The 67253-nt window shown below is 41.8% G+C and overlaps 1 protein-coding gene across 1 annotated transcript; it reads right to left on the minus strand.

The window, feature by feature from the left end:
• Window positions 1-1453: 1453 nt before the first annotated feature.
• LOC147880142 (enhancer of mRNA-decapping protein 4-like) lies at window positions 1454-21896 on the minus strand. The gene is made up of 13 exons (XM_087371564.1): window positions 21740-21896; window positions 16601-17498; window positions 16361-16410; window positions 16013-16169; window positions 15675-15896; window positions 15307-15435; window positions 13372-15213; window positions 12932-13285; window positions 12287-12406; window positions 11951-12121; window positions 11703-11852; window positions 2259-2402; window positions 1454-2085 (listed from the first exon to the last, which is right to left on the minus strand). Exons 2-13 carry the CDS (start codon window positions 17456-17458, stop codon window positions 1777-1779), a joined length of 4506 nt encoding a protein of 1501 aa, XP_087227690.1. The 5' UTR covers window positions 17459-17498; window positions 21740-21896; the 3' UTR covers window positions 1454-1776.
• Window positions 21897-67253: the final 45357 nt, after the last annotated feature.

A 67253-nucleotide genomic window follows, 5' to 3' on the forward strand; every position in this document is an offset into this window, starting at 1 on the left:
GCATACCAAATGCTTACATCCATTCACAATAAACTCTTATGGTTGCATCATATACACATCTTCTTGCATTCCTCCATTTAACAAAGCATGCTAAGCCTCAAAAGTCCCATGACATCACAAATAAATAGACCCAAGATTTATATGGGTGATCTCGAAGTTGGGATAGATTGGTACATTGGGTAATTAATGCCAAAGAGTACACTCTAATGTTGGCATAGGCTTCTTTGGTAGAAATTGTTCCCCATCATTAGTGTTGTTGCTATGGATGTTAGTGATTGAATCTCATGTCCACAATTGCATCTATTAAGATGTCTCCTAGAGTTAAAACAGGTCTCACTAGCTGAATACACACTAGAGGGAGAAAAAGGCCTCACTAGGCAAATATCAAGGCTACATACATAAGCTTGGTATTAGGCTTGGAAAGAGGCCTCACTAGGCAAATATCAAGGCTCCATAGGCTTGGTATTAGGCTTGGAAAGCTAGGCTCTAGGGAATAATGATCCTATGGAGAGTTATGGTAGGGCAACTTGTCCATGTAAAATCCCCTTGTAGATTGACAAAAAGGACACATGAGATGCCACATCGTCAAATACTCTATAGAAGGAAAAAAGGCCTCACTAGGCAAATATCTAGGCTACATGAGCTAGTTTGAAAAGCTAGGTTATAGGCAATAATGATCCTAGTGGTGAGCTACAATGGGGCAACTTGTCCATGAAGGACACATGAGATGCCACATCATAAATAGACGGTCCTCTTTCCACACCGTAATGCCACCTTAGCATGCCACATCAGCAGTGGCGAGCTCAAATTCATCATACACAACCCTTGGTAAATGGTTTTGGAGTTGCAATGACACTTAAGGAGTTTGGCAGTAAGGCAAACCCTTAAATAAATCTGTTGTAACCGTTGGATGATTATGCTCCTAAGGCAAGTTGAAGGAACAAACCTCAGCACATCCACTCAGCATAGTTTTAGATGTCCAAAATGTACATTAAAAGCTAGTCTGTAAACACACATCTTTTGATGTACTGCAACAGACCTACGTTCGAAAGGAAACACAAGGATTTTGCAAAAGAGTCCTAATTGGAAACCAGAGATTCTGACGAGGACTGCTTGTTATGATGACTCATACATGCTCCTACTCGTGAGGCCATACTTGCAGCACTGAATAAGAAATTAAATGATTCAATAACTTCAATAGCTTTACAAGGAAATCCCATCAGTTTGCAATAGAGGCATGATGCAGGCAGAATACTTTCGGAAACTTCAACTGCCAACAAGGATCCATTTCCCCTCTTCCCTTTTTCGCCCCCTTTTTTCTGAAAGGGGGGGAGGATTGGGAAGATGGAGAAAAGACACAATTTGTGGGGATTGGCACCAACTCATTAAAACTATCTTCCCAAGACCATTGACACTGCCATGGTATACCAGACAGGAAAAAACAATCGAGAAACATGAAATACCCAGCTTAAAACAGCCATTGTAGCCAGTGAATAATCTGTTCTGCCTCCTTCAATATGAAGATTTGCAAATAAGGAAACCATTTTAGAAAATATACAAGGGAAGAATCTGAATTTGATAACAACATTTCTCAACAGCAGAATAAAGTAATATGTTTATAAGCTGGGGATTTTGTGCTACCACTCCACTTTCAGCAGAGTGCTTACCTCAGAACTGTACAACAAAATGGGAGTTAGTTTGGACCACACCCACATCTATTTGGATCCTTGATACAACACATTTATACTTTACACCGAGTCTGCAGAATTGATGGCCTCATTTGCAAGCAGTTAGCAAGGAATTCACCACATGTATCACTAATCTTGTAGCATTTGCCAACACAGGACTTAAACTTGTTGTAGCTAGTAGTCCATGAAGATTATTATAGAGTTTCTCCAGAAAGTGACGCATATGTGGAGCAAGCCCAGGATCATGAGGATTTAAAGCAAGAGCTGCTTCCTTGATCCATGTCAATTTCCTACCAGTGTCGTTACCAAGGTCACACCCAAGCTGCTGCACTAAAGATAAGACGACACCCTGGCTCAAAGGCAGAGGAGACGTCGTGAAAAGAGTCGTTGGGTCAACCTTCACAACAGCCAAAACTTGATCAGAGAGGGCTCATCTTCAACCTTTTTCTTTTCAGTTTTAAATACAAAGCAAGCATCTGTGGTCGTAGGAGTATGAGGCCATGGAATTTAAAAAATTCTCATGAATCGAAAAACAGGACGTCCAACTAATTTTCCCTTGTTCAAGAATACCTGATTGCACAACCAAGACACCACTCCGACATCAGCTCGTGAGAGAGCCTTGTTAAAGGCCTCTTCCAACTTGCCCTCAGATATCAATCGGGCCAATTCTTTGGTGGGATCCAGGGATTCCTCCACGCGTTGAACTGTCATAGCCTATATATGAAAGAAAATGCCATCCTTAACGACAGTAACATTCAAGCATTGAAAATCATAAGTCAAACAAGAGCTATTACAGATATAATTTAAGAGCACTTTGTAACATCCAGACTGTACATATTGTTAAAACTTGACTATTCTCAGGGTAGAAAAAAAATTCTTTTTAAAAGCTTTTCTACGAAGAAACTTGCATGGGCCAAAGGAATGGTGCAAGAACAGGACGAACATGGGGCCACAGAACCTAAGAGGATACCCCATTGAGAGTAGAAGAAGAAGGGCATATTATAATAAAGTTAAATGTTTAAAAAAAGGTATTCCTCAAGCCAGCCACCAAAATCAGTTACGATGAAGAAAATGGGAAATATTTTTTATATTTAGGGCCTAATAAGGCCAACAACTAATTGTAGTTATGGCCTACAGCTATTCCCTATAACATCTTTCGAAATATTCCACCAAAATAATAAAGTTACTAATTAAGTGAAACATCAGTTTAGATGCCTGAGGCAAGTCCGTACCAAATACTAAGAATTAGTTCTAGAGGCTTCTTCCACACAATATTTTTCAAACAAGGCATGATATTATCTCTATGCATGCAAGTTCACATAGACTGGAATTTAAAGTGGTTATGGCAATAAATCTAGCCATAATCTTCCCTTTGATCACCTTGAGACTTCTTTAGTGGCAATTACCCCACTCTCATGCCATATATATATACACCTTTGTAAGACTAGAATATATCCAATCGTACAAATTTAGATTTTTTGTTGTTCTGAAGTCCAAAGATCTACACAGAAAATAAAAGAGAAAACGAAATAGAAGAAAAAAGAGGAAGCAAAATAACGAGATCAAGTATTCTATGTTAGAGGAGGAAAAAAAACTCAGCACCACCACCAAGGAGTACCACTGTGGGAAGCTTGGGCATACCAAAGAATGAATGTCGCAACAAGCACAAACCAGAGTTGGAATGCACATTTTGTGAGAAATCGGCCATGAAGAAGAACAACGCTATCACAAAAAGAAGCAGTTAAACTACATTGCAGCCCAAGATGTTACCACCAAATTTGAAGTAAAGCTCTTCTACAAATGTTTTTCATTTCTTTTCCCTTACAAAAAGTGTCGTAATCCATCCTTTGAGGCCATATGAAGGCCAAAGTTACCAGAACACAGAGAGAGAAAGGGAGAGTGAAAATAAAGTTTGTAATCTCGCATCTGTGTTGGAAAGGTACCTCCACATCTTTAAGCCCCCATATGAGGCGAGCATTGGGGGGGAACTGATGGAAGGCCACATGGGCAGCACTATGACTGCCATAAGGGCAGAGAAAGAAGAATAGTATGGGGCTGCCACATAGGCAGCACATGGGCTGCCATGTGAGCAGCTAGCAAAGAAAAGAACCTGGCTGTCAGGAGCAGATCCATGGAGGACTGTCTTGCTGGAGCAGGTCACGGATGACATCAGCAATAGTCAAAACAGTACGGAACTGAGGCATATGCGTGTGGGCAGAGCAGGGTGCTGGCAAGGGGCACAACAGGACGGGGCAGACCAGCAGAGGGAGTCGGCTATATGAAGAGGCTGGTTGGGCTGGTTGGAGACAGCCAACCAGGCCTTATGTAGGGCAGACCTAGGGGCTGGGAACCTGCCCTGAATTGAGGGACAAAGCCCTAGTTTTGTGGGCCAGGGGCCCTTGTTATGAGAGCCCTTTAGCGCGGTTTTGCAGCAGCCTGGTCGGCTTGTTTGGATTGGCCAGATTGAGGCTGCTGGTCGGTTTTTTGGGGCAGGCCTTGGGCCTATACAAGGAGAGGCCCTGGGCCTCATAATTCATCCAATAGAGCCAGCAAAGGAGCAGCAGGAGCAGCTGTTCTCACACCCTAGGGCCTACATCCAGGAGGCAGAGGTGACTAGGAGTTGCTGCAGACTGAGTTCATCACGGGCTGGACCTTGGCTGTCTTCTAAAGCAGCAATGCGTTGTGATCTGGATGGATAGTCTACATACACTCGAGGTGGAGCACGCGGGTTCAAGTCTAGAGATATCCAGCAAATAGTAGAAGTACGAGGTGGTAAGATCAAAGGATGTCACATGCACTCCTGGAGTTGGGTGCAATGTGACACACTGGCTACCTCGACAAGTGCGTAATAGTTCCCTAATAGGAGATTTTGTCGTATGCTGTGACCCCTTTGTGAGCCCTTGTCTAGGGACAGTCAGGCACAAGCTACGTAGGTCAGTCTCTAAGCCTTAGGTCAAGTCAGAAAGTCATTCTTGTTCACTGGTACCCACTGGAGAACAGTAGGTTAGTGTAAGTCCATCTTAGGTTTAGTTGGGGCAAGTGTTAGCCATGATAGGAGCCCCATAAGGGGCCCCCAGAGGCAGCGTGTAGGATGGGGAGCAGTAGGGGAGGCACATGTGTCAGGCAGCCCCCAAAGAATGGCTCCAAAACAAGGCCTTGGGCCTGTTTTTATAGGCCAAACCCAGCAGACGAGTTGGTTATAACTGACCAGCTGGGTCGGCTATTTGGTGCTGGTTGGCTGGGTTTGAGCCCTATAAATAGGGCCCTGGCCAGCCCTCTTTCCTCACTCAGCCTCAGTGCCTTCAGCCACTCCTACAGCCCAGTGCCAGCCCCTATGCAGCCCTGAACTCTCCAAGATCTGGCCCTGATCTAGCCTCAGCCCTGTGCCATCAGTTCAGCCATTTCCACGAGGGATCTACGCAGCACAAGAGTTGGGGATTTGGACCAGCGAACGGAGTAAGGTTTGGGGTCCGTTTCAGCAGCTCTTTCCAGTTATCTTTTACAGTTTTGCACAGCTCACTCTCAGCTCTATATTTCAGTCATCTCTCAGCTCTCTTTTAGCATCTATCACTCCCAACTTTCACTATCTCACTTACGCAGTAACCCTGCATTCCAGAGGACAGCACAAGCCTCTCCCTTGCCTTGCAGAAGTGTCCTACATCATCAGCATGGACAGCATCAAGGTCTCGGTATTGGTCAGCGTTGCCTCTCAAGTCTTTGGGTCTGCTATACGTGTGCACGGTGAGCTATTCAGAAGTGCGTTACCATGCTCGAAGAGTGTTGTTTGTATTTCTCATCTCTTCAAGTATAAAGCAAATTCTCCCCTAATTGGGGGAGGGGGCCCTCGGTGGGTACAGGGACCCAATTGGTTGTTGACTCCATTCTCTCTCTACCCTTATCCCCTTTCTCTCTCTATGGTGCATAACACTAATTCCACGCTAAAGGTTTAAAGAAGGTCTTGCTGTGATCACACCATCAGATTACCGTTGCATGTTACAAAGTACCACGCTCTCGTGGGACTTTGGATATCTCTCTCTTTTGTATTGTGTCCATAGCTTTCATGTTCAGATGGTTGCTGTAATTCCGAAGGGGACAGTACAAGATTGCACAGGTTATTGGTATGTGCCTCGATGAGGTGCACTCTGGCTGCCATAAAGGCAGAGAAAGAAAGAAAGTATGGGGCTGCCACATAGGCAACACATGGGCTGCCCGCAGCAAGCCAAAGAAAAGAACCTGGCTGTCAGGAGCAGATCCATGGAGGACTGTCTTGCTGGAGCAGGTCACGGATGACATCAGCAATAGTACGGAACAGTACGGAACTGACGCACACGCGTGTGGGCAGAACAGGGTGCTGGCAAGGGGCACAACAGCACAAGGCAGACCAGCAGAGGGAATCGGCAATATGAAGAGGCTGGTTGGGCTGGTTGGAGCCAGCCAAACAGGCCTTATGTAGGGCAGACCTAGGGGCTGGGACCCTGCCTTGAAGTGACGGCCAAAGCCCTAGTTTTGAGGGCCAGGGGCCCTTGTTATGAGAGCCCTTTAGGGCGGTTTTGCAGCAGCCTGGTCGGCTTGTTTGGGTTGGCCAGATTGAGGCTGCTGGTCGGTTTTTTGGCGCAGGCCTTGGGCCTATAAAAGGAGAGGCCCTGGGTATCATAATTCATCCAACAGGTCAGCCATCAGAGGAGCAGCAGGAGCAGCAGCTGTACTCACACCCTCAGGCCTACATCCAAGAGGCAGAGGTGACTAAGAGATGTTGCAGACTGAGTTTATCAAGGGCTGGACCTTGGCTGTCTTCTAGGGCAGCAAGGTGTTGTGATCTGGACGGAGAGTCTACACACGCTCGAGGTGGAGCACGCAGGCTCAAGTCTAGAGATATCCGGTAGATAGTAGAAGTACGTGGTGGTAAGATCAAAGGACCACGCTCGTGGGACTTTGGATCTATATCTCTTTTGTACTGTGTCCATAGCTTTGGATCATTGTCTATTAATGAGTCTGCTATTTGATGCACAGAAGTTTAAAAAGTTTGTGATTCCACTCCCCACACACACTGTGTGAGCTCTTGGGCTATTCTCCAGTCTTCCGCTGTGCGTACCCTCTGTTGGTCCATTTCTAACAATCTGACCACCTTGCAGTAGCCATGTTAGCACAAGGGGGGTGTTGAGAGTTGTGGCGGCATGGAACACTAGAGTGGAAGTGAGTGGTAGAAGAGTGGTGTGGAATAGAAAAATATGTGATTGGAAGATGGAGATTGCAACAATGAGATAGTGACGTGTATTGGAAGAGATGATATTAATCTTGTACGTGCCTATTTCAGAAGGCACCTCCTAATGGAAAAAGCAAACAATTGTTAGTACTTCTTTGCCATGTTGATCTATTTTGAGCCCCCATAGCCTTCCTTAACTTCTTCACATACATGCACAATGTTGAAGAACAAGGCATGCCTCCAAAGCAGAGATGAAGCAAACATTTGCTAGTACTTCTTTGCCATGTTGATCTATTTTGAGCCCCCGTATCCTTCCTTAACTTCTTCACATACATGCACAATGTTGAAGAGCAAGGCATGCCTTCAAAGCACAGTCTCATCTTGTATTTCCTATATGTCATCCTTGGAAATTTACCTAGGTGCCTTGCTTCCATTCAGTAGCCCATACATTATCAAGGATTGTATGCATCATTTTTATACCTTTATAAGCCCACAAAGACAGAACATTATACTATTAGCATTCATGAACTACTGGCTATTTCGGATGCCAATAAAGGCTGATACCATGAATGAGGTCTAGGGCTTTTTTTATAGGATGGCAAGCCCTGGACTGGTCCAACTGGTCTGTAACGGACGACCCATTCTGTAGCAGGCCAACCAGGTATGAAGGTCCACCAACCTACTACAGTTCATGCTCAATCTGTGAGCATGGAACTGCTTCCCACGGGGAAGACGAGTCTACTGTAGATTTCCACTAACACCTAGGTAGGCTTTTGCTGGACTATCCTCAAGGTTGCAGAGGATAAGCAGTGGTTGCTGCACTGACACTGAAGGCTGATGCTATGCATGAGGGCCTCTTTCTATAGCCATCCTTGGACTGAGGCGACCAGATGTGTAGCAGGCCGACCAACATGTAGCAGACTGACATTCGGTAGCCCATACATTATCAAGGATTGTATGCATCATTTTTATACCTTCATAAGCCCACAAAGACAGAACATTATACTATTATCATTCATGAACTATTGGCTATTTCGGTAGCCAATGAAGGCTGATACCATGAATGAGGTCTAGGGCTTTTTTTATAGGATGGCAAGCCCTGGACTGGTCCGACTGGTCTGTAACAGACAACCCATTCTGTAGCAGGCCAACCAGGTATGAAGGTCCGCCAACCTACTACAGTTCATGCTCAATCTGTGAGCATGGAACTGCTTCCCACAGGGAAGATGAGTCTACTGTAGATTTCCACTAACACCTGGGTAGGCTTTTGCTGGACTATCCTCAAGGTTGCAGAGGATAAGCGGTTGTTGCTGCGCTGACACTGAAGGCTGATGCTATGCATGAGGGCCTCTTTCTATAGGCTAGCCGTCCTTGGACTAAGGCGACCAGATGTGTAGCAGGCCAACCAACCTGTAGCAGACTGACATTCGGTAGCCCATACATTATCAAGGATTGTATGCATCATTTTTATACCTTTATAAGCCCACAAAGACAGAACATTATACTATTATCATTCATGAACTATTGGCTATTTCGGTAGCCAATGAAGGCTGATACCATGAATGAGGTCTAGGGCTTTTTTTATAGGATGGCAAGCCCTGGACTGGTCTGTAACAGACGACCCATTCTGTAGCAGGCCAACCAGGTATGAAGGTCCGCCAACCTACTACAGTTCATGCTCAATCTGTGAGCATGGAACTACTTCACATGGGGAAGATGAGTCTACTGTAGATTTCCACTAACACCTGGGTAGGCTTTTGCTGGACTATCCTCAAGGTTGCAGAGGATAAGCGGTTGTTGCTGCAGACACTGAAGGCTGATGCTATGCATGAGGGCCTCTTTCTATAGGCTAGCCATCCTTGGACTGAGGCGACCAAATGTGTAGCAGGCCGACCAACCTGTAGCAGACTGACAGGTCTGCCGACGTACTACAGGGCCTATTAAATGCCCATTGCTACTACAGAAGGCCTACTGTTCCATGCTGCTTCAGAAGGAAGCCGACTTGCTCCATAAGGCCACTTATGCTCTATACCTGTCAATGGAAGTCTACCCTACATGCTTGGCCCGACAGGAGGCCCTAGTCGACTGTCCTAAGTGAACGGTATGGACGAACCTCTTGTTCCATTAAAGAGGGCTCACAACCGATGATTGCCCTACTACCCTAGCCATGCCCCAACTCCAGAAGCTTGCCACACTCTCTATAGGATGTGAATGTGACACCACCACCGACACACACCCTCAATAAATCTTGCCGGAGCTCCTGCTCCTCCATCCATCCTACCTCTTGATCACCTTCCACAGGTCACGGATTAAATACGCGTATGTGGAAGCTGCATAAAGAGATGAACGAGATAGTGAGGAAGGCAATGCGTGCAGGAATATTTCCATACGGCAGGCAAGAAGGGGGGTGGAGAGGACCTGCTGGGGCTGAGAGCGAAAGGATGTGAGGGGTGTGAGGAAGAGGGGGTTGAAGAATGAGAGAAGGAAGCTGCAATGGACGATGAGACGTCGGAACTAGGGCTGAATGTTACAAGATCGTCGTCGAAAGGGAAGTAAGCCTGTGAGGGGAGGAAGATATACATGTACGAGATGCCGGAGAAGTTCAACAGCGGGATTTTGGAGCAGTGCGGGGGGGAGGTGGTGGAGTGGCTGGATTTCTGCGTGCATGTGAAGAACGGGGGGGAGGTGGGGGAGGCGGGGTGGTATGGGACAGATGCGTACATGCTGGAGGTGAGATTTCACGAGAGGAGGATGGAGTATGGGTGCAGGTGTGGGGTGATTAGCAGGAGCAAGAGCTAGTCCCTCATCCCATACTTGGGAGTGGCGTGGAGCGCGAGAGGATGGAGTTGCGGAGGGGGAGGGCAGGAGGACGAGAGGGCATCATATAAGGGGAGGGGAAGCCACAGTCTTGTGGGAGGTTCCAGAAACATCATTAATTTTGCATCTACCTTACCTTAATTTAACCTTCCTTTTCACCCCTCTTAGTTCTCCTAAACTAATTAATGCTATTTTTTCTCTCATAGCCCCCCTATTGGCCTAGCCTCTAGGCCTCCCCAGTGCGCAGCACCTACCCAAGGGCTGCCATGGGACAGCATGTGGACCAACAAGGGGCCCAAGAGGACCACACACGACTACCCTCACAGGCGAGCACACCCACAACAAAGGCCCTCGCTCATCCTACCCTAGCCTCACGAGGGTCGGGCACACCCACAAGCACTAGCCCTCTCTCACAAGTGATATCAGGAGATGTGAACCTCTAACACCCCCTCTCATCTCCTAGACGGAACAATAATGCCAAGGAGCTGGGTGTGCACTAGAACAACTGGAGGAATCTGTCGTGTGATACTCCATCATTGAAGACCGCCTCAAGTACTATCAAAGAAGCCGCCTCTTGGCACGAACCGCCTCAGCACGATCATGGAAAACCTGAAACTGTTGCTCCTAGGCCACAGATGCTAGGTACACTCCTCTGGTCTGGTACTGATACTATACGTCATCTGGTACAACAATCCAACTGCTGGTACTGGTACATCACTCCATCAGAAGGTACTCAAACAATAATCCAACTGTTGCAAGGTATGCTTCCCTGCATGAGCACCTAAAGCTAGATAGCCCCTCTAAAGCCCCCTCTCAAGTCCAAACTGGTACACTGGCACCAGATCGATGAACTTCGGTGCTCCAAGGACAATGGACAAATAACAGCTCACAAGGATCAATCACTTGTGTCTGGATTCCCGCACTAGCAATCTGCTGACCCATCCGGATCTCCAGCAGCTCATCTGCAGCAGAACACTAGGAGACCCCCTCTAGGTCTACCAGGTCATAACGCCCAAACAGAATACATACTAGTAACATATTGCCACCTGAGTCAACACGAACAACTCCTCATAACTCGAGGTCCTGCATGAAAGCCTACCTCGATCAATGACTCCCTTTGAAACCCAAACCAAACCTCAGGAACATTCAGATGAAATCGCAATTCACTACCCTGGGACAAATCACAATCAATGCAGGCACTCCTCTGAGAGGCTTCTGGGCACCAATTCTACTCTAGAAGCCTGCTCAAGTTCAGCCTCAATTGCGACCTCTATGGCCTCCTCTGTAATAAGAGCAGGTAGCCTCTATGGTCTCATCTACAAACGTCCTCAAGCTTCATCCTCAACCACAACAAAAGTGTAGACAACCTCCATGCATGTGCACCCATCAGTCAGGATTCAAACTGCATTTGCAGCTTGCTGCCATAGACTCTAATACATACAATCTTTCTTGATTCACAAATGTCTATCATAAGCTTTCTTTAAGCAGTTCCAATTGCAAAAAAGTCTCTCATTTTACTGTGCCAGCTCTTAAAGCCTGATTTAAGCCTTTCCTGCAGTCTCCATTGACAAAACAAGCCAACAGCTAAGTATGAAATTGCATTCCCTATTTAAGTGAAGCTTCCTGTACTAAGCCACCACAACTAACTGCAATGTATTCCCTGCTATCCTACTTCTAGGAACCCTACAAACGCCTTCATATCTTCCCCTTCTGTGCTCTTTGAAGAGTGACCTGACCAGGAACACCTGCAGGGCTGACGCTGACAACCAAGGATTGACTTCAAATCTGTTTCCAAGACAACTCAAGTTGGCCACAGCACCGCAGATGGACACTTGAAGCCTTGAAATTCTACAACGAAGACCATTGTTTTAGGAATAACTAGGCCATTGTGTAGATATTGCATGGTGAAGCCTTTATCACCAAAGCATGGATGGTAAAGTTTCTCACAGTAGGGATATGTGCACTTTAAATTAGAACAGGGCTTTTGATGTTACCTTGTCTGGCAAAGCCCCATTAATTGGCTTTGTTATAAAGGTTCCACGGGCACCTCCTGTACTTTCAGCGAGAGCAAGAAGCTTCCTTTGGCCATCTGCCAATTCTCCTTTTAGAGATGTAGCAAGAGAGGAAGCTGACGCCACTGCATCCTGCTCATGACAAATCATTGCAAAGGTGGATTGAGCAAAAAAACAAATAAAGTACCATGTGATCTGACATGCAGATACTCAGACTATGAACCTCATACCTGCAATGTAGAAGCGAGGGCACTATGAGAAGCAACCAATTGTTGTTGTGCATGGTTTCGATGCTCAGACATGCCCTTCTGAAATGCTGCATCCACTTGCCCAAACATAGCTTGGCAAGCCCGCTCAAAGGAAGGGATCACGGATCCCTCAAGGCAAGAACGCAATGCTTCCTGCCATAACCCAAACAACAGGGAAGAGCATGCGTCACGGTGCAAAAGACGTGGTCATGATTTCTATGCATTTATAAATGCATTCAATGATAGAGCGACAAATTCAATGACTGGCAATATATTAGCTGTAACAAAAAACCAAAAGGTAGAGTTTATGAACAAAACCTGCAATGCCTGCTTTCCATTAGTTTGGAACTGTGACTGCAATTGCCTTGACACCAATGCTTCAAGTTTTGCACCAACAGATCTTTCAAGTTGGGCTATCCCTTTCTCACCAATGCCCTTCTGTGTATTTTTGTTAAATTGAAGGGATTAGTTTCTCATTATCTTAGCTAGTGAATCCTACAACATTTTCAATATACAGAAAAAATATTATATAAATTCTCTCCAGAAATTAAGATCTGATTCAAAGCAAGAAAGACACTTGACAGATCATATTCAAGACTTAAAACTACCTGCTCAAAAGAAATTGCAAAAAATAGGAAAACTACTGACATATCTTATATGTTGCTACCGACTCTTAAGAGGTCAAGAAGGGTGCTGTCAATTGTGCAGTAAATAGATCCAGCTTCTCTGTCCGACATCCACCCAAAGCCAAACTTCTATTCCAGCCTTGAGATCCCTCTCCTACACTTCCCCGAAAAGTAATTCTTCTTTTTGGTCGTTCATATTGATAGCTACCATCGCCTTCTACAAGCTACTTCTCCTTTCTCACCTCAACATGTGTAAAGATACTAGAAAGCAAATAATTATTAAGGGACCCAAATTTTATAGCACTCGAAAATAAAGATGGTGTCATTACTCACGCACCTGGAAAGACTCGTTAACCGCTGTTAACATGGATTTTTCCAAGCTTGAAGTGACCAAACGAGCTACGGAAGGACCTAAAGAAGCCATCTCTTTCTTCAAAGTTCGCTCTAAAGCAGAAGGTAAATCTTTGTTTATGGCATTTGACAGCATTGAAGTTAGCTGTTGCACACGGTCTCGTTCTGACTTCTCACGCTTTGCATTATCTTCCTGTATTCGAGCATACATGGCTTCCATGTGCGCTTTAAGCACCTTTTCCATGCGTTGTCCAAGTGCAGCTTCCATCCGTTTTACTTCTTTGGCCAGAGGGACAGCTACCATCACCGTCTTCTGAAGCTCCCTCTGCATAGTTACCAGCTGCAAGGTTCAAAATTTATGGTATCAGCTGCTTGATCAAAGAAAAATTATTTTCCTATTTAAAGCAACCAACTGCTGACATAGACCTGGTTGATGGAGTCCTGCATTGCAATGATCTGTGCAGCTAAGACTGATGATGGCACACTGCTGCTAGCGCCATTGCTTGACTCCCGCTCGGTGGTACTCAAAATCATTGTTGAAGCATTGGGCATTTGTGCAGAAGAAGATGCCATGGCCATGGGTGCACTAAGACTAGTAGCATCAGTTTTGTTTTTATTTTTCTTCTTCCGAGCCTGTGAGACCACTGGTAAGGATGGAGAGTCGTCTATCTTGACAGAAACTTCTTTAAGCTGTTCAAGTGTTTCATCTACTGGAACATTTAGTAAACGATCCCTCTCTTCTAGAATTTCATTCTCGTCACCTTGTTGACTCTCTTCGCCAAGTAGCTGTTCAGAAAGTGACTGCTCCATCACATCACCATCTTTCACAATATCAGTACAAGAATATTCAGAGGCTGCACTAGTCTGAGCCTTCTCTTCAGAATCTGCAACAAGAACACTACTCTTCAGAATAGTTTCTCTTTCTGGGTCAGTATCATCAGGATGAAGAGTACTGCTGTCTGTAACTTCTTTCGTCTCAACTTTCAACACTTCTAAATCCATTTTTTCCATGCAATCTTCAGACTTTGCTTCTGGTCTATTGAATTCCTTGGATAAGCCACCAGCCCGGGGAGAAGATACAGCCGGCCCTCCATCAGCTTCTGCTTTTGACCTTGCTACCATTGACATAAGTTCTGAAGGTGTTATCAAATGCATTGAACCTGGACCAGATTGCTGCTCTGAGATAACAGACGGTGAGAGCACAGAGGAAGGGGCTTGCCACTCCCTTTCTTCATTGATCCTCAAATTGTCATCACAGACCCTCCTGGGAGACAAGGGGAAAGGGTCCCGGACCATTACCTCTAATATCCCAGATTCACTTTTCCTCTCTCCAGATTGCTCATATGTGCTGAAGAACTCAACCTGCTCTCTAGGAGAATGTGAAAAAGGCATAAGCCCATTGTCAACTGGACTTTTGGACCTTGCCCTGGCAAGAGGAGATCCCCTTGGACTCAATGGCACCGGTCCAACTTGTGGAGTTGGAGCTACAATTCGCGAAATGTTAGGCGCCAACTCCCTAGTGGGAATCTCTTTCATTTCTTTTTTGGAGGAAGCCATAACAGGTCTTGAATCTAGCATAGCGGATGTCTCAATGCTGATAGGTGGGGACTGACCTCGAGATCCAGGCAAGTTATCTGGACTTCCAAACAAAGAGGCTTTACTGACTCCAAGTGGCTTGTCAGTTAATGACACACCGGAAATAGGTCCAGGTGACTTGGCTCGTAAAATGGCACTTACTTCAAATGCAGTGTGAGAGGCATCAGTAGCTACAGTACTGTTTGCAATTGATGCATCTGGAGCTTGACTGCCAAACAGCATATCCCTCTCCACAGTGAATGAGGAAGCTTCTCCTACCGGTGGAAGACACTGTGATAAATCCAGTGAATACTGCTGTATAGCCTGTGTTTGGACACAATACACTTGCACAGTACCATCACCATCAAAAACATTTTCACTCGTAGCAGTTAGACTCAATATAGGCATTGTAACAGAAAATTCTGCTAGGTAATCCATTCGAGTAGCCGAAGGATTTGAACCGAAATCCACATGTACCACATAAATAGCCATTTTCCTGGCATTGGCCAACAAGATCACACATGCTCTGGGGACTACAAGCACTTGATTAAAAAAGGAATCTTCAGGTCTTCCTCCAGAAGAACTCTTCAGTTCTAGCGTTTGAATGCACTTCCACTTCACCGAGCCTGATTGAGGAAACCATCCCTCTCCAGTAGCAGGTACCCAAAGTTTAAGCTCTCGATTTAATGGCCCCTAAGATTCAAAAAGTGATGTTATTGAAACATACTGGTCTGACCAGATGAAGACCCTAGAGTATTTGATAAACAAGCAAGAGAGGGTCAATACCGCTGAGAGAAGAACAATATGATCGGGACAGTGAGGAGCTGAAAGGAATGCTACTGCACCCACTTGCTGTCCTTCATAAGGTGTAATACTGGAAATTGAAAGCATATTCTGCTCCCCCCAAATTTTTACCTGCAGAAAGGTAGAAAAGAAATATCAGATTAGATAGCAGATTCAGAAGTGTAATAATGCTAAGTATTGACTTCCTTCGGCCTGTTCACAAGGCTTCAAATCATCAAACTCAATGATTGCCTAGCCTAAATCTATATGACCCTACCATTTTAAACGGTGAAAAAAAAAACTGAATTCTAACATCAAAGAGGGATTGGAACCAATCATCCCATCAAAAGATCACAAAAAGCATTACAGACCATTCCATCCTTTGAAGCAGAAGCCAACTTAGTCCACTGACAAGTTGCAAGATCTGTAACTTCAGCATCATGCCCAGTGACACAATGTACACCATCAATTGGGTTGTCCACAGGGCACTTGACTGGTTCTTCTGTGGTGAAGCCATCAGGAGCAACAGCCTGCCTGACTTTTGCGATGTCTATGGTTAAAATATATTTGCTCAAACCAACAACCAGCATGTCCTGTAAAAGAAGTGATGTCAGATAGGGCAAAGAGCAAAGGCCCAGTCCAAAAGAGTCAACTGAGTTGGCCGCTGATCAACACCAGCACTTAAATGTTCTATAGCCTAAACTAGCACCTGTGTGTGAGAATGCCAGCAGACACGAGGATGGACGGATTCCCAATCCCCAGTAAATTGGATTGCAAGTAAAATCTGGTCTGTTATTTGCATTTTATTATCTTCACCAGGGCCTTCCACTATTCTACGAACAAATACCCTGCCATCTGAGCTTGCACTGTAACAGTCAAATGGACATCAAATTGAAGCCAACACACAAACTCAGTATAACCTGACAAAAAAGTGCATTCAAAAATTAACATGGGGAATCAAGAAGGGAAACCCTTAAATAAGCTCCAAAGACTGACCACACAGTGGTAATACCCCAACAATTACTATAACCAGTCCATCAATAGCTTGTAAACATACCTGGCTAAAAGGTGAACATCCTCTGCAAAAAAGGCCATGTCGGTCACCCTCTGCAAGGGTAGCAATTACATCAATCAAGTAGTTCCTCAAAGTTGTAGACAGTGCACATAAGGGCAAGCAAAGGCAATAACGGCAATTCAAATCACTTTACTTGATCCCTGTTTAAGTTAAAGAAGGGGCTTTTACAATCCTCGATACATGATCTTCTCTTTGTGCTTCCAGTAGGTATAAAGAACACACCTGTGAGTGGCCGCGAAGCAGGTTTCGTAATGCTGTGTTGATGTTAAGAATCCGAATATGGCGATTAGGTCGTAGGCCATAGCATATGTAGTTCCTATTTACTGCAATCTGTCTGCCAACAACCAAAACAGGGTCCGAGACATATACTGTGATAGGAGAGACCTCCAATTGAGGCTGTGTTTCACCTGGTAACCGAACATCAACATCGTAGACAACATGCTCACCCTTCAGGTGCCTGCCTCTTGGAAGCTTGCCATTCGTAAGCCTGCCAGATCCAGAAGATGGAGCAAGGCTCACTGGAGGAGCAGAAGGTACAGCAGGGGAAACAGCTGCAGGAAAATGTGACACCTCAGTGCTTGTATCCGCTGTACTCAAGGCCGAGGGCGGAAGTTCAATGGATGTTGGAACATTCAAGGCACCACTAGAGTGGGTGTTCAAAAGAGCCATCAAGCGTGCACTGTCCAGAGAAGGGCTTGAAATTGGACTTTGCAGACTCGATTGTGGCAGACCTGGGTGAGATGTTGCAGAGTGGGGTAAAGCTGGTGGTGGCAAAGATTGAGGAAAGCCAGGCTGACCAAAACTATAAGGGGGAGGCCGAGGTCCCTGATCTGGAGGGTAATGTGGATATTGATGGTATATGGACCCCTGAGATGGGAAAGGATATGAAGCAGGTAAATTTGGAAAAGGACTTGTCGAAGGGGGAAATGAATTAGGCGTAGGAAAGTTATTGGGCGGAAAGGTATGAAAGGGATGACTTGGAGGTGGATAAGGGGAAGAGGGTGGATTGTATCCAGACTGTGGCGGGTTCTTGAAAAAATTTTGAATGTCAAAATTCCCAGGAGGACCTGCTGTACCCATTGGTGTGTACCTTTCTGGTGCCCACTCCGTCTCTTTGTTACTGTACAAAAAACAAAAAGAGCAACATCAAATGCATCCAATCAGGTTTGCAGGGAAAGCGATGCATCAATGTTTTTGGGTCCTTAGATATACCCTCATAAGACTACAAATTAATTTTTTTATAAAACAAGTGAAAGAACAAAGGAAAGAAGGGAATTTGTAAGCGACTCTAAACAAAATTAAGAGTAAATGGTAAATAATAATAACTTAGTAAGCAAAGCTATGCTTATTGTTCTCATCATAAACTACCATTTTGAAAGGCTCCAAAAACAAAGATAAACCCTTAGCCATTAACAAGTGCTTCTGTCACTACTGGATGTAGCTGGAGCCTATATATTGGGCCTGTCTCTCTTGAATAGAACTCTCTCTTTTGCTTCACTTGCTGAATCTTTCTTGCTACTCACTCTCCTTGAGACCTCCTTGAGTGCCATGTCATCATCTTCTTCCTCACACTCTGTTCTTCTCCATTTTTTCCTCTTTTGAGCAGAATTTCCAAGCGCTTATTCTCCCAATGTAGGTGACCATTCTCCAAACCCTTTCAGCCATAGATTCCCCTCATACAGGCGCACTTCTACTGAGCTCATATGTGATGTCACTACTGGATGTAACTGGAGCCTATATATTGGGCCTGTCTCTCTTGAATAGAACTCTCTCTTTTGCTTCACTTGCTAAATCTTTCTTGCTACTCCAACAGCTTCGAACAATCATTTACCTTCTCAACCCAAGTTAGTTGGTTTAGTTTGCTTAACCCCAACAAAGCATTTTGATCAAATAGGCCACTCATTTCGACTTAGGGAGACAATCCAAGGCTATTTGCTAGGGGTTCAGCTTGGTCGACTTGGGTTGACTGATGTTTGAGATCAAATCTGAGAGTACTTGTAGCCCAAGGTTGCAAAGATAAAGTTTTGACTTTGAGTAACCAAAGTCAAAAGTGTGCCATATTATTTCCCTCATTTTGATATGCATAATTTAGTCATTAACTTTGGTGCTTTTTCCCCATCCTAAAGTCACATTGGCATATATTATTGAAAGGTACAATAATATATACATTAATTGTAACATGGATCTTTAGCATTGTTTCAAGAGAAAGTCATGAACTCGATAGCTCTTTCCTAACATGAATGCAAATGACTAGTCTCTAATCACCATCAATGCATTGTGATGGTGAAACACTCACTCGGTAGCACAGTTAGAGCTTGGATCACACAAAGCTAGATGAGCCCTAGATTTAAGGAACCATTTGGCATGTTGCACGGACCAGTTCTTTGACATTTAACACAATACTGATTTCCTTGTACTTCAATTTCAGCTTGGACCTGCGTGGAAGCTGAATAAGAGTTTCATCAACCTTCGGCCCCTCCCCTCGATGTTTGCAAAGCCAAACCTGCTACAAGTCATCCATCATCTTCACAGATCCTTGACACTAGACTTGCGTTGCACATATGGTTACCCTTGCATGGAATCATTGCTGTCCAATGCCTAGCTAGTCCATGACTCCATTGGAATCGAGACTTTTTGGCAGCCAACTGAAGTTTCTTTGTGGAGCAATTTCCTTGAGAAAAAGGTGCAGCCACACTATTATCGACTTCTTGAAATGTTGGAGGAGGGACAAAACAGCACAAAGCTTGTTTCTTACCTTCTAAGATGGGTGTAAATCAAAAAGGACATGGAGTTTTAAAATTCCAGAAATTCTCAAGGGAGAGGATTGAAGAAGGAAGGTGCTTCGTGATGTAACAACTCACTTAGTGAGCCTTTGGTTCCAGGAAAACAAATTAGGCTCAAATCTGGTCAAAGTTCTCCACTAACTTCTTTGACTCTTCCTTCCAGCAATAGAATCTGGAAGTGGAGTGACAAATCTAATGATCCCTTACCTTCATCTTTGTTTGATCCGTATGTCCTCTATAACTCACTCTCTCAAACGGAGACTAATTCGAGGCTAGTTCGCCATATTCTTTTTGCATGAAATTGCTTCATAATAAAAGTAGATTTTTGTATATTCATATCTAGATCAAGGAACAAAAAAATTGTTTTTGAATTTGATTGTTTTTACATTTGATGAGACCCCTTTATCAGATGAATTTCATGAATAAGAAATTTCAGCTGTTAAAGATTTGTTTCGAATTTAAGAATTTATTATTGCTTGTTTGGTTGAAAGAAGCCTTGGCCATGTAAAGTTCCACGTTATGCTTGAACGACATTTCTTATGTCCATGTGAGCAAAAAATAGAAAATAGTCTTTCAATGTAAGAGATGAATACATCTACAGAAAAACCTACTTTTTCAGAGCGGTATCAAGATTAAAACACTTCTTGACATAAATATACCCAATATTCCCAATCTTGGCATTACAAATTCGAACAGGTCAAGGCAGCTCCATTATTGCTGTAATTTGTCTTCTCACAGATCCAAGAGACCATGAACATAGCCTGAATTCATGTGTTTCGTTGCCAGATCAATATATGCCTTTGTGACAAGTTACGGTACTAATAAAGTCAGTCACTCTATGACTGGGTGATGCAATAAGTGGTGGTCTATGGTGGAAAGCCACAAATTCTATCGAGTTGGAATATTAGAATTCCAAATATGGAATTCGAGTAAACCCAACAATCAATCTGGCCAACTCAGTATTGATCAAGCTTTGCTGGAAATTAAAACCGAAAAGCCTAAAGAGATCACAAGAAACTATACAAGGGTTGCATTAGTGTTACCCGGCCTTCTGTAAGAATATTGAGCTTAAAAGTGTGCACCCCAAGTATCCAAATGATTCATTCAAGGGGGACAAAGGATGATCTACTTCCACATGGAATTACCTATTTCTTTGTCTGGACAAATCTCAGAACATGCCCAAACTCATAGTGTGAAAAGCACAATTTGAGAACTTAAGATAGGCCCCACGTCACACAAAGCATTACCTCCGTCATGCATAGCTGAAACTACCTACTGCACCATCTCCATGGATCCACGGACTTAATCAATTCCCCATATATCATGATATGAACACATGCCACACATGAACACACACGCACATCTTCTATTCGGTATTCATAAACTCAACTTCTAACAGTATACAAAAGCTCTTACGACATGGTACATCTTCTACTCAGTATACGTAAACTTTTACGGCACGGACAACCTCCTGACTCATCATGAAGGCAAAAGCACTAGCTAATTGAAAAACAGTGCACAAGTTTTTCAACCTCTCCTACACAAAGAGTAGATTGTTTTGAGCCTTCTGTTCATTAAGGCAACCAGTTCAGACCTTCACCTTCCTACAAAAACAGAATCAGGAATAGTAAAGTGGATGTATCGTTGGAGAGAGAGAATGAAAGGTTCCAAAATTAATTTTCAACACTGTTTTAAAAATACATGTGCTCTAATATGTCTTTCTCAGCCAGTACAAGATTATTTCAAAGCAAAGAGTCTTGCTAAAGAGAAGGACACAAAGAGGAACTTCCCATCTACTTTGAATTAAGCAAATTTGATAAAATTAGTACCTATTCTGCCATAAGACATCACATATCAGCTAAACTGAAAATATCCAGTCATTGAGCCATAAAATAAAACAATACCAAACTAATCGAGATCAGCAGCCCGTCTCAGAGAAGGGTGAGGGAATGCAAAGGTGTTTCCGATTCATGTAGAGTGTTACAAAAAGACGAATGTATTACTCTGTCCTTGAGAGATATTAGGTATCTTCGGTCATTGTAAAGTGGAATAGAAGATGCATGTCTTTTTCAGTACCCCCGCGTTCTCTCTTCCTAAGCCAAATCCTTGCTTTCGGCGCTCTACGGTTCCAGTCTTGTGTGGACCATGTACAACGCTCCCAGAGCTGTTGAGTCGCAAAAGAAGGCCACAAGGAGAAAACGGAATAAGCTTAATTCGCTCTTTCTTCCTGGACGAGACGGACAATGATCCCTACTGGCTCACGACACACAGGGGTCGACGCATGTCACACGCGACTAGAACCTGCTCGATCTGCGTCCAATCCAACCACAGCACACTTTGACCGGTACAGCCAGCGTCTCGGAAAACTTCATTGCAGCAATACCTTACCCCAGCTCTAATCGATCGGGCCTTGCTAGCTATGGTGGCATATGAAACCTACCTGACAACTGCTCGAGAACTTCAAAACGTGATCCTTGATGGAAATTCAGTGATTCTTCTACAAAAGCGGGCTGTGCCCTGCATTTGCATTCCTAAATTCGAGCAGAGGGAACAAAATAATTGAGAGAAAAAACTGTACCAGGAGCTGCAAGTGAGCTGGAGCACGGCGTTGGGAAGACTTGCTCGAAAATCTGATTAGGGGCGGAGTGGCTGGAAGCTCCTTGTCACTAACGGAAGCGATTCAGACCAAAATGCAGAGATCTAAGCATCAATTTATAATCCCCCCCTTTTGCCAGCCCTAATTATTTTGGAGTCCTTTATCTTAACTTAAGAAAGATCACGCTCAAACCACAAGCTTTCAAACCCCATCACTCAATATTAATATTTTTATTTTTTGGCCTAAGCGTTGGTCTTGTTTTCTCAAAGCAAAATTAGTTGATTTTCTTTTTTTTTGTTATGTTTTTTACACGTGGCACATCATTTATTTACTTGGCGCGCCATTCAAATGGCTTGCGTCGTTCAATTCTTGCATGCAATTCTTTAAGGAACCTCCGTCGTTCAATGCCAGCGCCGTCGCTTGTTCTGGATTCCTGCTGGACGAAATTCAGCCGTCGCCTCGTAGAATGTTTTGTCAGTTCAGCGGCGGAATTTTGTCCAACGTATTTGAAGAGGATTTCTCTATTAATTAACGAATATTTTGTAACGAAGCAGGCAATAGATAGTTCTTACCGGTACTGGTTCTTCCCTATTGTCTGTTGGTTGTCTATATAAGAATAGCGTTCCAACGACGGAGTACTCATCCTTAGGATTTTTGTTTTTCTTTCTTCAATCGTTTTCTTTTCCATGGCGGGGTTGGCTAATTATATGGAGACAGATAGTGAAACGTTCATCAAAGGTGTTGTGTTGCCCAAATTTTTGGCTTGTTGTTTTTAAGCGTCCTTCTTTTCTTCACGATGCCTATTCCTTCACTAAGCGAGGTGGGTTTTGCAGGTCTTGCGAAGGCATGTTCTGATTTATTGGATTCTCCTGCAACTCAATTACTAGAAAGGGTATCGATGAACGAACAATCAACGATGAGGTTGTGGCCAAAGCATTTGAAGATATAGGCAAGCCATGTTTCGTGTTACTTTTGTTCGTTGTTTTCTCATCCACGTTCTTCTCTGTAGCCAGCAGGTCTGCTCTTTGTTTGGGCCAACATGACATCCAGGAGGTCGTTTGCAAAGTGTGGCCTTCTTTCCTCCTCAAGTGCTTCTCCACAACTTCTCTGAAGTATATGTGAAGCACTGGTGAATCCTATGCATGACACGCCTTCTACCGAGGCCAGCAAGCTCTTGCTCTTTCTGTGTTTGTCCTTCCATGTGCTTTACTCTTCATATCCTACTCTACATATAGTGACTCTTCTTCATTCTCCTCATTTTCTCCTGCACGTTCTTCTCTATAGCCATCAGGTCTGCTCTCTGTTTGGGCCAACATGACATCCAGGAGGTCATTTGCGAAGTGTGGCCTTCTTCCCTCCTCAAACGCTCCTCTACAACTTCTCTAAAGTATTTGCAAAGCGCTGGTGAATCCCGCTTCTAAGGCCACGCTATGCAAGTCGTTATGCTCCAGTCTCCCAATCCACAATCGTTCTCAAGCACCAGTCGCGCTATTACATTGATGCCCACCATGCCCACACATTTTTAAAGCTCTACACATCATTTGTCGCCCCAATTGTCGCTGAATCAAAGCGGCCACCTCCTCATGCCTAACGTGTTCATAAGTTTGAAGCCGCTTCTAGGTGAAAAGTTACAGGGTGCGTTGTTGTATTCAGTGAAAAAGCTTATTCAAGAGAACCCAGAGTACGTTAATTTTAAGTCAACAATTACTTCTCATGTGCAACGTGCAAGCAACTCATTGCATGTGAGTTGTTCCGTGGAAAGAAATCCCCCAACAAAAAAAGGATCTTGTGAAGTTATCAACATTGATTCTGATTGAACAATCAATGGACTAAGAACGTTCCTTTGATTTTTTAAATTTTAATTAAATGATGATGTATCATCAAGTTAAAATTATGTTTGCAAGTAATCTTTAGATTTTAAAGATTTCTAACTTGGAATTATTCTTGCAAATGCTTATTCATACATTGAAAGTTTGTTAATGTTGATTAATATGTATCAATTATGTCTCAACAAGAATAGTATGGTTGGTATTATTTTATAAAGAGAAACCAAAGACACATTTGTTAACACATGCAAGATATTTAAAATTGCATATGCTTCTAATGTAAGTGCAATATTAGGATCTTACTATGTCCCATTATTGCATTTGCAGCAAGCACACAACTTGCATCCAAGGAAGAAAGTGATGAAGTAAATTCATAAAATGGACTTAAAGATGCTAGCAAGTTGCAACCATCACCACATAACTTTTTATGCATTGCAAAAGCCATTGTCCATCGAAAGAAAACTTCGTAGGGGGTGGTAATTCTTTGGTGTCTCTAGGCATTACTCAACTATCAGATTGTGCACCACATAGATTTGTTTTTGAGGGAAAACTCCTTTGCAAATATGGTACTTACAAGGTTATGAATCCAAAGTATCCCACATTCTTGAAAGGTGACTTGACGGACAAATTTCGTTCACATACAGTCACATTACTCATACCCTCTACATATATCCACCAATTTGTAAACTTCTTGGAAATTGGTGAGTTCTATAGAATAGAGGGTGCAAGTGTTGTGGCAAAAGGACGAAGTGAAGGCAAAACTTCAAAGTTTTCTCTTCTTGTGGATGCTACCACATGTATCATTACAGGATAACCTTTTGAAGGAAATCTTCAATTGGAGCCCGATCATTCACTTTGCACATATGTTCCTTGGGCTTCTAAGACAATCAACTTTGGAAAATTGTCAATCTCCCAAATCATGGGCACGCTTGCAATTGTGATTATCAAAGCTGCAAGTGACGAGGGTATGGCAGATCAAATCATAGTTGCAAATGGACCAAGAGATGAAGACAGGGCCGCTATAAGTTTTGTTATCTATTGATTGCTTTCCTCTTCATTCCCTTCGAAGAATCTTTCTAGCACCATGCTACAATTTGCGCTGCAGTTGTCTTTGTTAAAGGAAAGGAAATGTACTCTCACTCAACTTGTGCAAAAATTCAATGAAGAAGGTGTTGTTATGTACATCTTGAAGAATGTATAATTCTTGAAGGCCCAAAGAACAATTTGTGTCTTTGATTTTACCATCTTGGTAGAGGTGCCTGAGGAGACGACCTTAAGCAAGCTTTTGTTAGCCAAGTAGCACGACTTGGCTATGGAATGCAGGTAAAAATATTTGAGTGTCATTTACTTTATCTTTGAATTTTGTTGACCTTCTCAATTTTTTGACTCTAGGTATATGGCATTCTACACTTCACCAACATCAACGCAAATTTTCTCAAGTTTGTTTGCAAGGTGTGCGGAGGAGTTCATATTAGCCAAGATCTTCTTCGACCTTATTGCTTCTCTTGCAAGAGTCCTCAAATAATTGCACAAATTCCTTCACTGACCAGAGATATTGTGCAACGTGGTGAAGAACAATTTCATGTTCATATACGGGGTCCGTACGTTGACATTTTACTTTCCCTAGGTGTTCCATTAGCCCAACTATATGAAGAAGATCTCATGATGGCACGAAGCAAGCTTAGGACTATGAAAACTAGCGGAAGTTTTACTGTCAACAACTCTGGCTTTGTTATTGCATTCAAGCAAATGCATAATGTATGATTAAATTTTATGATTGTTCCTACCTTCTGTTATTATCTAACACTTGTGATATTGACATCTTCAATTGTTGGATTATATTGGTAGTAAACATTTGTTAGTATCACACTATGGATATATTAGAGGCTCTTGAACAAAGACAACTAAGGATAACTGAAGATTTCAAGTGCAAATATCCAATGAACACAAACACACTTTTTGGTCTCCAACCTTTCTTCCCTTCTCTAAGTTATGAAGAATTGCTAACTACCCTTTGTGACAACATTCTATCTACATCAAAAGCAAGTAATACACCATGGCATATGTTGAAAATATAGCATATAGATTCAATGTTGACAAGTCAAACATACAAAACTTAGTAGAAAACTCCTCATCTTCTTGTGCGCTGACAATAAATATCCTTCAACAATTTCATGCCATCTTTGGAAGATCATTCACTTTGATATGCTATGATGGGATGAAGTTGAGCAAGAAAATTACTATAGGCAAAGCTAGAAAAACTCTTATAAAAGTCCTACTCTTAGATGAGTAAAATGACGTTTCCACTATCATTCCAATAATTCATTTGAACAAAAAACGTATATACAATGTTGGATGAATAAAGATGAGGAGCTACTAGAAAGACTTGTTCTACAAAATCCAACACTATCTACAAAAGACATAGCATTGTTATTTCATAGCAATGTTTTGGAGAAAACTTATGAAATACAAGCTACTCTCAACAAAATATACAAAATGAGAAGACAAGTACTACTATTCCTGTCACAATACCAACACCAACTTCAAAAAACATCGCTCAAACTTCTAAACATAAATGAAAGCGAAATCAAATAGCCCATCAACAATAGTATGCACAAAAAGTTATAGACACTTCAAGCTATCCATGTGTTTGTTGTGGTTCCTTGAAATTCAAATCGAAGGTACGAAAAGTGAAATAAAATATTGCTATATTTCTTCAAACCAATGGTATAAAAATATCCAATTCTCAGTCATCAAGTAATTCTCTTTGTTGCATTTGCTATAAAGACATCAACAATAACAAAGTATCGTTGCTATCTTCTAGAAACATGAAGATGGTTCCTAAAACAACTAACAGAACAAATCTTAATGACATTGAAGCACGCTTGGTCTCTATCAGAATAACATTTGCCCAAATTCGAGAGTTGACATATGTAGGACAATTTGGTCTACATGGTAGCGTTGTAAATGTATTCGCTCACGTCGATAGAGTGCAACAAGTGTTGCCAAGATTCTTGAATGAGAATGACATAGTTGCAGTTGCAATCAAAAGGAAACTAGCATTTAAACACAACTACTTGAGTGGGATTGTTTGTCCTTCATTCACAATGCTAACACTAAAAGAACTATTGGGAACACCTTTATACAAGTAGTACAATGTGTCCATAAATCCCCTTTGGGAAGAACATGTCAAAATTTTCAAGAAGAAGACTTGCAAAACCAAAGCAAAGAAGAAGCATTGAATGAAACAATTGATGAAGACCTTCACACTGATACTTTAGTGGATGGGATATACACAAGCCAACAACTTGTTGATTTTGAAAATCAAACCATTACAATTGCTGGCTTGGAAGGATACTCACCATTGAGTATCTTTAAAGACAAATATTGTGAAGAACTTGCATTCCCCAAGTTGTTCTTTGGTAGTCCTCAAAATTACCGTATTCTAGAACGTACTTCCTACCAAGTCATTACCACTTGGGAGTTAACAAACATCGATCGATGATTTGCACTACATAGAAAATCTATTCTTCAAGACTATGAAAATTCTTGTTCGACAAGTACTATTGTCGTCTTGGGTGCGAATGCGAAAAGTACAACAAATGGCATATCACTACAAGTAAAAGGTGCACTTTTGGATACAAATATTGAGAAACTCTTACAATCTAACATAGGCTATTGTGACTTCTCATCTTCGCACATCAGTAAATTATAAGTACTACCTCAAAAAAAACCTCTTTGCAATGTTGCGATAGTTAGGGCCACCATCTTTCTTCATCACATTGTCTTCTGCCAAGAAATTGTGGGAACCATTGCTAAAATGCCTCCACAACCTACACGATGAATCTGAAGATAGTAAGCATCCTAACCAAAACATGCATTTGTGAAACTTTATCTGATCTAACGCTCTAACAACTGCCTAGTATTACATCCACAAATTCCAATCCCTTAAGACACTACTTCAAAAAGACCACACTATTCTAGGGAAAGTAGATGACTTTTTCTTCGTAATGGAATTTTAGAATCAAGGAAGCCAGCATGATCATGGCCTTCTTTGGATTGATAATGCACCCGTTTTTGGAGTGTCCACAAATGCAGAGATAGAGGCTTTTACAGACAAGAGCATTTGCACATACATTTCTTTTTTCCCCTTCGAATAAAAAGAAATCCAAACTCATAGACATCGTAAAACATGTTTCAAGAAAATAAAAAAATGTAGATTTGGGTTCCCTCGGTTTCCTATGGAAAATACCCAAGTAATATTACCATTACGACAAACAAATTTAAACAACACTCTGAAGAAGACCATGAAGTCAATCAACTTACTGTAGTTAGAAGATACAACATTGTTGTTAGATTATAGTACTTTCTTAGAAAAACTTGGATTGTTTGAAGAAAAATACATTCTTGCAATCCAAGCATCTATTTCACAACCAACACTATTTTTGAAAAGATAACCAAAAGATATATACACGAACAATTTCAATCCAACCTTGTCATCTCTTTGGGGAGCAAATACAAATGTTCAATTCATTCTAAACTTCCATGGGGCAACAGCATATTGTACTTCCTACATGACAAAAATCAATAAGGAGACCTCCATGGGGCAGTCAAAGCAGCACTCTCACAAAGTATGACATCAAACTCTCCTCCAAATGAGCGCATTCTTCGTGTTGGCAATGCAATTCTAAATATACAGCTTAACGTTGCTCTTAAAACATCGAGAGCAACTTCAACTATTACATCTAGAGAGAACCAACCTTTTTTTGACAACATTATCAACAAATACTTAAAACGTGCAACCACTCTTCATGGAATTTGCTTAGCAACTTTTGTAACTGAATATACACTCTCCACTAGAATAGCAAAACAAAGAAAAAAAGCAAAGATTATCTGATTCAACAATTACAACAAAACCCATGATCTAAAAAACTACTACCGAGAACAATGCACTTTGTTCCTTCCATATCATGATGTGGAACCGTCGCTTAATGAAGACACTCCTAGATGGCATGACAAATACAATGAAAGCAAGATATAATAATCCAAAACAAAAAGAAATATAATAAAGTTTCTCCAAAATTCCCTACAAATTCAAGGACAACTTCTGATGCTTCTACATCATCAACTAGCCAATCCAAACTTCAAAACATTGAAAAAGATAACATTGGAATAGACATGCCAAAAACAAAGAAACAAGACCAAGTACATAATACATCATTATTGACTTATAACTTCACCAAATAAAGAATACTACAATAACTTAAGAAAACTAAACTATCAACAACGTTTGATAGTAGAAGACCATGTTGAAAAAGAGAATTGATCCCAACAAAAAAATCCATCTTTTTTAGATAGGAAATGCTAGGACAGGAAAAACATTCACACTAATGGCAATTGTTCAAGAACTACTAAGACACTACTCGCACAAACAAACCCACTATATAGATCTACCAAAAGTGCTCTTCTTGGCATACACTGGAAAAGCAACATTCAACATTGGCGGGATGACAATACATGTAGCCGAAATCCATTGACAGGCTTGTCAAAAACATTGCCATGAAGATCAGCTAAGCTAAATGTTCCTTGATAAAAAACTTCCATGACCCTGAAAGGTCCATTGTGTCTCAGCTTAAACTTTCCTAGCCTCTTGCCTAGCTTTGTGTTAAACATTAGAACTAGGTCACCTTTTTGGAATATTGTGAATTTGATATTTTTGTTGATCCAAGCAGCTCTTCTCTTTGGAATGATGTTTGCAATGTATGAGCTCTGAAGCCTATCTTCATCTAATTGCAATAATTGCTTTAGTCTGAAATTAACTGATTCTTTTGGTGAAAGCTTGTGCTCTACAGCCACTCTTAGGCTTCCTACAACAAACTCCATTGGAACTATAGCCTCACAACCATAGACTAGTTGGAATGGTGTCAAACTTGTGGCAACTTTGTAGGCTGTTCTTAATGCCCATAGGACTGAATCCAGTTTCTGATCCCAATCTGTAGGATTGTCTACCACTATCCTCGTGAATACCTTCTTCATTACTTTGTTGGTCCTTTCAGCTTGACCATTACCCTGAGGGTAGTAAGCTGTTGAGTTTTTGTGTAGCATTATGTGCAGCTTTGTCATTTTCTTGATTGTTTTGTTGATGATGTGTGTTCCTCTGTCTGATGCTATCTCAATAGGTACACCAACTCTTGTAATGATATTATGATATAGGAAACATGCAACAGCTCTAGCTTTATTGTCTTTGAGGGCTACTCCATTTTGTGCAATGATCAGTTGCACCACATATGTATTGATTACCTGTGTACTTTGTTGTTGGTTTGATAGGTCCTATAAAATCCAGCCCCCAGTTTTGAAAAGGTCCTAATGCTAGGATGGGCTGATGTGGCATTCTGTCATCATCCAGTGGCCTATCATCTCTTTGGCATGGTAAAGACAAATATTGTAGCAAGTCATCATATTTGGTTTCATTGAAATCAATTTTGCAAATAAATTGGCATCAAAAACTTTGTTGATAACTTTGACTTGGATGTTTGCTATGGAAGATGAGATAAAGTTTGCTATGGAAGAGAGATAAAAAATCCCCCCACATGTGATTTACTAGTCTTGTGTATAATTTTGATATTAAACTCATGTAGCAAAAGCATCCATTTCACCAATTTGCCTTGAAGTACAATTTTATTAACAAGATATAATAAACTTGATGATCCACATAGAAAATGAATTGATTGCCCAACAAATAGTATTGACAAAAAATTTGAACACTATAAATCATTCTCAAAGCTTCTCTTTAAGTGGTGCTATAACTGCACTTGGGCTCGATCATCATACTACTAGCATGGTAAATAGGATAATCCATCTTACCATTAGGATGAGCTAAAATGATTCCAGTAGCATAACCGGAGGCATCCACATGCATATGGAATATGAGATCCCATCGTGGTGGTCTGAGAATTGGTGTAGCAAAATCTTTTTTCCTTAGCTCATGAAAAGCTTTGGACAACTCGGGAGTCCACTAGAACTTAACATCTTTTTTAGTGAGCTCATGCAATGAAGCAACAATTTTAGCAAAATCCCAAATAAAATGCCCGTAAAAGCTGATGAAGCAAACAAAAGATCAAAGTTGAGTCAAATTGGTTGGTTCAAGGATAGATTCAATTCTTTGATCTTACCAAGTTTTCGTTTTAATTCCATCTTTGGATATGACATGGCCAAGTTTCTTCTTTAAGCTTCAAACTTATGTCTGTAGCTACTTGGAAGATGTCAATCTCTCATACTGGTAGAATCTAAAGCTCCATGAGGTGAGTTTCAACATCTTGTGGAAACATATCCTTAACTTCTAGGTCTTGTGGTTTGCAGCTCTTAGGTACCCGACTTGGGTTACTTGGGATTAAAATTTTTCTCCTTCCTAGTTTTAATTTTCATCAACTTGGTTCCCCAATCATACAATACTTTTGAACCAAGGTCTTCTGAGTAGTAAGGAATAACCAACAAACTCCATGTATAATGATTGCCACCAATAGTCAAGAAAACATCAAAAAGCATAAGTAGAGTCTCCACGGGTTGTTAGTTAGCCATTTAAACTCGGAATAAAGATGGTTTCATATCCTTCAACTGCAACTTATTCACCATAGCTATAGAAATAATATTTACTCAGGAACCACCATCTACAATGCTTAATACTACTTCTTGATTTTGATTGTAATAATACAAACTCGACCATCTATAATAGGGGTATCAATTATAGGAATGGTAGCCAATGAATCCATGGTCTTGACCATGGTAGATTGTTTAGGTTGAAGGTGTTGTAGTAGAAAACCCCTAGAATAAGGTGCAAACTTGAGCAATTCCACTGTAGTGAGTCTTACCTTCATTTATTGAAAAAAATTCCATGCTTTAGTTATTTCAAGGCTCAATTCCCCTTCAAAACTCAAAATTGCATGAGTATTGAGGGGTAACTCCACCACCCCACTAAGCCACCACCTCTAGGTGAAATATATTATCTCGTAACTCAAAAACAGTTATAACTTCCTCCAAGAACACTCTCTTGGACTTTTGTCTCTAGAATGATTCCTGCAACCGACTGTTATTGTACTAAAGGTCTTATTGATGTATTAGTCTGGTTTTGGCTCAAGGAGAGCTCAGTTGTTGTTCAAAGAAATATCAAGAAGAGAAAGTTTTTTGTTCAGCTAACCTGTACATTTTGATGCCTTGAATTATATATGCAGTCCTTCTTTTAGTTATCCGCTCTATTTCTAATTGTGTGTTGATCCCTGAGATTTCACTGCTTCTATTTAATGTTATTCAAGTGTTTTGCATTGTGAATGAGCTTGGAACACATTTGGTGATCCTACTCAATGTTTGAACTTAGAATAATAGAAGACTAGTGCTGAAAGGTGACGAACAACAATTGGACAACATTCTGACTCAATAAAGAGCAAGGTGACCTTCACCACAAAACAACAAACAAGGTTGACAACTACAGACTGCAAGTGAAGAGAAGCGGACAAAGAACAAGACAACTAGTACTACAACAATAATAAGTCAAGTCCAACAAAGAGAAACAAGCGATACGACTTCTTTCCACCTCAAACAGAGTCACAAATATGCTAAAGAGCTACACGACTTGAGAAAAGGATGAGGAGGTAATCAACAAGCAAAAAAGAATAGAAAAGAGCAATCCAAAAATGCTCCGACAAGCAATCTGATAGTACTCACACTCACAGAAGATGAGCAAAGACTCCAAGCCATTAGAAGAAGCAAGAACAAAGTTGAAGAATCTTGCTACAACATATCCAAAGCATGATGGACAAATTGAAACAACTGTGAAGGTGTTAAGGAATGTACTCAGTAACTATCTCAAGCAACAAGTTGCAACCAGGTGAAACAAAGTATGACTAAACAATAGTCACTGACAGTAGAGCAAGAGCTCTAAATAAGAACTAGAACACAAATTTAGCACCAGAACAATAGCACCAATAATCACTATCAAGATAATACACCAACAATTTGACTATCATCTGCAACTAGCAAGAGCATCGGAACATCAGACGGAAGGCAAGATCATTCCAACTTCTTCTATCTAGTTCATGGAGGCACTCCCAGCGAATGTTAGAAGAAACTAAAGGCCCACCATCACCAAACCGAATTGGAGGCATCTACTTCACAAGAAATAGAGCTAGAGTGGAGGCTGACAATCAAACAGATCAAGATCTCAAAAACATCTTCCAAGATCTTGACTATATCCCAAGTGGGGAGATTTCCTCAACAAATTCAATTCACAGCTCAGAAATCCAAGAAGTTGTAGCTGAGCTTGAGGTGTTGCCTGTTTCAACACCTACTAAGGCATTTCTCAGAGCCACAATTGGCACACATCTAGCTGCATGCTTATTCATTGCAGCCCAAAGACAAATCAACTTCAATCCCTTGCCACCTCAACCAAAAAAGAAGGCACCTGTTCTCCAAGCTATTAGGATGCAGAACCCCTTAGTCAAAGCTGCAAAGTTTGAAGGGAAGAAAGGACAAGATTTAGATAGTCATATCGGATAGCTCAAGACCCATTGGATGGCTAGCGGATTTGGAGATCTACCTGATGTAGTCAAGAAACAACAATTTATAGCTACTTTTGAGGGTAAGGCAATGACTTGGTTTATGCAATACGGTCTTGCAAATTTTGCAAATTATGATGCCTTGAAAGTCTCATTCCTAAGTAGATTCAGAAAAGAAAAAACACTAGAAGTAGCTCTAAAGAAGCTTCGGAATATAGAACAAAAATACCTATTGGTGGAGGACTGTGCACAAAAATTTAGGTTTTTGAATGAGAGTCTAGCTGCCCCATAAAGGCCTACAGACAAACAACTTGGAGAATGCTTTTGCAAAGGACTAATTGAGCAATTAGGAATTGCAGTAGCAGGAAGAGATCAGTTGGGAGGAGCAAATGACTCCAACAACATGGTGGAAGCAACTCAAAGAGTAGAGAGAAGATTTGGTTGTAAAATAAAATCAAAGAAAGGACATAAGAAAAGAGAATCTGATTCTGACACAGGAAATGACTCCAATGCAAAGGAGGATGACAATCACGTATCAAACTCGGACAGCTTGGATGAGGAAACTAAAGAAGAGGAAACCAACAATGTAAAGAAGAAGATAAAAGACAAGAAGGCTTTTTCCAAGGATAAGGCAAGAACCAAAAAGAAAGAAGAAAAGAGCTCAAAAGAAGACTCAAAACTAGAACAAATGATAAAAGGACAGTTGCAAAATTTAAGGTTATCACCAAATCAAGCAAAATTTTCATGTGAGTTTTGTGGAAAAGATAACCATGACAAAGAAAAATGCTGGTACATCCCAAATTTTAGGGGAAGAGTGCCACCTCACATACAAGTAGCATACAATACAGCTCTAGTAGCAGCATCAGCAGTAATCAAATTGCAGTGGGAGCACAGAGGCAACAAAGGTTCAACAATGTTGCACCAAGGAGACAAAATAACCAAAATTGGGGAGGTCAACAATAGCCCAACATGAATCAAGCATGCAATTATTGTGGTGAGGATGGCCGTAGACAAGGTCCATAATGTGAGATATGGTGTAAACACAGAGAGGAAAGAGGTATCCCAATTTTCCAATACAATGGAAGAGGAAACGAAAATCCTCCACAACAACCACCAGTAGGTGTGATTATGGTGAGTCTACAAACAATCATTGAGGAGTCCAATGAGAGTCTACATCAGGAGATTATTTAAACTGAGAAAATAGTCCATATTACTACACACAACATATTATTCCCTAGAGTACAATGTGATTACACAACATGCAAAAACAAAGCTGGGATAAATGAGCCTAAAAAAGTTGTAGAGGCAATGGTAATAATAAGGTCAAAGGGAGAAAAACCTCTAGCAAGACTGGGAGAAACGCCAAAGAATACAATCAAGCCAATTGATTGGATTGAGCAAGAAAAAGTAAGAAACAAAGCTCTAGAGCAAATCATAGAAATTAATGTAGTAGTAAAAGAGGAAAAAGAGGCTCAATTACACAAAAAAGGCAAAGCCAAAGACGATTCGACTACAGCAGCAAAGCAACTCAACTACAATCAAAAAGATGTGTTGCAAGGAATTAGAGAAACATAAAAGGGTGGAAATGATCTACACCCTTCATGTCTATATAGTGCCATGCAAACACATCTTTGTATTTGACTAGCAATTTCATGAGTTGTTCTTTGAATGAACTATTGAGGCCCGTGCTTATAAGCATTGTTTTGGGGTTGTCATAGTCTCCAAGATTCACTTCTTCTAGATCATCTTCTTTTACTCTTGCACTCCTTTTCATATGCTCTTCAAACTATGTTTCTACTTTAATGATGGCCTCCATACTTGTTTTGTTGTTCTCCTCTCATGTACCTTCCTCATTGTCTGATTCTTTTACTGTATTGTCATTTTTGTTGTCTGATTGTGCATTCAACTTCTATCCGAATCTGTCTTCATGTGTTGTTTCTACATTTGGATTAGTAACTTATGGTTTCCTTTCTTCAGTGATGTATATTGTTTGACTATCTTTGTGACATCTACCTCAAATATAGGTATTACAGATGGATTTCTTCTCAGGAAGCTTTCCTCCTCATCCTCCTCAAGTTCAGCTACCATGTTTACACCTTCTACCTCCAATGGCTACACATGTCAAGGGAAACTTCTTTTAGATGTTAGGCAAATCTTAAACTTTTTCTTATCTTTTCTAATCGTGATTCTCTCAACTCCCCAATCTTGTTTCACTCTTGCAACTCTCATTCAAGGTCTGCCTCTAATAGCATGGAGTATGTATTATCTTTTTTCTTCCATTCTGAGTACAACAAATGTAATAGTGAAGCTTATTCCCCATATGCTAATTTCTTTGCCTCTGAGGATGCCGTGGCTAGATTCTTCTTTGATCAGCCATTTTCACTTGAAATGTGCTGTAGCTAACTCATTGTAGCCGAATTTCTTAAATAACTCTTTAGATAATATGTTAACACCTAATCTTCCATCAATCAAGACATCTGGTATTCTTTGCCTTTTGTACTCAACATTAGTTGTTGGAACTCTGTAATCCACCTCTTCTATTTTTTATGAATAGATTTTTGGAGATTCCTCTTCATCCTCTTCAAGCATAGTTTGTGGTGCTTTAGGTTGATTGTCCATCAAATTTATTCTCTGATGTCCCCCTATGATTTGCCATTTTTGCAAGTAGACCCAAGATTTTGCCAACATAGAATCAGTCTAAAAAAAGATGCAACCCCAGTGATACAACATAGATATGTGATGAATCCCAATTATGGCTGACAAGTGAAGGAGGAACTAGAAAAACTACTTAAAGTTGGATTCACATATCCCTTGGACCATGTAACATGGTTATCCCCAATTGTTATTGTACCAAAAGAGAATGGGAAACTCAAAATATGTGTGGATTATAGGAAATTGAATGTTTCCACAATCATTGATCCAGTTCCACTCCCATTTTGTCTCATTACTAGATGGTATTGTAGGCCATGAACTTTATAGTTTCCTTGATTGATTTAGTGGCTACAATCAGATTAGAATGGCTCTTGAGGACAAAGACAAAACAACATTTGTAACTGAGTGGGGAGTATTTGCATCTAATGTGATGACATTTGGACTAAAAAATGCACTGCCTAATATCCAAAAGTACATTCAAAATGTATTTGCAAAATACTTAACAACTTTCATGAGAGTATTTTTGGTTGATTTTTTAGTGTTTGGAAAAAGGCATGAACACCTTGATCACTTAAGACTATGCTTTGAAAAATGCAGGTTGGCTAGGCTTAGCCTTAACCCTGCAAAATGTGCATTTGCTGTCAAAAGAGGAGTCCTACTGGGACATAACATATCATATTAGAGGAGGGGATGGAAATTGATCCTAAGAAAGTCTGTGTCATTCAGAAGGGAAATCCACCAAAGAATGTGAAATAATTAAAAAGGTTTGTTGGGCAAGTCAAATGGCATTGCAGATTTTTGAGATACTTGTCTAAGATATGCTATCCACTTACAAAGCTAACTAGAGAAACTGAGCCATAGGTATGGGGAAAAGAACAAGATGAAGCTTTCAATATCTTTAAAAAGATGTTGGTTGTAGCAGCCATCTTGCAACCACCTGATTGGAGTTTACCATTTGAGGTCTTGTGGATGCATCAGACACAGCTATTGGTGTAGTATTAATGCAATAAAAGAAAGACAAATGGTTCAGACTAGTGTACTATGCAAGTAGGATCCTAACAAAGCATGAAAGGAACTATGCTGTCATTGAGAGAGAACCACTTGGGATGGTATATGCACTGCATAAGTCCAGACACTATCTGCTTGGCAACAAGATTAATTTTCATGTGGACCACCAAGCACTGATATATTTGGTTAATAAACCACAAACTCATAGGCAGACTTGCTAGAGGATGCTCTCACTATAAGAATTTGACTATACAATTGTCCATAGACCTAGAAAATAGCATGCTATTGTAGATTATCTCAGCAAATTGACATCAGGAGAAACTCCAATTGGGATTCCAAATGACCTATCTGATGCTAGAATATTTTATGATCCGAATAGAAGATCCGCTAGATTGGTATGACAAAAAGCTATTCTTTCTAACTGATGGTCTAATCCCTGAATTCTTGACCAAAGATCAGAGAAAGAAACTTGTCCTATAGAGCATTGTTCTGGCAGAGGCTCATGGAGGATCAGCAAGAGGAAACTTTTCAGGTGAGATCATAGGAAGAAAAATATTATAAGCATGCCTATGGTGGCGCATAGTCCTAAAAGATGCTCATAGCTATGCCAAATCTTAGATTTTATAAATCCATTCAAAAAACAAATAAAAAAATAAAATAATGTGATTGTTGCCACAAATTATGCTACTATGTGGCCTGAAGTAAAGGCTCTTAGAGACAACTTTTTTTTTTGGGCAGAAAAAAGTAGTGTATATTTATTAATCTATATCATGTCATACATCCAAAAAGGGTAGAACCAGAAATGTCTGTTGTGGCTAGTATAGCCCTTACATCCTGAGAATAATCAGAAGTATAAACAGAAAACATCTCAAGGATGAAATGAGAAGCTGAAGGCGTCTTCCTGAGCATCTAATGTAGTAGTAGAAGAGGTGTCTGAAGAGTGTCCCTGAGCAATAGTAGTGTCAGAGGAATGACCATGAACAACAGCAAGGCCCTGTATAGGATCAATAGACATGGATGACAGCTAAGTAGCATCAGCAGACATAGGAATGTCCTGTGCAGACGAGCAAGAGCCATGGATCTGCATTTTGTCACCTGGAGAGGCAGCTTGGGTTTGTTTAGAAGGGGAGTTGATGGAGAGGCTTCAAAATTATAGGTAACCTGTGTAGAATGAGCAACACCAAAAGTAGAACAAACATAAGCAAAAGTAGAGGGAACTTTGCTTGTAGAAGCTTGAGGTGTTGAACCTAGGGAGGAGGGAAGGAGTTCACCAGTTGAAGCACATCTTCTTTGAAGAAAAGGAGGAATCTTTGCATGCTCATCTGAAATAAAATAGGAAAGCTTGTGTCTGGCAATATCTGCACTTAGTCTTTGATGCTCAAGATTGTATGCACTAATGATGAAGTCAATTCCCCTTTTTTCCTCTTCCACCATGCAGCAAACATAGCATTAGAAGCAAGATCTTTATGATTAAACTGAAAATTATTTCTAGATATCCATATGAACTAGAGTGCATGGGACTTGATGATAAACCAAGGCTCATGCCTTATCCTGCAAGCATCTCCTAATAGAATGGCTTTCCAATTAACAAGTTCACCACATTCCATCTGAACAAATTTCCATACTTTCTTGGCATGAGGATAGGCAACAAACAAGTGGAAGACATCTTTAATAAGGTTAATGCATCTCATACACTTGCCATCCCCTTTGCCAATGCTGAGACCTCTTGAGTTAGACCATACAAATTTATGAAGTATTAGCCATGCCATACAAGACATTTTCTCGGGCACATTTTTAGCCCAAATTCTATGGAATCTGTAGTATCATTTGGATCAATAATCATTCAACTTCCATCTACTATTGAGAGTTCTAAATAGATCCTCCATATGAGTAGTAGGAGTTGGGATGGGTAATAAAGAGGAGCATCCCACCCAACTGAACTCCTTGTGTATGCACAGTACTGAACCTCCCAAGACACCTCCCCCTGCTAGAGTTCCAATCTTGCCATAGTCAATCCTTGCTATTGGTTAGATAGAGAAAACTCTCTTGTTATTTCAAGCTAGGTTTTCCATTTGATATGTTCTCTACTCCACAGCTGGCCCCAAGATTGAAGCCCTAACTATAAATTGCTTATCTGTCAAAGTAGTAGATCTAAAAATGGAGGACACCTAGATAGAATCAAGCAACATGAAGTTACCTTTGCTAGTGAAGAGAATGTAGGATTTTATCTCTCCAAAGGCTCCCCAAATGGACTTCCACATGGGACTCCCCTTGGGTTTACAATGTTCAGGGTTAAAAAGAACAGAAACAGAGGGATACTTTTTCCAATTGGGTGCTCTATAGGGTCTGATGTAATTCATGTTTCCCAAGAGAAGCTGTGCCCAATCTTCCTCAGGATGAAGAGAAGCTTTGATGATCCAAGTGGCAGACAGTTTTTTTGCAGTAGAAGAGATGTCAATCACCCCTAACCCCCCTACTCTTTGGGTTTAATACAATAATCCCATCTAACCTGCATCCTAGCTGTTGAAGGACCCCCTGATCTTCCCTACTGAGTGTGGCATACCCTATCTTGGAGTGGTTAATACATGAGCCTAAGGCTTGACAGAACAACTCTAGGCACTCCATTACATAAATGACATCTTGATCAGTGTTTCTAGGGGTCAAGGTAGTGTCATCAACAAATTGCTAGCATAGCAATTGTTTACCATTACTAAATTCAATCCCTTTAAGAGCTCCCTCCTCTATCTGACTTCTAAGGAGCCATCCTAGAGAGTCTGCAGCAATTGCAAATAGAAGAGGAGCTAGAGGACACATTTGTCTCATTGACCTTTTGAGTAAAAAAGAGCCACTCATAATGCCATTAACATTGACCCTAGCAGTAGCATTGGTATGTAATAGCTTAACACTAGAAACAAATGAGGGGCCCATACCCATATCTTGTAGAGATTGTATGATAAAATCCCATTCCAACCTATCATAAGCTTTATCAAAGTCCACCTTAAGAAAACATATATCCTGTTTGGTCTCTTTAGCATACTCACACCCTTCCCAGATGTTGATGATAGCTTCCAAAAGGTGATGTCCCTTGATGAACCCTTTTTGTTCTGGTAGTATCCAATCCTTCATTTTGCTTTGAATCCTTAAAGCTAAAGCTTTGGCAAAAATCTTGTAGCTGCAGTTTAACATTATGAGGGGTCTCCAATTTTTTAATTCATCCTTAGAGCCTTCCTTAGGAATCAGCTTTATAATTCCTCTATTTATATGAAGAGGAAGACAACCTTCCCTGACACTTTCCTGCGAGAGGAGTAAAAGGTAAGGCCCAATTAGTTCTAACCATCTTCCCCTGGAGTCTTCCCATCAGCCATAACATTTACAGCTTCTTTCAACTCTTCAAGACTGAAGGGTCTTTCTAAATAGGGGAGGTCAAAGGATTTAACAGTTTTATCCCTTATTATTTGGCAGAGTTGTCTTGCCCTCTGGGTGTCCTCATTAGGAGGGGAGCTGTTAGAAAGTAAATCGTTGAAGTGATTTTGAATATACTCAATATTTTCCTTAGGGTTGTTTAGATGAGAGCCATTTGATCCTTTAAGAAGAGGAATAGTCCAAAGGCTGTTTTGCATGGCTTTGGAAGCCATTTTTGGTTTCTTGAAAAGAAAGAACCAAAAGCCTTTCTTGAGGAATCTTACATTTAAGACATTTATACCTTTCCTAATCGAGCTCATCCTGATCCAGGATTCAATGAAAGTGAGAGGGGGTCTTACTCCAGGTTGAAAGCCTACTAATGCATGAGATCTAAGACAGACTAGGGAGTCTTGAAGAAGATTGTCATCTAAGAAAGCTTTTACTGACTTACCTTCTCCATCTACTGTATCCTCTCCATCAGGATGTGGTTGTGAAGCATGTTGGGGTTCTGAGATGCCCGATGATAGGTGGTCTTCAACTTCTTTCTCATAGGCTGAGGGTAGCCTCTTGTCTCTCTTAATATGCCCAATATCTTCTCTATCTCCTCTTGTGTCTTGGCCTAAGGAGCCTCCACTGAGGGAGGGAGCTCTGTCTACTGTCTTTGGTCAGGGTCCGTTATCTCCAGTTTTATCATTTTACACGGTTCTAGTTTCACGTGTATGCTTGGAGGGAGAGCTGGTATCGGTGCCTGTAGCTCCTCCTTCACCTTTATTGTTAGCTTCTCTTCACTAAAGGGACTACATGAGATGCTCCTGGTGTAAACCTCTAGCCACCAAGGGCCCATCTGCATTAGAAGGGCCAATAGAAGAACGTGTTCTCGAGGGGAGGCCACTCCATGGCTTCTGAGCTGCATGTGCATAAGAGGGGCACACAACACTTCCTCATCCTCCTCTTCTGTCATGGATAGCCAAGCTAGTTCCATGTCTCATAGGTGGTGCCTCTCATTCTGGAGTCTATTTGAATACAAGCACAGTGAAGCGAGTATCATCAGCTAAATTGAAGCATTGTGGCAGCTGAGGTAAGCGAGTGTCGATGTCTGAGAAATCCAACAAGAAGTCACTCTCAAAAGGTCAATGAGGTAAGTCAAAAGCAACGTTTAGAGGGTTGATGGAAGTGGAGGTGTATGGGCAAAAGGATCTAACATCCCCCTCATGGCTTTTATCACTGTCTCCATCACTCGCTCCCAACCTGTCACATCTTTCTTGTAAGAGACAACTTGACTTGTACTATAGCTAACTTTCTCTATGGGAACATCATTTGTAGTTATGGCTACCCAATTGAGTTTGTTAGTGTTTAAGGGACTCATTTCATGAATGAATTCCTTGAGATTTTGACAAAGGAATTCTTGATTATCCACTGAGTTGTTTCTACATACTACCATAGGTGTAACGGGCAAGTCGAGTCTACAAACAAAACTTTAAAAGTAATACTCACAAAAACTATTAATTCTAATTGCACTGATTAGGATACCAAATTGCATTCAATGTTATGGGCTTACACAATGGCTTACAAGGTTGCAACCACCCTTACTCTATTTGGAATTGCCTTTGGGTTGGAAGATATCGTCCCAGTTCAATTTTTCTTTCTGACTTTATAGATCTCTATAAAACATAAATTGGTTGAACCTCAGGTGATCCAGCAAAGATTAGTACAACCTTACTAAGCTTGATGAATTATGGATAGGAGCTACATGGACACAACATGTAATTCAAAGGAGGAGGAATGCTTGGCATGACAAGTATATTGTCCCCAAGAATTTGAAGAAAGTTATGCTTGCATTGTTATTCCACATATAGGCTGACAAGATGAAGCCCAATTATAAATTTGGATGGGATAGTCCCTAGAAGCTAGTGGAAGTCCATGACAATGGGACTATTGAATTGTTGACCTAAAGGGCAAGGTGATTTCCAAGCTGATCAAGGGGAGGCAAGTTAAGCCACACCACAATGTTACAACAATTTTGGTGACAATGGATGGTGGTAAAAGGCTTAATCAAATGCCACGTGGGATCGAGTCTCTTAAGAGCAAGCTGCTAAGAGGCAACAGGTAGCTTTGTAGCTGTCTATAGGGGCCCTACACCATTGAGTGGTCAATACTCATGATGAAAATGCTCAAAAGGAATACAATCTTGGACATGGAAAACCTACCATGCACAGACATGTGGAGTCCAGACCTTCCACAAGAGATGCAGATGAGCTCATATGAGATGGACACCCATAGCATCAATGTTTTGGAAAGAAGGATCCATCTGGATAGGTGGTTCTATACAAACATGTTCAAGTTGGATCTCCCATTCTAAAAAGGAGCAGGTGGCTATAGCAACCCATTATGATAGGTAATTTGAAGAGAATACTTTCCATTACTTGCAAGGTTACCTAATCAACAAGCTATTGATGCTGACTCCTAGCACTTCTATTGATTCTTCACAGAATACATTGGACTAAAGGAAAGCCCAAGGTATGTACCATGCAAGTTTGTGGCCAAGACTCTAGTAGCATATGAAGATAAAGTCCAAATCAATTGGGTGGATGTCTTCACGGAAACATTTGACAAGATGTTGAAGGGGGTGTGCATGGCACACTCGGCACATTGCAAATTGGGAACTCACCTATGCATGATCTGGCATAGGATGGAGTCTGGATGGCTAGGCACTCCAAGGTTGGAAGGGCCAACACCTCAATTGATTATTATTGGAGCACCAAGTGGGTCAAGTACAAGCTCAATAGAAACTAGAAGAGAGGAAGGTTTGACAAAGGTAGGTGGATCTAGCAAGGCAATGGAGACTAGATCAATAGTTGAGGAACTCAAAGTGGAAGTGACAAGATCCCAAGGGAGAGAGGGTCCATCCCCTACCCCTAGTTTTCTTAGGAAGACTAGGTCCACCATGGAAGTGACAAGATCCCAAGGGAGAGAGGGTCCATCCCCTACCCCTAGTTTTCTTAGGAAGACTAGGTCCACCATGGATTCCCTGCATCAATAGACTATTGCTAATTCTTGAGGAACATCTAGTGACCACTAATCACCTCATCTCCAAAGGACAACCTTGAGGAACATGTGTTAACACCTCCCACCTCTCCAAGGAACCCCAAGGTCAAAATCCTCCCTCATCTACATTAGAATAGGAGAAGGCAATGATATAGGAGGAGACATATAAAGGTGAGGCCAATGTGGAAGAATCAAGCAAAGGGATACCTGGAGTGGGATTTAAAAGTATTGATCGAGTAGCAGAGGTAAAGATCCACAAAAATAGAGTAAAATACATCTATTCAGTCCAAAAGGGTCGCATTTCACGAAATGGTGTAGACTCTAGATAGTGTCAGCATGGGTAGAGGAAGCTACTATTTCCTAATTCCTATTAGCTAGGTATTCACCCCAACACAAGGTATCTCCAGCTCAAAGGGTTTGGGAAATGGTTGCCTAGATTGGGAGAACAAGTTTAAGGAAAATTGGGAAGGAGACTGGAAGAAAACATGAAGAAGGAGAGAGATGGGGAAGAAGATGATATGGCAATTTTGGAAGCTTTAGAGGCTCATGGAGGTCAGAGTGGCTCTGATACCACATGTTGGAGTAGCATGGTGACAAGATAGAGGCAACAAGATGAACGATGAAGCTTGTTTATTCATTGGGAGAGTGTCATTTTATAGACACTAGGTACATCCATAGATTACATCATATGTGAGCTCAATAGTGAGCATCTAGATCCACAATCATCTCCGTGAATCTCTCAATCACACACCACACTCCTAGATTCACTCATTCACACCTATTAACTGACACACCATTAGTCACACCTAACTCAGGAGCACGCACGTGCGCATGCGCACACACACACACACACACACACACACACACACACACACACACTCAATCACATGATCACTCACAACCATACAACTTGGTATGATCCATTACATCAATTTGTCCATCAATGCTTTGGTTACTTGTTAGAAATCTAGAAGCGATGTGGGGCATTGATCAATGTGCTTGGTAGAGGTGCAAGCTATGGGGTGCCAGCCTCATGCTTCAAGGGAAGAAGGCAACATTCCAATGGAGTGACAGAGCAATTTGTTTGGTTTGTGAGCCTGAGTGGAATTGTCACAAGTTGTGCATCCATGAGCTATTATAAAAGATGTGTCTCTTTGATAATACAAACAATGATTGCATCTTTTTGTCATAATATCTCTCTACTCAAGTGCTTATCCTTAGATAGTTCGCCCATGTAGCATGCCACCTTGTGTTAGATCTACATTGATGCTTGATTTCAGTTGCCTCGTGTTGAGTAGTGAACCTTGCATAGAAACCTATGGATTGTAAGAGAGGGAATATTTCCTCATGATTACATGCACACTCACACCAAGCATGGTCATTAGGTAGCTAGATAGTAAAATTGAAACACAATCAAAAGACCGTTAACATTTGTCAATCCTATTGTGGACCGATGTGTTGAAAGTGTTGAGTGGGGAATTGAGTGGATTGAGGTTAGGATTCCATAGAATTGAGTTCATGGATTCCAACAGTTTCAATCCATGCTAACCTGAGTAGAGAAACAACAACTACTCAATTTAGCATACTGCTATAAAAGGTGTCTCTCAGGCTAGTTCAAGGCTTTCAACATCTTGCAAACCTACCTAACGATTAGTGTTTGGACTAAGGAGTTCTCTTAGGCAGCCCTTGCATATTTGAAGTGCTACAAAATGTCTGATATTATAGGCTCGATGAGGAGACAAAGACACATGGCAAGATGAGGGAAACATCTATAGAGAGACCAAAGAGGTTGGTAGAATATGGAAGATTAGGAAGCTACCATGAATTTAGAGCCAGTAAGAGATGAAAAGTGGAATTGGGAAGTGCAACGACGGAGACACTGGCCGTGTGTAGAGGTGAGTGGTTCTAGGATACCATATGGACACTAGAAGTGAGCCAATCCCTAATTTACATCTAAGACAACTTGAACCCTTCAATAGAGAGACAACTTTCAAGTTTTGGTAACTAGAAGTGAGCCAATTCCTAATTTACATCCAAGACAACTTGAACCCTTCAATAGAGAGGCAACTTTTAGGTTTTGGTAAGAGGACAAATCTTTGGAGTTTGATCTCACCATCACCACCTAGATCATATGCTACTTCTCTGTCACTTGCCACTTCAAGTGCACCATCCAAGTTCTATGTTCTGAGTCTTATAACCTAAGTCACATGTTAACCACCATAGGTTAACACTTAGATAACTTGGTACATGGAATATCAAACGCATAGATTAGTTCTAAAGAGTAAACCATCCTTGGTAATAGCAAGTGCACTTTAGAGAAATAGACTATATTATATATAACTTGATTCTACCTTTTGGATCATGAATAACATGCCGTACTACAAGATGCACATCAAGGTGTGTTTGTAGGACATTTTTTATGAAATGACATATAGGAAGATTTTCAAAGCTGGGCTATGATGGACTATTACAATCAAGGATGCTCACAAATTCGGCAAGAGGTGGTGGTATTGCTAGCATGATTGACATTTTATAAAGTACCAATCACCTATCTTAGAATTTTGTACTTCCAAAAGTGGGGAAGATCCTGCAAACCAGTTTAGGGTTTAGGGTTTAGAGGTTAGGGTTTAGGGTTAGGGGTTAGGGGTTAGGGTTTACGGGTTAGGGTTTTAGAAAAATAAGAAAAGGTGTGTAGGAGTGAAGTGTGAGTGATTGGCCAATTGCGGCAGCAAAACGGTAGCTCCGACATCAAAAAATGGAAATTTCAGGGGCCGATTACATGCTTAAAACTGTGTGAAGGATGTGCTTATGAAGTGTGCGTAGGTGCTTAAAGTGCTAAGAATACATGAGTAAGGTAGAATACTTAAGTACTAAACACATAACTAAGCAACCAAAAGCTCATGGACAAAAAGATGGCCAAGAGCACACACTGTACATGAACAAATTGATGTTCAAGTATGAAACATTCAAGCAATCACGAAACAGTAATTGAGCAACAAGCTGCATAAGTACTCACACACAAGAGCAATACATGAGCAACAAAGTTGCACAAGTACCTCAGACATAGACACAAAGACACAAGAGAGACAAAAAGAGATTGAAAATCCTCTTTGTACTACAAACGGGTGCTTTGTTTCAAACTAGTTTCGCTTGATATTCTCAAGCTCATCAGTTGAACACCGAAAATGTGAGAATACAAATGAGAGAAGCTCCCCCTTTATAGTGGGGGGAGGCCACTTTTTGTCCTCATTACTTATGGGATTACTCTTGGGGCATCGCCACATGTCAATAGCCCACAAAATCAAAAATTTGATTTTCGGGGATCGGTTATGTTAGCCCAAAAATAACCCTAAAATGCTCAAAAATGGTCCAAAAAGAGTGCGAAAAGTCCCAAAATGATGACCCAAGCCCTAAACCCTAAACCTTGAACCCTAAACCCTAAACCCTTAAACCCTAAACCCTTAAACACTAAACCTTAAGCCCTAAACCCTAAACTTTAAACCAATTTGCAAGGTTTTAGGATTTAGGGTTTAGGGTTTAGGACTTAGGGTTAAGGGTTTAGGGTTTAGGGTTTAAGGGTTTAGGATATGTAAGGTTTCTTGTCTATTTAAGCTTCTCCACCGCCTCCACATCATGATTAGTGTTCAGTCCCAATCCAATACAGATTCATGTTTTTTGGGAATTAGTAGGGATGTGCTCTCACTCATTAATAGGTTTAGGGTTTAGGGTTTAGGGGTTAGGTTTAGGGTTTGGGGTTTGGGGTTTGGGGTTTGGGGTTTAGGGTTTGGGGTTTGGGGTTTGGGGTTTAGGGTTTGGGGTTTGGGGTTCAGGGTTTGGGGTTTAGGGTTTAGGGTTTAGTCACCCTTCCAGCACATCACCATACGAACTATGATAACATCACTGCTTCCGAGGGTCTCCATCCTATGAATATGGTTTGTCCGAGTGTTTGTTGACATAAAATACAGATGCAGCCCATTTAGAGCGAGAGTGGGAGATGAGACCCATAGGAGTTCCTGTATCTCTTGATTGCAAGGAACTCGATCATCTTGGGTAAATCCATAAGGGCTTTCCTTAAAGGGCTTTGAATTCTCCCGTAGGGGAAGTGAAACTTGGTATTGGAAGATTTGTTTGAAGGCCAAGGGATATTCGATGTTGCAATCTTGGATGAACCATTGCTACATTTCTTGTAGGGAAGATAGCATGAGGAGAGTATGTTACCGAGTAGCAGGAGAGTAACAGGGAAGCAAAAACATAGAAGGAAACTAGATGAAGTGGTCATTGTTCTGACAAATCGATGTTAGTATCCTTGTTGGTTGTCATTCTTACTCCATCTAACTTCCTTCTGTGTATCTACTTCCTTGTTACTCTCTTACTACTCGAAATATCCAATCCGTTCTGCAAGAACTCTAGCATTTGCACACTGATCCTATTTCGCTTGTACATGCTTCTGTTCATAAGTCTTTCCCCCCTTCTTTGCCTCCATCATCTGCCAGCCCTATAGATGGTTCTTTCTCTCCGCAGTGCACCCCTGATCTTATGCTTTGGCCTATTTTCCCTTGGTTTGTTTCTATCTCTGCACCTTTAGGAACGAGAACCAACAACGATACCGCTGGTTACCGAAGAAATGGTAGCGAGCAGGCACAGAAAACTAAAAACAGGAAGAGGAGATAGAGGAATGAAAGCTGAAGGGCAAAGAGAACTAGAGGTAAGGAGTTGGGAGCAAGGTTGCAAGGAAGCTGGAAGTATATTGCAAAACTGAAAACTCATACAAGCTCAGCCTTCTACTGAGCCAAGGGTGCTCTTATATAGAAGGGAGGCTTGTGGCCAGCTGTATCCCACTTCTTAGTGGATGGCCAGCTGTATTCCACTTCCTGAGTGCAGGAATCATTTGTATATAGCCAAAAGATAAAAAGGACATAAAGGTGAAGGTCTTACTTGGGACAGCAGGCAGTGTTTAATCATCAAAAGAATCTTATGTACATTATGTCACGAGGTGAAGGTCTTACCTAGGACATCAGGTAGTGCCTAATCACCATGACAAGATAGAATATTTATCTAGGGCCATTGCTAGTGGGTAGAAGGAGCCCACCATTTTGTTCTTGCCAGTATGGCACACCTTCGCATGATAGCATGTCAAGAAGTACATTGGTGACACCTTTCTTCCATTCGATAATGAAGTCGTACATGGTAAAGAACTCTTGCCAACGAGCGAGGCGTCCGCGACCAATTGTTTATCAATCTTGCGAGTGCAAAATGTTTTAAAGTTTTGATTGTCAGTGCGGATAATGAAGGTCTTGTTGACTATGAAGAGTTCCATTTTTTGAATAGCACGCTTGACTGCCAGAATTTCTTTTTCAATGGAATGGTAGTTTTGCTCAGCACCTTGGAAAGTACCAGATCTGTAGGCGCATATGACCTCTTGTGTGGGAGTGCGCTCCAAGAGACAACACCCCAAAAATTGTTGGATGCATCCATCTCTATTATTAATAAACCATGTTCAGAGGGGATCCTTGAAGCAGGAAGGTGTTGGACTCGATCCTTGATCTATTGAACAGCTTGAGTCTAGGGTTGACCCCATGGTTGGCCATATTTTTTGAGGCAAAGTTGGAGGGAATATCGATCTCGTGCCAATTGCTCATAGAAAGAGGAGATATGGTTCAGGCAACCAAGAAAACGCCGGAGCTGAGTGCGATCTCTGATTTTGAAAACGCCGGAGCTGAGTGCGATCTCTGATTTTAACAGGGAAGCCAAGGAGGGCTTTCAAGACATGGTCCTACATTTGGAGACAACCTTTATGGATGTGAACACTAAGAAATTCAATGGTCTCCTGCCAAATGGTGATTTTCTTGCCGAATAGAGCCAAGCCTTTAGCCTTGATTAATTCATACACTATATACAAGAATATCATCAATATACACTAAACATAATTCATGATATGCTCCAAAGATTGAATCCATAAATTTTTGAAATTTGACTGGATCAGTCTTCAAACCAAACGGAAGAACATTCCATTGGTAAAACCCCTAAGGAACCACGAAGCTAGTTTTATGGCAATCTTTGGGAACTAGACCACAACTTGCTAGAAGCCTGTTTTGAGATCAAATTTAGAAAAGATGGTGGATCCTGTAATCTTTTACATTAGATATTCTTTATTGGGGATGGGGTAAGAAACTGAGAGCAAGCAGTTATTGAGGGGCTTGTAATTCATTACCAACTGCTTTTTACCACGCTTCTACTCCAAGTGTTTATTGACATAAAAGGCAGCTACAGCCCATTCGGAGGGAGAGTGGGAGATGAGACCCATATCTAGGAGTTCCTGTACCTCTTGATTGCAAAGAACTTGATCATCCTGGGTAAACCCATAAGGGCTTTCCTTAAAGGGCTTCGAATTCTCCCATAGGGGAAGTGAAACTAAGGGAGATTCGCTATTGCAATCTTGGATGAACCGTTGTTGCATTTCTTGTAGGGAAGATAGCATGAGGAGAGTATGTTGGGAGGCCCTCAAAGTTTTCTACTCATCATTATGGATAAGGCTTTGAATGTGTTCATCTAATTCAAATCCTTCAAGGGGCCTTTGTGCATCATTAGGCATAGGATTGAATGGATCAAAAGGAGTAGGAGATAGCAATGGAGGAGTGGCACCATATTCAAGGGGGGGACTAACATATTCAACAGAAAAAGGGGAAGAGCATTGGTAAATAATTTCTAGGTCTTCCATGAGGGGCTTTAATACCTTCTTTAGATGCTCTCGAGTCAGAAGACGAACTATTGCTCCTTGGATTGTTAGCACCATCTTTGTGGCAAAAAAACCAAAAGGAAGAAGGCGATTAAGAAAATCATTGCCAATGACCATGTCCACCCCCTGAGATTCTAGCTGATAGAAGTAGATCGAAGTAGGATGTCCATCAAGGGAGATCGAAATATTGGAAGCAAAACATTTGCAGTCTATGACACCACCACCCATAGTAGAGCCACGCATCTCATCATGCGATTGTAAGTCCTACTAGCAAGCTTGGGGAAGTGCTCTATATTTGCAAATATTGAAACGTGAGCCAATATCAAAAAGAGCTACTAAAGAATAGGGAGGAATGTCAGGGAGATGAAGCTGTACATTTATTAACCAGGTCTTCATGGGATTATGAACCGGAGAAGCTGGTTGGGTAAAAAAATCTTGCAAAGAGAAAATGCTAGTAGAGGGGCCAGCATCAGTGGAAAGAGAATAGAGCTTACATTGGGTTAGATGTTCTACTACCTTGCAATCAAGAGAATCTATTGATGACTGGAGTTTGGTGTAGTTCTCTGTGATCATCTTGAGATGGATTTTGAGGCCATCAATGCTAATGCCAAGACTTTTGAATTGGTCGTAGCATAGAGGGTGTTGGGAAGAAGACATCTTAGCTTTTGGAGCTGGTGTAGAGAGAGTAGATACAGGGGTTCACTAGAAGGGCGGAGGAAGATGACTGGAAGGTGGAGTAGGTGTATGGACAGAATGGGGAGGTCGGAAGACAGAAGGACCAGAATACTGTGTGGATGGCTGATGGCAGTAAGTTGGGGATGCTGGAGAGGATTCAAAAAGTTCTTTGGAAGTTTCTAGATCTCGACTAAATCCCTTGCCTTTACCGTAGCCCGGATGCATGGAGCCTTGAGAGAACACCTTCGGATAGTGTCATGAAGGGGGTCATTCTTTGGGTGTATCACTGGAGCTTGTTAAAGAGATTTCAATGTCGATGTGGAAGGGATCCCATTGGTGAGGATAATTCATCAGGCTATAAACATCAGGATCATCTTCATTAGAACGAACCATGCATGAATAATCCTGAGAGTAATCATAAGAATCATTCAATTGACAAGCTAAACATTGAGGAGTATCTGATTTAGAACATTCTAGCATGGATTTACTAGATTCTTCATGTGAAACAACTTCCCATTGGTCGAGATGCTAGCCAGTGGTAAAGAAGCCCTTGAGTTGGTGTTGTTGAACGTTACATGGCTTCTCAGTGCAGTCCTTGGCAAAATGACATTTTGTCCCACAAATAAAACAGCCTGATGATTTACTGGCCATGAAATGACAGTAGCACACGAATCATTGGGGACACCTGAAATAGCGATTGTGCCATCATAGACATCAAAGAAGTTGATCCACATGAGCATTAGGAATGTCGGGTTTGGGATCTACTATAGTAGCTTTTGGAGGATGACTTGTTCGAGGGACAGAACTGCTTTTGTCCCACAAATTGTTCATAGAAAGAAGTAGAGATGCCAATTTTTTTAAGTTTCTTGTGAGGAGTTTGCTCAGTGCAGGTTGCAGTAAATGACATGCCACATAATTGAAGCAATTTTGACAAAGTCATCAGCAGTGCAAGCACCTCCCAGGATATGATGATGTTCAGGTCCCTAGAATTTGAGGACCAAAAATGGCTAGAAACTATTTTTTTTGAAAGCTTAACCCATGAAGGATCTGATAAAGCTGTGTTTTCTCCATTTGCAGTAGTACAAAAAGAAGTGGCACAGCCTCTGGCAAACCAACAACTAAATTGGTGCAACTTGCACAACTAGATGGTCTAAGAGTGCATAGACCAGATTGCAAGAGACGTGAAAGAGCTCAAAGTTACATTAGCCCAAATAGCAAACAAGATCAATGACTTGGGGCCTTAAAATCTTTAGCCTCTTGTAGTACCTATAGTACCTATAGTAATAGAGCTGCAGATACAAGTAGCAGCTATCAAGCCTCTTTGGCATACAGGTCTTATGTCTTTGCCCACAAAGCTAAGTCCTACTCCTGTTAATTTTAAACCACAATAGAGGAAGGATTTTTTAATGATTAATCCACCCACAAAGGCATTTGCTTCACCCAAGAATTTCTGGGAGAATTCTAAAAGAATATTGCCAACCACAGGTGACCAAGAATGGGTGGTAGAAGCCCCAAAAGCAATTCTAGCTGGTTCAATGCCACCACCTCTAAAAAACTTCTTTGCTAAAAAAGAAGCTCTCTTATGGCAGCCCCTTGAATATACTGTCAAGCCTCCCTATGAACAAAGGTTTATGCCTACTCTAAGATTGGATAGTGAGTCACCCATCATTGACTATAGTTTCCCTTTGATATTCTCTCCATAGATCGAAAGCATTGTCCCCACTTACACTACATGTCTTGCACTTGTTTCTACTCAGTAGCAATATTTTGAGCCAGGCCCAATCCACTCTTTCAGATGATATTACCAAAGGCTTAACGCCTGGCCAATTTGGGATTACGACTTTGATGGGAACAGACCAAATTCTGACCATGAATTACACTATTCATCTTGGAATGAAAGATATAGTGATGGCAAGTCCATTAGTCCTAACCCATGGCCTATGGAAGATTACTATACTTTGGACATTGTTTCAGATCTAGAATCTGAACCATTATGGATATGGGGACACCAACGCACAAATCCTCATCCTATTCCTCTCGAGTGTTTCCTTCCCCTGCAGAGAGACAAAGCAAGAAAGGAAAATCAAAAGTTTTTTCTCCATTGCTCGTCAGCTTGAAGCATGGGAGATAATTTCACAAGATAGTTCAGATGACTCTGTGTATGAAATATCCGAATCAGACACATAAGAATTCTTATCTTATGCTGACTTGCATGAGCTATTCACCAGTGAAGACGAAGACTAGTTTATGTATGCAGCTATGGAGATGCCTAAAGAGATTGAAGAAGAAGAAGAAGAAGAAGAAGAAGAAGAGCAGCCATCAAAGCCTCCTAGGTACTTTCACCAAGGAGGAAGAGGCAGAAGCAGGGGAAAAATGCCTTCAGTTTCCCACTATTCCTATAAAGATAAAGGTAAAGATCCTCTCCAGAATCATCCATCTATTCATGGTCCTTCGTTTTTTCATAGAGAACATGAAGCCCATCTGGCAGCAACACCGACGCCTTCTCATTATGACAAATTGGAAGCACTCCTTGGCTCTACCCATCCCCTAGATATTGGAGCACAAGCAATGTTGGCAAAACCTCAAGGAGAACAACACAGAGTAGATCAACCCCAATAGCAAAGAATGGTAAGAGATCTACCACATGACCTTCAATAACAAATCAAATCAATGCCTCATCAATGCATTATCACATAATTTATCTCGCTTTCCAAGTATGTGGTAGAAGTTGACAAGCAAATGAAAGGAGTAAGTGTGCAGATTATGTAGTTTCAAGGCAGGTAAGAGTCAATCCAAAAATTAGAAAAGCCAACTCTAAATCTTACTTTTGGGGATCTGCTAAAAGACATGATGAAGACTGATTAGAACAATGGGGGAAAAAAGACCATGAGGATAAAAATCATGATGCACCCTCTTGGGTATGAACCATATGAGTTGATAGCATTTGTAGATTCAGGAGAAGAATCAAATCTTTGCAAATACAATGCCATTCCTGAAAAGTTTTCAAATAAACTTCCAAAATGTGAAGTGCAAGAAGTGTAGAATACAGTGAAAGAGTAAAGCATAAAACTCCAAAGATTCAGATTCTCATTTAGAGTAGTTTATGACATGCTCTTTACAATCCAAGCTACAATGGGCTAGACACTTGGGATATTGGGGCAAATCAGCAAGGTAGTACATCCTCGCGCGTCTGCCTGATGACAACAACTTTACTGCGGAGACTCCATTGGGCATGGATTTCCCTTTCACAGATGTGTCGGAAAAGGCTAATATTGTGGGGCTGAGTCATAAGAGGGGTATGAACAGAGGGACATTTTTCAGCGGAAGGTTGAGGTTCTAGAAGATGGACAAAACAAGGAGGCATTTACAAGTAGGGAGCTTTTGGAAGGCAAGGCGAGAGTGGTGATGAGGGAGTGCCTTCCTTCATGTGGAAGGGGGAATTTTATAGATGGGGTGAGGCCTTGAGTTCTCATTGTCGCGCCTGGGGAGCCATGTGATCTACCTGTGGGGCCATGTGATCCTCGTCAGTCGACATGTGATCTACTAGTGCCTTTCGGTGGGATGTGATGGAGGTCTTGCTAGGGATAGCTAGTAGTATCTATCCATTTTTCGATGGAGGACTTGCCAAGGACAATTGGTAGTGTCTATCCATTTTTCGGTGGGATTTGACTTAATTGACAGTGGACGTCTTACCAGGGATAGTTGGCAATGTCTAACCACTTTTTAAAAACTTTAAAACGAGTGAAGGTCTTTACCAGGGACAACTGGCAGTGTCTATTCACCCTCTTAAAATAATGGGGGTTTTATCGATTTTCTCGACAGTGTTTGCCCATTTAAAAAAATTAAATTTTGATTTAGGTGGTCACTTGGTGCTCCTTCGTGTGTCAGAATATCTGCCATGCTATTATGGATTCCTTTTTTCCATTCTATTTTGAAGTCATACCTTGAAAAGAATTCTTGCCATCTGGCAAGTCTTCCTCTTCCAATTTGGCCTGAGGAAAGTGCGAAGGTTTTGATTATCAGATCTTATGATAAATTCTTTGTTAAGCACAAATATGTCAAACCTTTGGATGGCGCGTTTGACTGCTAGAATCTAGAGTGGTATTTTTGTTTTGTTGTTGTGAACATTCCGCTGCCATACCCACAAATATTTTCTGATCCATTAGGGATTTTTTCTAGTAAAATTGCTCCCCAAAACTTGTCAGAAGCATCTATCTCAATGATGATGAGGACATCTTCTTAGGGCATGTTGAGTTTTGGGAGGGTTTTCACCTTTTGCTTTATGGTGCGAACTACTTGGGTTTGCTCTTCGAACCATGTTGGACCATCTTTCTTTGGGACTTCCTGGAGGGGGGCTCTATCTTTTGCCAAATCATGATAGAATTTGCAAAGATAATTTAAGCAACCCAAAAACCTTTGCAATTGTTTTTTGTCTTTCAGTATATCTGGAAAGTTGAGAAGTTTTAAGCCAACATGATCTTGCATTTGGATTTGGCCTTTGTAAATATGCAATCCCAAAAACTCTATTGCTTCTTTTGCCAAATGTATCTTGCTTTCTGAGAGAATAAGCCCCTTGGAATGAATTACCTCGTATAGTGTAATGAGATGCTTGTAGTGCTCTTGCAAAGTCTAGCTGAAAACCAAAATATTATCAATGTAGACTACGTAGAAGTCGTGGTACTTACCAAAAATATCATCCATCATTTTTTAAAATTCAGTAGGAGCAGTTTTGAGTCCCATGGTAACACATTCCATTGGTAGAAGCCTTGAGGCACCACAAATCCAGTTTTACACCTATCTACTTCCACCAAGCCAATTTGCCAGAATCCAGACTTTAGATCAAATTTTGAAAACACTGAAGCTCCTGCTATTTTTTGCATGAGGTGCTCTTTGTTAGGAATTGAATAATTCACAACAATTAGACATTGGTTCAAGGGTTTGTAATTGATCACTATTCTTTTCTTGCCTCTCTTTTGCTCTGAATGCTTGTTGACATAAAATGCTATAGCTGCCCATTTTGATTTTGAGCAGGTGATAAGGCCTAACTTCTGCAATTCTTCTAGTTCGTTCTCACAAAGAAATCTATCTTCTTTTGTAAATCCATATGGGGATTCCTTGAAGGGCTTGCTACTTTCTTTTAAAGGTAATGATACTGAGTAGTTGAATACTTCCTTGAAGGCTAATGGGGATTCTCTACTACAATTTTTGATAAATTTTTTCTTCAATGCACCCACTTCTTCATCAATTTGAAAGAACTCATAGCTGCTGGAAGCTCTTACCATTAGAGTGTCTTGTTGGTTTGTTTGGCAAGGAGGCGGCTTGTTGACTTTTTTCTGCATCTTTGTTCTCTTCCCATCGCTAGATAATGCAGATGAGATCTTCTTTTGAATATTTGTCTGGTGCCTCTGCATCTTGGAATGCTTGCTGAGCTGCTTCTGAGCTTCTCTTTCTATTGTAAAGGTGTGGTCTTGGACTATAATGGCTTCTTTTTGTTCTTGGACCATAGCAACTTGTTCTAAGTTGTCTATTGGTTTGATCTAGTAAGTTGTTTCTTCCTTGCATGGGACTACCACAAACCTTCCATTCATATGCAATGCTAGCTAGGAAAGAGAAAAACATATTGGAACATGCTTAGAGAGAAAATTCATACCTAGTAACACATCATAACCTTGGGAGTCCATTTGGTACAAATCAATTTCTGCATTTTGTCCCATGATACTGATTGGGAATTTTCTTGAAATCAAATAAGATTTTATAGAACCACCTCCTATAGTCCTGCCCTTTAAAACCCTAAACCCTAAACCTTGCAAACCTACTTGCAAACCAATTAAGGGTTTAGGGTCTAGGGTTTAGGGTCTAGGGTCTAGGGTCTAGGGTCTAGGGTTTAGGGTTTAGGGTTAGGGTTTAGGGTTAGGGTTTAGGGTGTAGGGTTTAGGGTTTAGGGTTTAGGGTTTGTCTAGCAAATTGGCCCTGCTCCAAAGGATTCTAGTCTACATGCCTGCTCCAAAAGTTGAGATGTCAGAAGTAGGGCTAGTATGGGGAAAAGCATTGATGAACAATTTCCAGGTCTTCCATGAGGGGCTTTAATACCTTCTTTAGATGCTCTCGAGTCGAAAGACGAACTATTGCTCCTTGGATTGTTACCACCATGTCTATGATCTAATTCAAATCCTTCAAGGGGCCTTTGTACATCATCAGGCATGGGACTAAATGGATCAAAAGGAGTAGGACATGGCAATGGAGGAGTGGTACTATATTCAGGAGGGGCATTGACATATTCAAGAGAGAAAGGGGAAGAGCATTGATGAACAATTTCCAAGTCTTCCATGAGGGGCTTTAATACCTTCTCTAGATGCTCTTGAGCTAGAAGACGAACTATTGCTCCTTGGATTGTTAGCACCATCTCAGTGGCAGAAAAACCAAAAGGAAGGTGGCGGTTAAGAAAATAATTGCCAATGACCATGTCTACCCCTTGAGATTCTAGCTTATAGAAGTTGATTGCAGTAGAATGTCCATTAAGTGAGATCGGAATATTGGAAGCAAAATATTTGCAGGCTATGACACCACCACCCATAGTTGAGCCATACATCTAGTCATGCGATTGTAATTCCTCTCCCCATGAGATGAGGCCCATATCCAGAAGTTCCTATATCTCTTGATTGTAAAGAACAGGATCATCGTGGGTAAACCCCTAAGGGCTTTCCTTAAAGGGCTTCGAATTCTCCCATAGGGGAAGTGAAACCTGGTGCTGGAAGATTTGCTTGAAGGCCAAGGGAGATTTGCTATTGCAATCTTGGATGAACCATTGTTGCATTTCTTGCAGGGAAGATCGGATACTCCTTAGTGTTTAGCTTGTCAATTGAATGATTCTTATGATTACTCTCAGGATTCTTCATACATGGTTCATTTTGATGATGGAAGGGACTGGAGTGGTAGGTAGAATATGAACAGCCTGAGGGAGGATAGGCCAAAGCATAAGGTGTATTGTTTATGGAAAAAGTAATGCAGATGTTACTCGCTTCAAGTTTGATGCTCTTCCCATGCCTGTTGAATGGGAAATGGATTACCAGAATGTTCTTGAGGAAGATTCTTCTCAACTTCTTGCATTCTAGATTGAAGATGCTCCCTCCAAGTCTGTCATCAAGTTTCATCCTCATCGTGATCATTGGAAAAGAGTGATGTGCCTTTCTTTTCCATCTTCCTCCTATGTTTCCATAGTAGGTGATCCTGATGACATCCCTGACTCATATGAAGCAACTACCTCTATTCAAAGTCTGCCACCTGAAAAGGCCGATGCCATTCATGACTGGATGTCTTCCACAATGAGTTTGCAATTCGGCGCGCATGAATTGGGAGCCAGGGGCATCATGAAAAGCCATGCAGTGTCCACGCCATGGTTGCTATTGTTGTTGTTATGGTGTCGGATCTTCATCCATTGGCCCAACCTTCGCTCCTTGATTCATGTAAAGTATCGGGAGATCAGTGGAAGAAGAAGTCTTAGATTTGGGAGAAGCAGGTGGTGATTGTGGAGGGAGTTGAGGAGGTGGCAAGGGCATGAGTAGCAAGAGAGTAACAGGGAAGCAGAGACACAGACGAAAGTTAGATGGAGTAAGAACGAGAACTAGGTCTTCATGGGATTATGAACTAGAGAAGCTAGTTGGGTAAAAAAATCTTGCAGAGAGAAAACATTAGTAGAGGGGCTAGTGTCAGTGGAAAGAGAACAGAGCTTACATTGGGTCAGATGTTCTGCTACCTTATGATCAAGAGAATCTATTGATAATTGGACAAGCTGAGATGTTTTCTTCCCAATGACCTTTATGCTACAACCAATTCAAAAGTCTTGGCATTAGCATTGATGGCCTCAAAATCCATCTCAAGATGATCACAAAAAATTGCACCAAACTCAGGCTTTCCATGCCTACCCATCTGCTACCATTTCTTCACCATCACGTATGAGCTTTTCTTCGCTTTTGACTCTTTGTCTTCCCTTCTCCGCACATCTCCTCCTACTACTTATCCCGTCTATGTGTGCCTAATCCATGCATCTTCTCTCGACTTCGTGTTCTTCCTTCCTCTTGGTATCCTTGTTGGTTCTCGTTCTTACTCCATCTAACTTCTGTTTGTGTTTCCGCTTCGCTATTACTCTCTTGCTACTCATGTTGCTCCTCTGCAACCTGCTGATCCCATGCCCTTGCCACATCCTCAGCTCCCTCTGCAATCACCACTTGCTAAATAGTTGATAGACCTGACATGAATTGCACAATACTCAGAACGGGGTTTCATAGATAGACCCTTGACCTAGACATAAAGACAAAGTGCAGTAGAAAGATGTGGATCTGCTAAGGACATCTTAAAGTTCAGATACACAATTGTATGGATAGGTTGATGATTAAGGTTACCTTGAATAAGACCGATTCTAGCATCTTTGAGACGAGGATGATGGGTATCTACAAGACTAGCTATACATGTGGCATTTACACCCATATGGAATAATGGTTGTATAGCTAAGACGAAACAACCATAGTGTATGTACTAATATCCCGAGTTCTGAAAAGCATCAATCTAATAGGGAGTAAATAGAGGAAGATATACATTAGTGGATCCTTCGTCAGCAATATTAACAACCACTTCAAAAACTTTAATATGCTTGAGAGCACAAAAGTGGAAGGCAGAGAACTTATAGATATTTTTAGGGTCGATAATTGGGTAAAATATGAACAGCCTGAGGGAGGATAGGCCAAAGCAATAAGAAGCAGGATGTGGAAATGAGTGTGGAAGTGAGTAGCAAGAGAGTAATAGGGAAGCGAAAACACAGACGGAAGTTAGATGGAGTAAGAACGAGAACAAACAAGGATACCAAGAGGAAGGGAGAACACGAAGTTGGGAGAAGATGCATGGATTAGGCAAACATAGACAGGATAAGCAGTAGGAGGAGATGTGCGGAGAAGGGAAGAGGAAGAGTCAGAAGCGAAGAAAAGCTCGTACGTGATGGTGAAGAAATGGTAGCGGGCAGGCATGGAAAGCTAAGAACAGGAAGAGGAGACAGAGGGACAAAAGCTAAAGGGAGAAGAGAATTGGATGCAAGGAGTCAGAAGCAATGTTGCCAGGAAGTTGGAAGTATATTGCAAAAACTAGAAACTCATACAAGCTTTGCCTTCTACTGAGCCAAGGGTGCTCTTATATAGAAGGGAGGGTAGTGGCCAGTTGTATTCCACTTTGGTAGCTAGCTGTATTCTACTTCCTGAGTGCCGGAATCATTTGTACATAGCTGAAAGATGAAAAGGACATAAAGGTGAAGGGCTTACCTAGGATAGTAGGTAGTGTCTAATCACTGACAAAATCTTATGTACATTAACCGACTTCATGTTCTCCCTTCCCCTTGGTATCCTTGTTGGTTCTCATTCTTACTCCATCTAACTTTCGTTTGTGTTTCCGCTTCCCTGTTATTCTCTTGCTATTCACGTCCACACTTGTTTCCACATTTTGCTTCTTATTGGTATCATAGCCTTGTTCATTCTTTACTAGTTCTGAAAGTCGCTAAGGGGCTCCCCATTGAAGCCCAGAGAGAGGCATATTGAGAGCTTTAGCCAAACTACATGAGGAAAGTAGTAAAGTCTCCAAGCCTTCATATATCCAATGGCTATTGCAATCTGATCTTTCTCTTCCTGCTTCACCTCTACCCATGCTGCTTCTTCTTCCTCTAAAATTATTGATCCCAAGGCTGCCTGGAACATGCCGATTATCAACCCTCAAAATATCTATAAGTTCTCTGCTTTCCACTTTCATGCTCTCAAGCATATTAAAGTTTCTGAAGTGGTTGTTAATATTGCTAAGGACGAAGGATCCACTGGTGTATATCTTCCTCTGTTTACTCCCCATCAGATTGATGCTTTTTAGAACTCAATACATACACTATGGTTGTTTCGTCTTAGCTATAGAACCATTATTTCGTATGGGTGTAAATGCCACATGTATGGCTAGTCTTGTAGATACCCATCATCTTCGTCTCAAAGATGCTAGAATCGGTTTTTTTCATGGTATCTTAATCGTGAACCTGTCCATACAATTGTGTATCCGAACTTTAAGATGTCCTTAGCAGATCCGCATCTTTCTACTGCACTTTGTCTTTCTATGAAACCCCATTCTGAGTATTGTGCAATTCATGTCAAGTCTATCAACTATTTAGTATCCACTATCAATCCTATTCCCCATCATGTTAACATAAAAGATGAGTGTATTCTTTATGGAAAAACTAATGAAGATGTTACTCGCTTCAAGTGTGATGCTCTTTGCATGCCTGTTGAATGGGAAATGGGCCCTAACCATTGGTGGAATACTTGTACATGTTTCGGCTATGTTTCGGCTCGAGAGAAACTCAAAAAGGTCCTCAAACCATTTGCTGAAGATCTCAAACTGGTCAGTAAAAATACTATTGTACAATCTCCTCATCTCTGTGATCCTCCAGCTAAATTCCTAGAAACTCCTGATGCATCTCCCGTTCCTTCTCATATGGAATTCAGCCCACAACCCGATGCTCAAGCTCCCTTGCCCTCAAATGAGCTCGATGCTTATATCTAGGATATGATCTTCAAAGATGAGCAGAAGGCCCTCCGAACACAATCCTATTCTCTATATCTATGTGCTTGACTACAACAGATGTATGATAAATTTGTCTCCGATTGTAGCAGTGAGTCTCCAATGGCCTGCAAACAAATCTTCCAGCACCAGGTTGCTCTTCCCCTCAAAGAAGGTTCCAAACCTTATAAGGAGAGCCCTTATGGATTTACTCAGTAGGATCATTTGCTCTGTAACCAAGAGATATCTGAACTCCTTGCTATGGGTCTCATTACAGAATCTCGCTCAGAATGGGCTGCAGGAGCATTCTACGTCAACAAACACTCTGAGCAAAAGAGAGGTAAAAAGAGGTTGGTAATTGATTATAAGCCTCTCAATAAATGTCTGATATCTCTCTCGCATCCAATCCCCAACAAAGAATATCTTATGCAGAAGATCACGGGTGTGCAAGTATTCTCCAAATTAGATGGTCTCAAAGTAGGCTTCTGGAAAATTGGGCTTCTTCCTGCTGACAGATACAAAATAGGCTTCGTAGTCCCCTAGGGATTCTACGAATGGAACATTCTACCATTCGGCCTTAAGACCGCCCCAGTAGAGTTCCAAAAATTTATGGACTCCATTTTTAGTCCTTTCCATTCCTTTTTCCTTGTATATATTGATGATATTTTGATTTACAGTAAAGATGAGACTGCTCATCTCAAACACCTTCAAGTTGTATATAATCTCCTTCGACAGAAAGGATTGGCTTTGTCCGCTAAGAAAATCCCGATCGGGCAACCCACTATTGATTTCCTCGGCGTCCAAATTCATAAGGGAGCTTTGCAGATGCAACATCATGTCCTTAAAGCTCTCCATGCTTTTCCCGATGAAATCCATGATCGTACCCAACTCCAACAATTTTTGGGTTGCCTAAACCACATCTCCCCTTTCTATGTGCAATTAGCCAAAGATAGGTACCAGTTACAATTATGCTTATGCAAAGATGGACCCTCTTGGGGCCCAGCCCAAACTGAAGCAGTCAGGCACATCAAATCCCAAATCCAACACCTGCCTAACCTCACCATTCTGACAGAAGACGCCACCCTCATCATAGAAACTGATGCCTCTGATCAATTCTGGGGTGCCGTCCTTCTAGAAAAGACTTCGTCTCAAGAAGTCATCTGCGCATTCCGCTTCGGCATGTTCCAAGGCATAGAACGGAACTATCATAGCATCAAGAAAGAAATTCTCACCGTCAAACATGCTATACAAAAACTTGAGCTCTTCATACTCAACAAAGTTTTCACAGTCCGTAGAGATAACCAAAATTTTAAAACCTTTTGTACTAGGCTGATTGACAAGCAAATTGGCCGTGGCCACCTTGCTCGGTGGCACGAGTTCTTTTCAATGTATGATTTCACAGTAGAATGGAAAAAAGGAAGCACTAATGTACCCTAAAAACCACAAAATACCCTAAAAACAACCCAAAAACCCTAAAAAACCACCAAAAAAACCCAAAACCTAGGGTGGTTTTAGGGTTTAGGGTTTAGGGTTTGGGGTTTAGGGTCTAGGGTCTAGGGTCTAGGGTCTAGGGTCTAGGGTTTAGGGTTTAGGGTTTAGGGTTTTAGGGTTCAGGGTTCAGGGTTCAGGGTTCAGGGTTCAGGGTTCAGGGTTTAGGGGTTAGGGGTTAGGGGTTAGGGTTTAGGGTTTAGGGTTTAGGGTTTAGGGTTTAGGGTTTAGGGTATCTTCGCCGCACTTCCATTTCTCTATTCCGCTCGGTATCGTTATCGGTGACCGATTTGTCTACCATATCTAAGCTCCGGTGTCGTTGTGAGAATGTTGTGCCATTTGGTATCAGAGCCTAGTTCTAGTTGCTGTGCGTTCACTCGAAGAGTGTCTGGGACCCTGTCGCTGCCGCTCCCCTTAGGCCAGAGTTGCCGTGTGTTGGTTGAGCACTAGCGTGACGTTTGAAGCCAGTTTCTAGTCCGACCTCTCTGTCTTCCATATGGCTAAGCTTATCCGCGCCATCTCTGCTCGCTTCTCCACTCCTCGCTCCGCTTCCACCTCCACTGAACTTACAGATTCCAAGCACTCTTGGAATCTTCCTATCATAGACCCGGAGGAGGTCTACAAGTTCTCTATGTTCCAGTACAAGGCACTTCGGCATATCAAGATATCCGAAGTATGTATAAATATTGCTGATGAGGGCAATACGGGAGTTTACCTCCCTCTGTTCTCTCAAACCGAGATCGACGGCTTTACTCGATCCGGTTATCAATATATTCACTATGGGTGTTTTGTTCTAGCTATAGAACCACTATTCCGTTCCGGTGTAAATGCTACATGTATGGTCAGTCTCGTCGATACTCGCCATTTGTCCATAAAAGCCGCTCGCATTCGTTTAGTCCATGGTTCCTTAAACAAGGAACCTGTATATACCATCGTCTATCCTAATTTTAAGATGTCGCTAGCAGACCCTCACCTGTCCACAGCCCTGCGCCTCTATGTCCATGTCCAAGGGCTGCACATGAAACCCAAGTCTGAACACTATGCAATCCATGTACGGTGTATCAATTACTTGGTTTCTACCATCAATCCCATTCCTCGTAACATTCGCTCCCCCGATGAATGTGTTCTTTATGGAGCCACGAATGCCGAGGTTATGCGCTTCAAGTTTGATGCTCTTCCCATGCCGGTCGAATGGGATATGGACTATCAGCAGATAGTCGCTGAAGAGGATGCGCAAGAAGCTCCCTATACAATCGAAGATACGCCCACTCGTGCGATCATTCGTCGTCGTTCCGGCGACCATTCAAAGAAGGTGATGCGTCTTGCTTTCCTTGCCACCTCTCATATTTCAATTAGCAGTACTCCGCCCTTTGAAGGTTCCCATCAGCCGGAGAGTTCTGCACGCATGGAAGCAGTCCGTGATTGGGTATCGCAAACTGCTGCTTCCCAGTTTCCAAGTGATGCCAGTCTCCAATACCGCCGTGAGACTGCTGTGAATCATGTGCCTCACATACAGTCAAATTTTGAGGCCGTGACACATAAAGTGCCCCTCATGATGTTCCAGCCTACCGAGTGGCCGTCAGCATCTGGCTACCGAGAGGATCTTGATACGGACAGTCAGGTGATCTCTTCCCCTTTTGCTGTTGCTGCACCATCTGTGCCATTATCGCAGGTTCCTATCGAGCAACAGCAGCTGAACTGGAGTAACGCCCACAATTTGCAAGTCCAGTCCAGCCTGGATGAGTGCCGCTTGGCCCTATATAATCTTCAGCTCGCATTAGCCAAGCTCGACTCAAAGATCACTACTGCCCTTGCTCCAGCTGTATATCCTGCTCCTGAGTTCTCTGCCTCTCCTTCGACTCCCTTGTCCTATACTCTTCCGCCCTCTGATGCTGCTCCTCTGTATATGATTACTCCGCCTTCCTTCCTCGACGGATGTACAGTTACTGACCAGTTACCCTACAATGCTGAACAGGTGTCTGAATGGTTGGATCCGCAACACCCCATCATCCGGGCTTTTCGGTGGACATCACAGGATAATGCCGACGTCACAGCCATTCGGCCTCCCCTTGGAGGAGTTATTCCTCTTGAGCCTGATTTTTTCTTTCCTGTGCTTCCTTATTCTGCCCCCGGACCAATCAGATCGGATCATCCAACTGATCCTGATTCAGACACTGATAGTGATGACCATCCTGCTGTTCCTGATGCACCCCTTGCTGTTCCTCGTCCTCCTATTGTGCCTTAGTCCAGTACTGTGCCTACTCTCATGAATCAAGGCACGGTAAAACCAGAGCCCATGGTTTTCCCCAATGCTCCCGGTAATGTCCCTCGCATGCCTGAATATCAATAGATGCCGGAGTATACGGATGGGACACTCAACGAAGCAGGCGAGCTTCACTTTCGTCTGCAACATAAGTCCTTCCCTGGGTATGTGCTCAATCTAGATGGTGCTTCACCCCAAGCAATAAAAGATATATTGAAAATATTTTATGGGCATATGATGTCCTTAGTCAATGTATATAAGTGGAGTCCACGCGATGCTGCAGTGGAAACCACAAAGGGTTTTACAGGTGTGCTTGCTAACTGGTGGGAGTTCTTATCTGAAGCCTCCAAGGAACAGATCTTTGCAAGCCTTGATGCGCAGCAACAAGCTAATGCTCCGGATGCTCTTATTGCTGCTATCACGAATCAGTTCCTTCCCACATTCACAGACGATCGGACGCAAGCTTCTAATGAATTCTTTGCTCTGAAGCTTTGCGATCTATTCCAGCTTGCCCAATACAATGCCCATGCCCAACAACTCATTTATCGGGCTGGTATCTTTGTTGATGTCTCTGCTAAGCGCCACTATCTCTTCAGTCTTCCCCACAAACTTGGTGAAGCAGTTAATGCGCTTATTGAAAGCCAGACGAAGATCCTGAACATCAATAATCAGCCCACAGAGGTACACAAAACTGTGGCAGATTTTACATTTGCAAATTTGTTTCAGATTGTTCAGGTTTATATTCGGAAGCAATGCACCGAATATTCTTTAAAAAATAAGATCAAAGAAATTAGTCTGGTTTCCCCCAGTATTTGTCAGCAATTCGTCGGGCATCATGACTTTTGTTCGACTAGTTCTTCGGGCTCAGCTGCACGTGCCTCTGCTGCTGCTTCTCGCTGCCGCCTTTCAAGAAAGTCTAATTGTTCTTGCGGCCAGCGTCCTGCTTTCCCACGGCTCCGAAAGCTTCATTGGCGTCGCCGTTATCAAAGGCGCCCTCAGCGCTTTCTCCGTAAACGCTCTGCTTCCTCTGCCTTAGCTTCGGGTTGTTTCATCTGTGGCAAAAAGGGCCACTATGCAAAGGACTGTCCCCAACAATCGAAGACTCCCCAAGAAAAGCAGCTGAAGGGGTTCTTTAGTCTGGTGAATTCTCCTCAGGATTGGGAAGTGGTGTCCCAAGGTAACACAGATGATTCCCTCTATGAATGCTCGGAATCGGACACCCCAGAGTGTTTTGCTTGTCAGCTGGCCTTGCCTCTTGATGCTGGGATCAGTGCCTTCATGAACAGACCTATGCATATTATTGATCTCTTGGCCAGCTCTGATTCGGACTCTGGATGTATCGGATTTCCTGCTACCACAGTCTCCTCGTCCTACTCGGCCTAGCCTTTCTCCTGTGTTCCCTTTTCCTCCTTCCCTTGTGCCTCCTCCTCCTACCACTCTTCCTTTCGGTGGACCTTCTGCTTTCCGTCCACCACATTTTGTCCATGAATCTCCTTCCTCTTCCTATTTGCCTCCGCCCTTTACGCAGGTCCCTGTACAAACACTGACCTCCTCTCCTTCCTGCTCTGGGCACTCTTGCACTGCTCAATTCACCCAGCTTCAGGAGCATATTGGGACACTGAAAACACATACGGCTATGATCCTCGCGCAATGTACACAGCTGACTTCCACACTTAATCAGCTGGATAACAAGGTGACTACTCATCTCACCAAGTGTACTACAGGTCTTTCCCCTGCTGTGTTTTCTTGTCAAGATTTCTTTACGTCTCCTGCTACTCCCGTGCGCAACACAATGAAGACGTGGCTGGTCTCTGTTCTTCTTCGGCCACCTGGTGTTACGCCTTATTCTTTGGTTGCATTAGTTGATACGGGTTCCGGTTTTAATATCTGTAAATATAATGCTCTTCCCTCTTATTGTTGGGAGCCTCTCCCTGAGGTTGATCACATGCACGGCTCCACAATGGGTGGCGGCACCATTGCCTGCAAACGCTATGCCTCCGCCATTGCTATTTCTTTGGGTGGACATCCAACGGAGATCAATTTCTACCAGTTGGAATCGCAAGGGATTGACTTGGTCATAGGTAACGACTTCGTCAATCGGCATTTGCCCTTCGGTTTCTCCACAGAGACCATGGCCCTCACTATCAATGAGGTTTTGGTTCAAATTCCTGCCCGTGTAAAAGTAATGCAGGTATTGAAACCTTATGAGGAAGATCTAGCAATAGTCAATCAGTTATCACCACACTGTCCCGTACCAGATCAATATCGAGCTTCGCCA

Source organism: Dipteris shenzhenensis, chromosome 33 (genome assembly GCF_047967505.1).
Source record: "Dipteris shenzhenensis isolate YYH24624 ecotype China chromosome 33, Dip_SZ_1.0, whole genome shotgun sequence".
Taxonomy (NCBI): Eukaryota; Viridiplantae; Streptophyta; class Polypodiopsida; order Gleicheniales; family Dipteridaceae; genus Dipteris; species Dipteris shenzhenensis.

Coding starts and splice junctions, on each gene's coding strand:
- LOC147880142 (XM_087371564.1), bottom strand. CDS start 17,458: ATGGGTACAGCAGGTCCTCCTGGGAATTTTGACATTCAAAATTTTTTC. Junction 15,897..16,012: donor GCTGGCATTCTCACACACAG/GTGCTAGTTTAG, acceptor CTTCTTTTACAG/GACATGCTGGTTGTTGGTTT. Junction 13,286..13,371: donor TGCAGGACTCCATCAACCAG/GTCTATGTCAGC, acceptor TGAACCTTGCAG/CTGGTAACTATGCAGAGGGA.